The sequence below is a fragment of the Spermophilus citellus genome (genome assembly GCF_964194105.1).
Source record: "Spermophilus citellus genome assembly, chromosome: 15".
In the NCBI taxonomy this organism is placed as follows: domain Eukaryota; kingdom Metazoa; phylum Chordata; class Mammalia; order Rodentia; family Sciuridae; genus Spermophilus; species Spermophilus citellus.
Window position 1 is genome coordinate 23,361,581 of NC_138195.1, and position 72,089 is coordinate 23,433,669.

The window sequence follows — 72,089 nt, forward strand, 5'->3', positions numbered from 1 at the left end:
GAATCCTGTTCTAAGGTTCTTCCTCCATCCTGCCAAACACAACCAAACTTTTATAATTCACATGTTGAGAAAACAACACCCTTTTGTACTCTTCCATAAAAAATTAGGGAAAAACATAGCAAGCTTTTACTCATGCAAAAAGAACTAGAAATATAAACATATTTTAAATATTTAATTCTTATTTTTATTAAAACCACATAGGTAACAGATTTTTAAAAATTATAGAGTGCTAAGTAATTCATACTAATGCAAGAATAGTTGCTCCATCATCCTCAGCAATATTAACCTCACTCTCTAAAGGTAACTACTTTCAAATAACTTTTTTTTCCTAAGATTTATCTCCATGCTTCTAAATCACTTTAGGTCTAACTTTAACTGTAAATATGAGTCACTTCATGACCAAATCACATACTCTAATTACATTTTCTTTCCAGAACATATGTTTTGCTTTTTCCTAGAGTTATATATTACAGCTTTTTAAAGAATATACTTGATTTTTCTCTGAATTTACTCTTAAGTCTTACTATATCCTCTAGCAGCCAGCATTTCAACAGAATCCCTTGCAAATATAACCTGTTAGGTAATTTCCCATTTCCATTTTTCCTGGAGACCCTCCCAGACTCTATTCAGCCTTCTATTTCAATTTGAATTGGTTTTCTAAATGAGTGTTCATCCTGGATCTATGACCCAGGGCTTCTATTTTGTTTTACTTTTTTCTTTGGTGGAGGCTAATTCATTTTTAATGGCTTGGTTTTAAGGTCAAATTGAAATAACCCCTAGAAAAGCATTTATACCAATTATATTTTAAAGATAATTTTCCAAAGTGGAAAATTAAGACAACTTATACATTATTCTTAATGAAGGTAACTGACAAGTTCATTCAATGGCAAAATCTAAACAACCTGATAGAGCAACCTAAAAATAGTGACAAGCTCTCCAGATGAGAAAGTCAGAGGCTGTGATGTCATCATTTGGGAAGGCTTTAAAATGTATATTTTCTCTCAAGTTCCAGAGAGTTTCTCTGATAGCTGATGGTCATCTGAATTTGGCAATGCACTGTAATTGAACATTATGTACAACAACAAGGAAAAATCAATTCAGTGACCATGAAAAAAAGAAAAATGAGCTATAGACTAACTACAAAAGTTTATAAAGCCTTTTCTGTGGGGTTTAGTCATTGCTTTTTATTCTGAAACAGCAGCACTGAAGCACACACACAAAAAATGCCAATAATTGGGGTCAATGTTCATTCAGATTTTGCTTCTCAAAAAAACCGATCTCAGGAGGGGAAGATGGCAGCAAAGGGAGTGCATCACCCCAGTGCGCCGCATCACTGTGCGGGAGAAAGACGAGGTGAAACAGCTGAAGGCTATCTTGTTGGGAATTTCCAGTGAAATTGAGGTGCTCCAGAATCTAGTGGACGGATTTCCATCACGCGAGGTTCCGCTGCGGGGGCTCGGACGCGGGCGATTTCTCCCCACGGAGGGTTGCGTCCTGCAGCTGGAGTCTGCGGCGTGCGCTGGGAAGCGGCGAGGTGCTGGAGCGGGGGTGCAGCGATGCGGATTCTGGGGGCTCCTGCCAGTGGTGCAATGGCCGTGCTTAGTGCTGAGTTCTGGCTTTGAAACAGAGGAGAGAAGCGGTCCAGTTCAGTTCTCGACACCGGTCGGACCACGGAGGAGGACAGCAGCCGCCATCTTGGAGAGCTGATGTAATCATCCTTGTTTTCTACTGATCTCAGCTCATTCAGCTACGGAACAGGTGATTTCAGGCTGGTATTTGCCTGCGTCTCGCAGACAGATCGCTCAGGCTCGGGGCTGGAGAACCAGTGGAGAATACTCCTAGGGGCTCGCTCCTGGAAAGTCGTGCGCCGGGCTCTGAGCGGCCGGAATCTGGTTCCCAGGGCTGCTTTGGCCCAGGGCTGGGGAACCTGCGGAGACTGCGTGTTGAGGCCAGCTCCAAGTGGAGCGTGCGCTGAGCTCGGGGCGGCTGTGTTCTGACTCCCGGAACAGTTTTGGCCCGGGACTAGGGAGCCCGCGGGGACTTCGTCTTTGAGCCTGCACCCAGCGGAGCGAACACCGAGCTCGGAGAGCTTGGAGCGGCCGGGCTCTGGCTCCCGGAGTTGCTTTGGCCTGGGGCAGGGGAACCCGCAGGGGTCGTTCCTTGGAGCCTGCTCCTAGTGGAGCATGAGCCGGGATCGGAGAGGCCAGGTTCTGGCTCCCGAAGCTGTTTGGCCTAGGGTTGGGGAACCTGCGGTGACTGCTTCTCGGCCCGGGTCCTGCTGGGTGCTGTGGGGGCCAGGGGGACAGAGTGGAGCTGCCGCCTGCGCCCAGAGCAGGCCAAGTGACCCGCCAGCATGGTATCACAACTGCAGCTGGGGCCGAAGAGAGTAGCCGCCCACACCTAGAACAGGACCAGCGACCCGATGGCGTGGTAGCCAAGTCACCCCGTTTGGAGTAGGGGCTGTGCAGAGCCGCCGTCTGAGCCTGCAAGGTAGGCAGACCTGCGTCCCACTGGCAGGACAGGCCCGGTAGCCTGCCAGCGTGGTGGACACATAGCACCGAGGCAGTCACGTCACACTGGTTGGAGCGGGGGTGGAGCAGAGCCGCCGCCCATGTCCGGAAAAGGCCCAGCGACCCGTTGTTGAGGCAGTCAGGTACCCCCATTGGGAGTGGGGGCTGAGCAGAACTGCCGCCCGAGCCCGCAAGGTAGGCAGACCTGCGACCCACCGGCAGAACAGGACTAGAGGCCTGCCAGCGTGGTAGACACGTCACACCAATTGGAGTAGGGGCCGAGCAGAGCCGCCGCCCACATCCGGATCAGGACCAACGACCCGAGGGCGTGGTAGTTACGTAACCACAATTAGAGTGCGGGCAGAGCAGGGCCGCCACCCGTGCCCACAGGGTGGCCAGACCTGCGACTGACCAGAGTGGTAGACAGATCACCCTAATTAGAGGAGGAGCACAGCCACTACCCGCCCTGCAAGGGAGATTTTCCAACTATACAAGAGCAATATAAATAAATAGGGGGAAAATTTCAAAAACACAACAGTTTCACCAAGCAGAAAGAAACGCGAGCAGTATGAAAAGACAAGGAAAGAAAGGACCACAAGCAACGCAGGTCAACTCAACTTTAGAAGAGGTAATAGCTGCAACAGATGGAATGTCATAAAAAGAGTTCAGGATATACATGCTTCAGATGATCTGGAGTCTCAAGGAAGACATGAGACAGCAAAATCAGACAGTGAAAGATCACTTTGACAAGGAACTACATAAACAAATCCAGGAAGTAAAAGATCAATTACACAGGGAGATAGAGGTAATAAAAAACAAACAAATAGAAATCCTAGAAATGCAGGAAGCAATAAACCAACTTAAAAACTCAATTGAGAATACTACCAGCAGAGTAGATCACTTAAAAGATAGAACATCAGACAATGAAGACAAAGTATTTCAACTTGAAAAGAACATAGACAGCTCAGCAAGACTGCTAAGAAACCATGAGCAAAACATCCAAGAAATATGGGATAACATTAAAAGACCAAACTTAAGAGTCATTGGGATACAGGAAGGCACAGAGCTCCAAACCAAAGGAATAAACAATCTATTCAATGAAATAATACGAGAAAACTTCCCAGACTTGAAGAATGAGACGGAATCCCAAATCCTAGAAGCCTACAGGATGCAAAATCATAAGAGATCCACACCTAGACACATTATAATGAAGATGCCCAACATACAGAATAAGGAGAGAATTTTAAAAGCTACAAGAGAAAGGAAGCAGATTACATTTAGGGGTAAACCAATCAGGATAACAGCTTATCTCTCAACACAGATTCTGAAAGCTAGAAGATCCTGGAATAACATATTTCAAACACTGAAAGAAAATGGGTTCCAACCAAGAATCGTGTATCCGGCGAAATTAAGCTTCAGGATGGAAGATGAAATTAAAACCTTCCACGATAAACAAAAGTTAAAAGAATTCACAGCTAGAAAACCATCTCTTCAAAAAATCCTTGGCAAAACATTACAGGAAGAGGAAATGGAAAATAATAATGAAAACCAACAGTGGGAGGTAGGACAGTAAAGGGAGGAAAATAATCAAAGAGGAAAACAAATCAGGTTTAGTAACATTAATAAACAAATATGGCTGGAAGAACAAACCATATCTCAATAATAACCCTAAATGTTAATGGCTTAAACTCACCAATTAAGAGACACAGGCTAGTTGAATGGATCACAAAACAAGACCCAACAATATGCTGCCTACAGGAGACGCATTTGATAGGAAAAGATATACATAGACTGAAGGTGAAAGGTTGGGAAAAATCATACCACTCATATGGACTGCGGAAACAAGCAGGAGTGTCCATACTCATATCTAATAAAATAGATTTCAAGCCAAAGTTAATCAAAATGGATAAAGAGGGACACTGCATACTGCTCAAGGGAACCATACACCAACAAGACATAACAATCATAAATATATATGCCCCAAACAATGGTGCAGCTATGTTCGTCAAGCAAACTCTTCTCAAGTTCAAGAGTCTAATAGACCACCATACAATAATCATGGGAGACTTCAACACACCTCTCTCACCACTGGACAGATCTTCCAAACAAAAGTTAAATAAGGAAACTATAGAACTCAATAACACAATTAATAACCTAGACTTAATTGACATATATAGAATATACCACCCAACATCAAGCAGTTACACTTTTTTCTCAGCAGCACATGGATCCTTCTCAAAAATAGATCATATATTATGTCACAGGGCAACTCTTAGACAATATAAAGGAGTAGAGATAATACCATGCATCCTATCTGATCATAATGGAATGAAACTGAAAATCAACGATAAAAGAAGGAAGGAAAAATCATGCATCACTTGGAGAATGAACAATAGGTTACTGAATGATCAATGGGTTTTAGAAGACATCAAGGAGGAAATTAAAAACTTCTTAGAGTTAAATGAAAACACAGACACAACATATCGGAATCTATGGGACACATTGAAAGCAGTTCTAAGAGGAAAATTCATTGCTTGGAGTTCATTCCTTAAAAAAAGAAAAAACCAACAAATAAATGATCTCATACTTCATCTCAAAATACTAGAAACAGAAGAGCAAAACAACAGCAAAAGAAGAAGAAGGCAAGAAATAATTAAAATCAGAGCTGAAATTAATGAAATTGAAACAAAAGAAACATTAAAAAATGACAAAACTAAAAGTTGGTTCTTTGAAAAAATAAATAAAATCGACAGACCCTTAGCCATGCTAATGAAGAGAAGAAGAGAGAGAACTCAAATTACTAGCATATGGGATGAAAAAGGCAATATCACAACAGACACTTCAGAAATACAGAAGATAATCAGAAATTATTTTGAATCCTTATACTCCAATAAAATAGAAGATAGTGAAGGCATAGATAAATTTCTTAAGTCATATGATCTGCCCAGATTGAGTCAGGAGGATATAGACAACCTAAACAGACCAATAACAATAGAGGAAATAGAAGAAACCGTCAAAAGACTACCAACTAAGAAAAGCCCAGGACTGGATAGGTATACAGCAGAGTTTTACAAAACCTTTAAAGAGGAACTAACACCTATACTTTTCAAGCTATTTCAGGAAATAGAATAAGAGGGAGAACTTCCAAATACATTCTACGAGGCCAACATCTCCCTGATCCCTAAACCAGACAAAGATACTTCAAAGAAAGAAAACTACAGACCAATATATCTAATGAACCTAGATGCAAAAATCCTCAATAAAATTCTGGCGAATTGGATTCAAAAACATATCAAAAAAATTATACACCATGATCAAGTAGGATTCATCCCTGGGATGCAAGGCTGGTTCAATATACGGAAATCAATAAATGTTATTCACCACATCAATAGACTTAAAAATAAGAACCATATGATCATCTCAATAGATGCAGAAAAAGCATTTGACAAAGTACAGCATCCCTTTATGTTCAAAACTCTAGAAAAATTAGGGATAACAGGATCATACCTCAACATTGTAAAAGCAATCTATAATAAGCCACAGGCCAGCATCATTCTGAATGGAGAAAAATTGAAGGCATTCCCTCTAAGATCTGGTACAAGACAGGGATGCCCTCTCTCACCACTTCTGTTCAACATAGTCCTCAAAACACTGGCCAGAGCAATTAGACAGACGAAAGAAATTAAAGGCATAAAAATAGGAAAAGAAGAACTTAAATTATCACTATTTGCAGATGACATGATTCTATACCTAGCAGACCCAAAAGGGTCTACAAAGAAACTATTAGAGCTAATAAATGAATTCAGCAAAGTGGCAGGATATAAAATCAACAGGCATAAATCAAATGCATTCCTGTATATCAGCGACAAATCCTCTGAAACGGAAATGAGGACAACAACTCCATTCACAATATCCCCCAAAAAAATAAAATACTTGGGAATCAACCTAACAAAAGAGGTGAAAGACTTATACAATGAAAACTACAGAACCCTAAAGAGAGATATAGAAGAAGACCTTAGAAAATGGAAAAATATACCCTGTTCATGGATAGGCAGATCTAACATCATCAAAATGGCGATATTACCAAAAGTTCTCTATAAGTTCAATGCAATGCCAATCAAAATCCCAACAGCATTTCTTGTAGAAATAGATAAAACAATCATGAAATTCATATGGAATAATAAAAGACCCAGAATAGCAAAAACAATGCTAAGCAGGAAGTGTGAATCAGGCGGTATAGCGATACCAGACTTCAAACTATACTACAGAGCAATAGTAACAAAAACAGCATGGTACTGGTACCAAAACAGGCAGGTGGACCAATGGTACAGAATAGAGGACACAGTAACCAATCCACAAAACTACAACTATCTTATATTTGATAAAGGGGCTAAAAGCATTCAATGGAGGAAGGATAACATCTTCAACAAATGGTGCTGGGAAAACTGGAAATCCATTTGCATCAAAATGAAACTGAATCCCTTTCTCTTGCCATGCACAAAAGTTAACTCAAAATGGATCAAGGAGCTTGATATTAAATCAGAAACACGGCGTCTGGTAGAAGAAAAAGTTGGCTATGATCTACATACTGTGGGGTCGGGCTCCAAATTCCTCAATAGGACACCCATAGCACAAGAGTTAACAACTAGAATCAACAAATGGGACTTACTCAAACTAAAAAGTTTTTTCTCAGCAAAAGAAACAATAAGAGAGGTAAACAGGGAGCCTACATCCTGGGAACAAATCTTTACTCCACACACTTCAGATAGAGCCCTAATATCCAGAGTATACAAAGAACTCAAAAAATTAGACAATAAGATAACAAATAACCCAATCAACAAATGGGTCAAGGACCTGAACAGACACTTCTCAGAGGAGGACATACAATCAATTAATAAGTACATGAAAAAATGCTCACCATCGCTAGCCGTCAGAGAAATGCAAATCAAAACCACCCTAAGATACCATCTCACTCCAGTAAGATTGGCAGCCATTATGAAGTCCAACAACAATAAGTGCTGGAGAGGATGCGGGGGAAAGGGCACACTTATTCATTGTTGGTGGGACTGCAAATTGGTGCAGCCAATTTGGAAAGCAGTCTGGAGATTTCTTGGAAAGCTGGGAATGGAACCACCATTTGACCCAGCTATTCCCTTTCTTGGTCTATTCCCTAAAGACCTAATAAGAGCATGCTACAGGGACACTGCTACATCGATGTTCATAGCAGCACAATTCACGATAGCAAGATTGTGGAACCAACCTAGATGCTCTTCAATAGATGAATGGATAAAAAAATGTGGCATTTATCAACAATGGAGTATTACTCTGTATTAAAAAATGACAAAATCATAGAATTTGGAGGGAAATGGATGGCATTAGAGCAGATTATGCTAAGTGAAGCTAGCCAATCCTTAAAAAACAAATGCCAAATGACTGCTTTGATATAAGGAGAGTAACCAAGGACAGGGTAGGGACGAAGAGCTTGAGAAGAAGATTAACATTAAACAGGGATGAGAGGTGGGAGGGAAAGGGAGTGAGAAGGGAAATCGCATGGAAATGGAAGGTGATCCTCAGGGTTTTACAAAATTACATATAAGAGGAAAGGAGGGATAAGAGAAGAATAATACAAGTGGAAGAAATGATTTACAGTAGAGGGGGTAGAGAGAGAAAAGGGGAGGGGAGGGGAGGGGAGGGGAAGGGGGATAGTAGAGAATAGGATAGACAGCAGAATACATCAGACACTAGAATGGCAATATGTAAATCAATGGAAGTGTAACTGATGTGATACAGCAATCTGTATAAGGGGTAAAAATGGGAGTCATAACCCACTTGAATCAAATTGTGAAATATGATATATTAAGAACTATGTAATGTTTTGAACGACCAACATTATAAAAAAAAAAAAACGATCTCAAGCCAACTAGAATGTGGTATGCAGTGTCCTCTGTTAAAATAAAACTGGCTTCAAATAGACATGTGATGCCTCTAACTAATGAGTTTCTTTTGACTGAAGTGTTATGAAGGTGTGAGTCTCAGAAATGAAATTCTAGATACCTAAAATTCCCTGTATAAAAAAATACTCTTGAAAGGAGTCAAAAGGTATATTCATTTCAAATGCCTTTAAAATTTTTAATTTTTTTTCCATGTACAATTCTTAGGGCCAATAGGCAAGAAAAATTGTCAAAATAGGCAGAGATGAGATTCCAGGTTCTCATTGAAAGAAACACATAGTCAAAGACCAAGTTCACTATCATGTACAAAGCAGAGTGTAGCCCCTATGCTGGGGATCAAGCCACTGGAGGCAAGCCAGCTTTTTATGGAGTTTGTACTCTCCATATGACCTTGGGACAGACTGAAAACCAAAAGGAGCACTGATTTTCTAAGAAACATTGACAAGTGGCCTATTGTATATTTCTCAGTTTGCTAACTTGTTCCCTCAAATTCAATGTGTACCTGCAGACATGACACATTTCTTTAAAGCTCTAACTTATCTTTTCTGTCAGTTTCTTAAACAATAGCATTACCTTCAAGAGCTATTCTGATAACTGAAACTTCATAGAAATAACAACATGTGTTCATAAAGCTTTGTAGTGCCTTAAAAATTTTGGCCACAAGCATATAAGCTTCTTAGCAGACACTTAAATTCCTGAAAATGTGTCCCAAAGTTAATGTTGAAAAGTCAAGGGGCAGGGCTGGGACTGTAGCTCAGTGGCAGAGCTCTTACCTAGCACATGTGAGACATTGGGTTGGATACTCAGCATAGCATAAACAATAAATAAAATAAAGGCATGCTTCTACTGTCCATCTACAACTATTAAAACAAAAGTCAAAGGAAACCATAAGAATGGGAAGTTACACTTCATATATGTATAATGGGTCAAAATACATTCTACTGTCATAACTAAAAAAATTAAAAATTATTAAAAAAGAAGTCAAGGGCAGCCTTTATTACCATCTTAACTCTCTAAATCTTCAGTTGTCTCCCCCTCCTCTATTGTGCAACTCTTGGATACTCTGGCATTCGCTGACTTCTCACCTCAACATTTCTATAGCTTTTACTTTCTATCCCACTTATGTTGTCCACCTTGGAGACTTTGACAATTTATCTTTTTCTGGGTGGAAGTCCAAGGAGTTGAAAACTCCTTGAACTGTGAAAACTTTTAGTTATTTTTGTATCCACCATGATACCTAGAGCACAAAGTTATGTTCAGATTTGTACATCTCCTATTGATTCTTAGAAAAGCATCTTCTTCTCTTAGTGATTGTCAAAATTGCCTGCATATAACATTCATCTGAGGACATTTTGTGAATAGTGATGTTTGACTCCATATCCAGAGATTCTCTAATTTAGTTGGTCTTGGATAAAACATGGGCATTTGTGGTTTCTAAACATTGTTCAGTTGATTGTAACCTAGTATTGTTCTCGGCCCACTTTTAAGAAAAATTATTCTATAAGATGCAGAGGAAAAAAACATGGTGGCTGGTGAGAGGAAAGCATACTAGGTTTTCTTACTGTCCTGAAATTATCTAGCAATCTTATAAGTTCTCTAACACCTTTTTGAATTCTAAAGAACTAAGATGTCTCAAGTAGTGCAGGTCTTTAAAGATATCAATTTTGTACATCTGAAACCCAAGTCATGGTTCGAAGTATTCTTTGGTGGGTCATATTTCTCTTGGGATGGAGATTTAGATGCCAGGAGGGAGTCTGTCTTTGAGTCCAGGCCAATTTTAAAGTCTACTAATGCTTCTTCACATACCAGAAATTCCATTAATTTAGAAATGTGAGAGTTAGAAGAGAATACTAAACCAAATATATTTGTTTCTGTTTTAGTTTAGATAGGAGGTGTCCCCCAAAATCTCATGTGAGAGACAATGCAAGAAAGTTTAGAGGTGAAATTATGGGGTTATGAGACCCTTACCTAATCAGTGCACTAATCTACTTGAATGAACTCACTGATAACTATGGGCAGAGAGGGAATGGCTGGACAAGGTAGGTCTCTTTGGACATACCTTTGGGGTATATATTTTGTCCCTGGTGAACTCAGGTATCTCTCTGATTTCTGATTGTCATATCTTCAGCTACTTTTCACCACCATGCCCTTCCACTTTGATTTTCTGCCTCACCTCCAGCCCAGAGCTGTGGAATCAGCCGTCTATAGACTGAGATCTCTGAAACAGTGAGCCTCCGATAAAATTTTACTCCTCTAAAATTGTTCTTTTCAGGTCTTTTCATCACAGCAGACAAAAAGTTGACTAAAACACCTGTTCAAGCACTATCTGTAATAACCAACAATTATGGTTTGCAAATCAACTATGTACAACATATACTATCAAGATAATGACTTCATAATCCATGAAGGTACATCAGGATATAAACCTATGAAACCTAGCAAACAATGTTTTCAAAAAATTACAACTATCAAGAAACAAATAAAAGATGGCTAATAACAATTGGATTTTTACTAAGGTCAAAACATGATGCTGAAGGTTTTGCATTCATTGTCCCATTTAATCCTCACTGCTCTATGGGGCAAGGAAATTTTATACATCTTCATTTTATAGATGAAGAAACTAAGATATGAAAAGATTGAATAATTTGCACAGAGTTAGATAGCTAGAATTGTTACAGGAAATATTTAAAAACAGACAATTTGACTATACAGTCTATACCAGCAACACTCAGATATACTTTTTGTATTGATAAATAATAATGCAGTGGTTGTTTATAGGAACTATTGTGAGATTTGACTATAGAATCTATACCAGTGGCACTAAGATCCACTTTTTGTATTAATGAATAAAGAAGGGCAGTGGTTGTTCAAAGAAGCTAGATAATATTGTAAAATGTAATGAACAAAGAAAGCATTCACTGTGATAGTGTGACTTCAGCAGACTCCAGAAAAAAAAAAAACGTAAATCAGGGTGAACTTGGGGAACTCATCACATAAAATTCAGAGCTTTAGAAGCTATTAAAAAACTAGATCAAATATGGCTGCAGAAAACACCCAGGGTCTTCTCTGACCATAGCCCTCAGCCCCACAGTAACAGAACAATTCCACAGAAAATCTTCTGTGGAAAAAAATTTTCTGCAGCAGAAAATCCAAAGATGTTAAGCAAGTAGTGTTGCAGCAAAAGCACAAAGGTGTTAAGTCCATGAAATGAGAAAATTGGACCATCCCTCCTCACATATCCCAAAGAAAACAAAACAAAACACACACACACACAAGTATTTGTTCAGTAATATGATTGCTTGACAAATGTTTTCCTAAGGTAGTGTTTTCCAAGGAAACACTATTTAGTATTCATTCATTTATTCTTTTCTTTATTTGACAAATGCTTTGTTATAGTATAGGAATAATAATGATGAATGAGCAAAACCAGCCCCTGCTTCATGAAGCTTAAAGCTAAGGACAGTGACTGAATATGAATCACGTGGGGACACTTTAACAATATATTGATATTCTGATGCACTTAAGATGAGGGAATGGAAGTCTAACATACCCCAGAGTTAAGATCTATTGTGAAATTAGTGGGAAGACAGCATTTATATAGGCTTGGTGGTAGCTCATACGAAGCAAACGTTTCTATAGGAAGGTGGCAAAAGGGAGCATGATGTGGGATGTGGCCTGGGATTTTTGTAAACACTGGACTTAACAAAGTAAAATATTTTTACTATTAACTGTTTCAGAATCTAAAGCAATCTAACGTGAGAGAAATATTCTAGACATATCCTGAAGTTACATTTACAGAGAGCACATGAGACTCTCATGTGTCTCATTTAAGGGAATACTATTTGCATAATTGTAAGTACAGAATGGAGTAGATGGGTGGGGAATGTTGAAGGGGGGTAGGTGGAATACTTTTTTCCAGAAGTTAAGAAGATTGGTAATAAATCTCCTAAAAGTCAGAAATCTTCTTAATCTCTAAAGGATTGTGAAAGGAACTTCAAATTGGAATAAATGGCTGTTTACATAAATGGCATAAAATACCACATGCTAATATGTCTACTTTTGTCAACTGACTGTCAAACCACTTTAAAAAGTATTTAATTATTTATTTCATTTTACCAAAAAAGGTGGTTTGTTTCAATTTTTCTAAATGTAAAACACAAAGAATAAATTCAGGAGGAATTAATTATATTCATGACTTTAGCTAGAATTAAGGCTAAGAGTACTAATCTTTTAAGGACAGTCTGTGTTCTTAATCTGCTGAAAAAGTCCTGATAGTAAATGTGCACCAGCTGAAAATTACATATTAGAGGAAGAACTTCAGGAAAACTTATTTGGAAAATAAATAGATGAAATTGACTGTTACCAGTGTTTTTCTGTGCAAACGTGATTGCAAAATTATTCACTGATTAACCTTTGCATATTAAATATACCTAAATGGAATTTGAAATTCATGAGCCCCTTTTTATTTGTATGGCTTCTGAAAATATTTTTGATCTATTTAGATAGTTAAGTTAAAGACAGAAACTTAAGAGGTATTCAAAAAGAGAAGTCTGTTGTACTTTTTAGGATGTTGATTGAATGGATCCACTTTATTGCTGTTACACATTGGTCACTCCATATACTAGCTCTACCAACTATTATAAAAGTAAAAGGAACAAACAATAACTCAAATATTTATTGAGTGCTTCCAAATTTCAGAATAGAAGTACTTTGTCACATAATCCCTGCAGCAATCCAATGAGACTGTTGTTACCAATAGAGAGGGTTAACTGTTTTGCTTAATGTTACACAGCTGGTAAACTGCCAAATTAGGTCTTAGTCCATGCCTGGTTAACTCTGGAGCCTAAATTCATGGCCAAGAATCATTCTTAACAAATGTAAAATCATGACTCACAGATAAATATAAAATGAGCATATATCAAATATTTCATTTAACTCAAATAAATGAGGGAACCAGTAAGACATTAAAACCAGCTCAAAAGAGTATCCAGAGAACAGACATGGTATATAGACAAGGACTGTGGAAATTAATTTGCAAATGGACACAAAAATGCTATATTCATAGTGGAAGAGGGAAGTCTTTGAACCTCTGCTAGAGTGAATTTATCTGTATGTCTATAAACAAGAATTCTTTTAAGCTGCTATCAGTTATATTCAACTTATAGAATTGTTAAATAATTCAAAGGCAATGATAAACTCAAAGTCTTCTCTTCAAACACCACTATCACATATTATATAATAACATTTAAAAACATTTTTTAAAGAAATAGGCACTTATAAGAATAAAATTTGATGCTAATAAAGAAAATAAATGAAAATATTTCTTCCAACTTCTAAATCAGACTAAGAATCCTGGAAGAATAAATGGGTTTGGAAAATGTTGGGTGGGGGGTCGGGGAAAAAAGACAAAAAGAAATCCCAATCCTTCTAGGTTTTTAATGCTCAAGTGCTGTTTTTATTGGGTGATTCTTCTTCTTTTTTTAACTTAGTCTTATTTTACTTATCTAAGAGGCAAGACTGAATCGAGAGTATAATATAAGTGGAGATACAGAATGATTTTGCTCCTTCTACCGTGAGCTACCTAATAAAGAATTGATGTTTTTCAAAGAACATACTCCAAATCCTAAATTTCCAAATATTTGCCAATGAAATGAGAACAGCCACAAATATCTTTTAAGGAATAAACTCCTGAAGAGTCACTATAGCTCCAAACTGGAACCAGAATCAGAGAACTACACACTGCTATTGTTTAATCCAGCTGAAGTTTCCCCTAATAGAAGCTGATTCTCCCCACTCATAGCTGGCTAATTACAAGCTCTATGTAGATTATTTCTCTCTTATTCAACTATTTTAGAGTCCTCAGTCAAATATAAAATTAATAATAACTCTTTGACTTTCTCGAAACACTGAAGAATTATGCCTAAATATTTTAACTTCTTAAATCTGAGGAAATGAGAAGGAGAAGGGAGGTTTGCAAATAAAGGCTAGAGGGCTGATGACAGAGCAAAGTGATGCAGAGTCTGGGCTCCAAATTAAAGCCTCAAACTGTCTTGCTCCCCCATCTTCAGTCCAATCAACTTGTCACAAATGAGAAAGAGGGTTAATTATCATATAATTAGAAAAGTTGTTTAAAAAATAGTATGGTTTAGGGCTGGAGTTGTGACTCAGTGGTAGAGCACTCACCTAGCATCCATGAGGCACTGGGTTTGATTTGATCCTCAGCACCACATACAAATAAAATAAAGATATAAAAAAATACCATGGCTTAAATGTTGCTGTACCTAGTTAGTAACAAAAGAATCTTTCACACTCTGCAGATATTTATGCTTTTTGAGACATTTCCCTATAACTTATTATTGATCTCCAAAGTAAAATTTGGTGAGGTGACAAAGATTTGTTTTATTTTTTTAACATTTATGTTTTAGAAATAGTTGGACACAATACCTTTATTTTATTTATTTATTTTTATGTGGTGCTGAGGATCGAACCCAGGGCCTTGCACATGCTAGACGAGTGCTTTACCGCTGAGCCACAATCCCTTTTCTTTTGATTAAAAAAAACTATGGAAAGTTAGTAATAGAAGCCACAAAGAACCAGAATTCCTAACTCTAAATCTAAGGTTCTCTCCATAAAATCTAATTCTTTCACAGCAATTCTGCCACCACCATATCTATACTCTACACTATCTAATTAAATCCAGATGGCTTGTGAATCTCCTCTGGCTCCATCTGGATTAATGTAGAGAATAAAGAAGAAGCAGTTTCTCTCCTTGGGTATTTTAAAAGGGAATGGTATCTTTTGATTATTGGAGGAAACCTTTGCCAGAAAAGTCAGTCTCCTCAAATAAGTACCTTACTGCTCCTATCTCATTAGTAGTCCCCATCAAATCATGCACAAAACTCAAGAAAAAAAATAAACCCACTAAACCAACATTGAGAAAGAATGTCCTGATGGACCTTCATGGATCAGAGATAAGATTTTTTTCATTTGTGTTTGTGTAACAGACATTCCAAACAACTTAAGTAGCTGGAGGGCAAAATGTGGAACTCAGAAGGCAAACATACTAAGGATATTCAAGATATTTCCAGGATTCTCTGAGCATTAGACATTGAGGTCTAATGCTCTGGCTCTGGTTCAGAGCCAATCTGCATGAGTTCAGACCCCAGTTCTGCTGCTTAGCAGCTGGGTTACATTAGACAAATTGCTGAATGTCTCTGAGCTTCAGTGCTTTTATACTTTCTTAAGCACCAAGGATATGGATAACAGCATAAGCTTCATAATAGGATTTAATGAGATAAATCTTCTGTTCCCATGCCATACATAAAACCATTAAATGCTTACATATTTCAGATCTATTAATTTGTGCAACTACAGGGCACATATAAAATGTTACCTCTTTCAGAGAGAAAAGTAAAACAATACTTTGCATGGGTCAAAGGCATTGTATCCATGAAAAAAGAGTTTAAGCATAATTTTACCCATATGTATCAGATAAGTGCCTACTACTTTTAGAATATAAGATGTGGGCTGGGGTCGTGGCTCAGCAGTAGAGCGCTCGTCTAGCGCATGCAAGACCCTGGGTTCTATCCTCAGCACCACATAAAAATATATGAGTAAAATAGAGGTATTATATCCAACTACAACTAAAAAATAAATATTAAAAAAAGAAGCAAACCTTTACTGAGCAAACCAAACGTGGTAATTAATATATAGGACACAATACTACAGATAATGTAAGACTTCATATAGTTGATTGCCAAATGAGAGGAATCCAAGAATTTCCATAGAATCCACAGAGATATTTTTATGAAGAGTCTGTGATTTTTTAAAAAAATCATGAAAATATTTAGAAATTAATTAATATAAACATTCTACATCATTTTGGTGAAAGCATAGATGAGTGCTGCCACATTTCAGTGGCAAAGTTTACACTTGCAGTTATGATTATTTTGTGTGGAGTGCAAGTTACATAATTTTTATTTGTGCTTTCTAATTAACAAATGAATGAAGCATTTAAACCCATTAAAATCCAAATTGCTGTCAAAAGATTGTACGAATAGTTGAAATAGAAAAGGAATGGAAGAAGAGTTTGAATTATCACATGTAACAAAGAAATGGATGCACTTATCTCAAAACAATGTAGAATATTATGATTAGAGTGGGTCTTATTCATGTTCAAGCAAAGAAAAAGAAAATGCACATCAAAATGACATTGTTTGTTAATTTCATGAATTTGTTTTCATTTATAAATGTATTTTGATTCCATTTATATAAGTATCCTAAGCTATACATTATATGGACATCCTATGGCCTTTCTAAATCCACTTCTTAGTTCTCATAAGTTTTTTTTTTTTTTTTTGGAGGGGTGTGTAGATTGAGACTTTCTACATATAAACAATCCTGTCTTTTGCAAATAGCTTATTTTTTGCATTTCAACTTGAATGTCTTTATTTCTTTTTCTTGACATAATTACATCAACTAGGATACATAATACAATGTTCAATGAATGATGAGATTCATTTTGATGAGAGTCAACTTTTTTCTTGGTTTAAACTGTCTTTCCTTCTCTGTAGGTACTCAGCCAGCATCATTATCTGAAGGTTTACAGATTGTTTAGTCCACTAAAAATACAATATCACACAGATCAAGGAACCCACTTTAAAGCAAAAGAGGCACAGCAGCAGGCATATGACAATAGAATCTACTGGTCTTACCTCATTCCACATAGGGGCTGAAGGCTTGAAAGACTAATGGAACTGCCGACTGAGGTATCAGATTGAAAATGATATCCAACTAAGATTGTATGCCATCTCTAAGAATCCAGTACATGTTCTAAATCAATGACCTGTTTTGCTTCAGGGTGTTAGGCTCTTCCTTCCTTCCTTCCTTTCTTTCTTTTGTTCTTTCTTTCTTCTTTTTCTTTTACATTTTTTAATCTCCTTTTTTGGTCTCCCCAACTTGATGAGGATGGTTCCTTTCTCAACTGTCTTCAAAAATTTTATTTCTAGCACAGTTCCTGACACACAGAGGCTCATTATACTTATTAAATGAATGAATGGCTCACGAACTGTAAAGTTCTGTTATTCTTTTAAAATAACACTGTAGGTGGATAACTTTTCCTATGTTATCAATTTAAAAATAATCAGATTCCTAAGAAGTGTATGTGGTAGAATGTCATTTTGAAGAATCTGATCAAGAAGGTTAATACATAAATAATAATGCTGCTTGTCTCTGGAACATAGGAATGAGTGTGATTAAATAATGTTTTCTAATAGTTGTGTTGGTATTTTCTGATAATTCTTTCAATGGACATATATGCTCTTTTAAAATGAGGAGAAATTGATTTTTAGTAGTAATAATTATAAACTTCTTCAGTCATTCAAGTTGTTATACATGTGGAAAAACAAACTTAATCATTAAATCTTGTGACTGAAAATGAAGCAACATAATCCTTACATCTGGGTCCGTGGTTGTAATCAAAGACAGTTTGCCTTGTAGGGCACATTTGGCAATGTCTGTATATAGTTTTGTTCTTTATAATTTGGATTGGGGGAATTGCCAATGGCATATAGTAGATGGAGAACAGAAAGCCTGCTAAATAGCCTACATTGCACAGGACAGACCCCCAACAACAGGGAATTATCTGGTCCAAGATGTTGACATTAAGAAATCCTACTCTACGGTAATCTAATGCTAGAAAACTAACTCTCAGATGATAAAATACAAGATTTCAGCTTCAGGTTAGTAGAGGAAATGTTTTTTGGTAAAAAACAAAAAAGGAAAAAAGTCACATAACTGATCACGCTAGCAAAAGATCAGACTTGCAGTTAATCAAAATATATATTTTAAAAATATTCCTTTGCATTATGGCTGTGTATATGTATGGTTCATTATAAAGAAAGGGGTGGTAAATATAAATAGTAAATTAAAAAAGATTATATTGGCTATTTTCATTTGGTAAATTCAGAGAAGAGTGAATATTGAGATAGCAGTGATATATCTTCAGGGCCAACTTAATACTTACTCACCAAATATTCAGTTTTAACGATCAGATATCCAAAAGTAGATCCTGGTAGCCAGAATTGTTAAACATTTCACAAGGGAGATTTCTCAATCTCACTTTAAATCAGATACTACGTGGGAGTTCAGGCATTCTCTCTTAATTAAAGTCCATTTAATTTATAAACCATATTTGTTAAGGGAAAGTCCAAGATATGGTCCAAAGTGTTGTAAGAACATGCTTGCACATATAGTTGTTGTTTAATTAAATTGACTGCTGTGATATGCCATTTTGGACAAAACCACATTATAGAATGCTCCCTATAGATTCACTTTATATTCCCACAGACTAATAATTCCTCTCAACTAGTTTACTGCAAAAGCATCCTCCCTACTTCTACTTTTTAATGTACACATTGCTTACAAATCCAGGTTAATTCTCAGCGTTAGTTCCCTCAACTAAAAATTTGGATGATAACTATTCTATAGGGTCACAGTGAGAAGTAAATGAAAGTGGCATATGTAAAGCACCTAAAATGTGTGAAGTACATAGATGTCCAATAATAAGAATGCTCATGTGTTTGCATAGTATTTATATGTCTTATTTGGAATCTTAGTGAAATCTTAGGAATATTTCCAAATTAGTGCACAATAAGGTTATAGCTTATGACAATATAAAAATTACCTGTTCCAACCTCTTTCCTACTCTTTCCTATCCCTTCTATTTTCTGGGAAGTAGTATCATATCTTGGACTAGTGTAAACTACTACCACTGTGTATAGAGATCCATTTGTCTAAGTTGTTTGGTCTCTATGAGGTAAGAATAACTAGATAAATTTTTTAAAAACCAGTTTTTTTTTCCAATGACTTCCAGAAACAATAAAAATGTACTGACAGTAATTGAGTTTTAGATATAACACGTTAGAAATTATTGTTTATTAAGGTTTAATTTTACACTTACTTTAAAAATAGTCATTCTTTACCCTATTTTACAGGTGAGAAAGTTAAGGTTTAGAGAGAGATGACTGGTTAGGTCACATGTCTGCTAAGTTACATGATTTGGATTTAATTTCAGGTTTCTTAGATTTGGATGCAAACTTCTTAGTAGCAATATATTGGAAGGAAATTAGATAAGCTAATATCTATTTAATCTGTCCACAACTAATTGGGATTTAGAAAAAGTTAAAGTTTTTCTCTGAACCAAACAGAATTCATTGCTTAAGGATTTAAAATATTTTACTGACTTTTAAATTCTCCCCTGTCATACTGAATTTTCCTTTGTTTTACTTTCAAACTCAGAGTATTATTTTTTCTAAATTTTATCTCCCTATAAATAATTGTTTCTTTCTAAGAGCTAATGTGATTTTGGGTTAAGCCAAAGGAAGATAAGAATCATCCCAAGGGATACAGACTATAGCCTAAATCTGAACTCTATGTATGTTTGTCCCAAGGTTTGTGACCCACATGTAAGTCCTGTCTCTATCTCTCTTTTTTTTCCTCAATGGAAGATAATGTTTTTTAAGTCAGTTGTAGTGAAAACATATTTCATTGATGGGATAAACTATATGCTGCTAAAGAATAATAGATATCATAGTTAAGCAAAATGTTGGGAATATAAGCAAAATGTTGGAAATATCTAATTAAAAAGCAATTACTTTTTCCAGATTGGGGATGTATGTCAGTGGTATCAGCAGTATACTATTTGCTTAGCATGTTCAAGGTCCAGGGTTTCATCCCCAGCATACGTGCGCGCGCGCGCGCGCGCGCACACACGCACACACACACACATACTGCTTCTTTACTTTCCAGTCCAAGAATCGAGTCATTTCCCCTATCTTCTAGCTTAGCTTACCAGGGCAGCTAGCTTACCCAGGCAGCTAGTCAAGAACATCTTTCATTGCTATTCACTCTCTTTATTATATCTGCAACATATTTGAATAGTTATAGTTCTGTGCTGAGCTTTGTAATTAGATGAAGTGATGAAAATATCTTTTACTTGAGTCCAATTTTCTCAGCATAAAAATAACTCCTTGAGTTCTCTGATGTAATAAATTATAGAAAATTTTAGGTAGGATTAGATCTAAAATTGGAGTCTGATATGAGCCAGATTCTTCTAAGTCATTCAGAACATTCTTTTACATCTCATTGGTTCTGCAAATTTGGAGAATTCTGGTTGATAACCAATGGGACATAGTTATAATCTTACATACTAACTTATATCCAATAATCACTCTAGGTCCAAATAGCTTACTTATACTTTTGAGGACTAAGGATCAAATCCTAAAGCTTTTTTAAGTACTGCTGTTCACAATTATACTTACCTCAATTTCCATATCCACATATATAACACAACAGGACACAATGGAATTTGAATCCTGGACTTTAAAAAATCTCAAATTTTCTAAAATCATGTCATGAAAAAAGACTTATTCATTCACTTAGCTTATTAGAAGCATTACATATGCTAGAATTAATATCAGAACTCATTCTATAAAACACTTTAAATTGGTCTAACATTCACAATGTTAAATAGTTGACACTTCATAGCACAAGAACTTACAATGTAAATTTATTATGGCAAACTGAAATTGCTACAAGGCCAATAGGTGATCTAAACAAATGAAGCTGGATGGGGATGGTGGTAAATGAGAAAAAGTATACCTGAGTGTTCATACACTGAAATAACTCATGGAATTCAGCAATACACAGCTAGCTCTTTTTACCCCCTCATCCAAACCTAAAGCTTTGAAATCTGAATGAGTACCAAACCTCTCAATGGCTGGAAGACCATCCATAAAAGTCCCTGGGAAGAGAGGAGTGACCCCAAAGAGTCAAGTTGCCTTTATTCTCTACAACCTCTCTGTGCACCAGAGAAAACAGGGCTCCTGGGCCTGCCTTCATTAGGAAAGTGCAAAAGAACTGGAACATTTCCTTGCTGAAGTACAAAGGCCCTTTGCCTCTTTTGTTGGCTCAGAAACTTCAATCGGCTTCAAAGGTTCAAACAGTGGAGTTCCAACCAGGCTAGGATTGAGCAGTGCCCAGGGTACTAAGTAGGAAAGAGAGTATCTCTGCACACTCAGTAACCCCAAGCTGGTGAGATCCCCCTACAAAGGTCAGAGCACAGTTTTATAATTTAAGACATTACCAATAGCCAAGAACAGGGTGATGAAATATCACTTTACCCTTCACTTCCAAACAACTATTTATTACTTGGCAACATTTGAAGGAACGTAAACAATTGTTCTTAAGTACTTACCAAAACCCATTCTTAAACATTACATATTCAGAGCAGGCAGCTTCCTTTGAAAGTTTAAAAAGAGCCAGGCCATCCTAGCTGGTAGTTAGTCAGTGATGGACAGATATATAAAAGCCAAGTTAAGTGAAAGGAAAAGAGAAATGAGCCATTAGAAAGGGGCATGGCAACTCAGAAATCAGAGGAAGGACCAGGGAGAACAAGCTCCATTGTCCATTATCCTCAGTTCTTAGCCAAGTCAAGGGGAAGATGGAAGATGATCAGCATACAGAGAACCCACTTATTGTCAGATTTTTAAAAATTCTATTATAGTTAAAGAGACAAGATAAACTTTCTCTCTCCCTTTGATACGGAGTGGAGAGCAATTACTTATAAAGGACAATGTAAAGAGTTGCATTAGTGCCACATATAATTCACTAACATCCCCTGGCATGCTCCCATTACCTAATCCCTAATCACATAAATTAAGTTACTAAACTGTTTTGTTTTTTATTAACCAACCACAAATATATATTGCCAGTTTTATCTATTACTGCAAAACCACTGTATAAGACACTGGTAAATAAAGATAAATGAAATGTTAAACTTGTACTCAAGTAGACCATAGTCTGACTAGTGGACCAGATGAAATATTATACTAATAATGACAATATAAGGGAATGAAAAGAGCTCAGTCTTCAGCCAGACTGAAGTGGATTTTAATTCTCTCCCTGCCACCTTATATTAATGTTTTGTCACTGTGACAAAATACCTATTAAGCTTTGCTTATACATTCTAGACTTTCTTGAACCCACTTTTCCAATTTTTTCCAAATTCTTTCCACCAAACAATTTCAAAGGCTTCTAAACCACATTGTTAGGTACACTCACATCAATGACCTCCACTTCTTGGTTGTGATTTTCTGTTTCATCTTTGCATCACTGTAAAAAAGTACCTGATAAATAAATTAAAGGGAGGAAAGATTTATTTTAGGTCATGTTTTAGAAGTTTCATCTGTGTTTAGCTATCTCCATTGCTTTGGCAAGCCCTTCTTTGTGGTATGTACTGAACGGGAGGTGGAAACCACATGTTCTCTCTCACTCTCAGAACGATTGTTGTCCAGCAAGGCTCGGTGTTCTTGTTTCCCCAGGTCGATTTTACCTGTTATGGGAAGAAGTCAAAGTAAAACATACATGAAAATCTGTGTAATTGTAAGTCAATTAAGAGCACATTTGGCAGACTTCAAAGACATTACCATGATTCCTGGATTGCTGGAAATTTTCACATACTTCCTCTTTGTCCTCAGGGGCATTCTGGGAAGGAAAAACACAGGATGCCAGGAATTAGCAAGCACTATAAAGACACTTTCTTCTCCGAAGCACAGAGATAGTTTTCTGAAAAACACCACATCGGATGCCACAAAGGAAGGATCAGTTCATAGGAAACAATTAGGGAGAATGCCTGGCGTTCCATCAGACTTTTATGCAATGAAATCAGAAATCAACAGTAGAATAAAAACACAGGAGCCTCTCAAGCCCCCAAGGACTGAGCGATCAACTACTGGAGAGCAGAAGACATGAGAGATGAAATAAACAATACTTCAAGGTTGCTGAGAAGAGCCACACAACCTATCCACAACCCAGGGTTACTCAGAAGGTGGTTCAGAGAAGAAGGTTCACAGCCCCGATCTTATTCCTTAAGAGAACAGAAAACCTCCCAAACACAAACCTCCCATGACATTTCAAGGCCATGGAAAAAGGAGAAATCAACACTGAATGCAGCCCTTGATGGCAAATAATTGAAATCAGAACCAAACTTTAAGAACTGAAAACAACAAGGTTCCAACAAAATCAACAATATACAAACTTGGTTCTTTGAAACCAAACATAAATTTGATGAAACTTTATGCACACTATCCAAAGACAGGAAGACAAGACTCAATTTCCTGAAATTTGGAATGAAAAGGATCCATCAACAACGTGGAGCACAATGAAATTGAGAGGATAATCAGAAACTATTTGGGAAACTTATACCAGCATTGCCGACCCAAATGCACATCAGAAATTTAAACAGATCCAAATCAAGCCATGAAATTGAAGATACGCTGAACCCTACCAGCAAAGGAAAGCCCAGGACCTGATGGAAGCTGAGCCCAGTTCAACCAGTCCTTTGATAAAGAGTTAATGGGAAACCCCTGAAACCATTCCATGAAAAAGAAAGGGAGGGAACCCGGACAGACTCATTCTGTGAAGGCCGCATCACCCCGATTCCAAAACCAGACAAAGACCCATCAGGAAACAAAACTTGAGGCCAATCATTCTCATGAAAATAAATGCAGAAGATCTTAGTAAAACATCGGTAATTCACTTTCCAAAGCACAGGGAAAAGATAGGACACCACTAGGATCCCATGGGATTCACCTCGGGATGCAATTTGGGCTCCAGAGATGCAAAACAACAGACAATAGGGCAACCACACATTAGGGCAACCACACATTAGATCAACCACTGTGGGAGGCACTATGGAGATTCCTCCAAAAACAAGCAATGGAACCACCCCAGGATCTTGATATCCATGCCTCTTTTGTGTTCAGCTGACCAGCAGGGACACAAGTGTATCAATGTCTGTAGCTGCATAAACCCTTAGCAGCAGCGACATATTGAATGGATGATACAATGAGGCGTATACACACGAACAAGTTTTAGTATATGTTGAAGAATGAACTTATACCATTTTCGATGAGTGGAAGGAAGTGGAGAATCCCATGCTCAATTCAATAAGTCATAGGACACTATGGAGCATTGAAAGGATTCCAATGGAGGCTGAAGGTAAAGCAACCTACTAGGAGCAAGGTAGGCATGGATATCCTGAAGTGAAAGCAAAGGCTAGTAGAGCAGATAAAGATCTTTGGGAGGACACGAGAGTTAGGGTAGTGGAGGGAATGTTGATGAACATTCTCTACAAGCATGAAATTATATCATGGTGAATTGCAATTCAATGTATATCTATAAAAAACCACTAAATAAATGAATGAATGGTAGTTAGACCAGTAGATTAGAGCCAGTTGAGGGTTGCAGGGAAATAAGAGAGAGGAACCAGGGTCTGAATGGTGTAAAAAAAACTACGTGTATGAATATGTCCATAGGAACCCAACTATCAAGCACATGTTTAATCCAATGCAAAAGCAAAACAACGGATGGAATTGGGCAAACTGGATATCCATACCAAGCAGAGTGAAACTAGGTCTCTGTTTCTCCTTATGCACAACACAACACAAGAGGGCTAACAAACTTACATATAACAAATGAGAAAGATGGCAGCCATTGGAAGGAATACAGGGGAAACACCTCCGAATAGAGGCATCAAAGAAGACTTTAGGAAGAGGAATATTGCACGTGAGAACGTGCTCGCAAGAAGTGGTCAACATGAGCGCATCCAAATTCAATCTGCAGAACAGCAAAGAAAACCATTCACAGGGTGAGGAGAAAGCATATAGCCTAGGAGTTTCTCTTGGACAGTGGATTGCCATACTAAATATAAACAGCTAAAGGTACTGAGCTCTGGGAAGACAAACAACCCATTTACCCAATGGCTCATGATCACGAAGTACACAAAGGAACATGGCTAATCGCTCAGCTCATCAAGGTCCTAACAATCCCAGTCTTCACACATGAGGGACATGCAAATCAAATTTCAACAGCGAGTCCATCTTACCCCGTTCGGGAAGGTAATGTTGAGAACACACATGATACACACTGATGATCATGTGGAAATAGGAATGCTTCAACATTGTTGGTGAGGATGCTTAGTACTACATCCACTATGAGAATCAGAATGGAGCTGACTCCTGAAACTCAAAAGGGCCCAGCTGTACCAATGCCCACTCTTGACTGAAAAACTCTAGTCAGCACTCAAACAAAGGTTTATTTGGGGGCATGAAAATCTCTCTTCCAGCTTCCAGTAGCTATTTATTGGCTTTGCTTTCTAGTTCTTTATTCCACATTCGCAGGCCTGACAGTTCTTGACTCCCACAAAGCACAATCCTGTCCTTATGCCCCTCCTGGTGAGACACTTATTTCCTTTTGTGACCCTGAGTTAGGGGCCCTCTGTGTAGGATCATTGTCACCATTATGAGGATATAAGAGATGATATGCTAAAAACAAACAAACAAAAAACAGAAGAAGAAATCAAAGATGTGGCCAGGGGACGGGAAACAAGTATTAAAACATGCCTTACTTTGGGGTCAGGTGATGAAGGGGTAGCATCACGCAAGCCCTTCTTTGTGGTATGTACTGAACGGGAGGTGGAAACCACATGTTCTCTCTCAGTCTCAGAACGATTGTTGTCCAGCGAGGCTCGGTGTTCTTGTTTCCCCAGGTCGATTTTACCTGTTATGGGAAGAAGTCAAAGTAAAACATACATGAAAATCTGTGTAATTGTAAGTCAATTAAGAGCACATTTGGCAGACTTCAAAGACATTACCATGATTCCTGGATTGCTGGAAATTTTCACATACTTCCTCTTTGTCCTCAGGGGCATTCTGGGAAGGAAAAACACAGGATGCCAGGAATTAGCAAGCACTATAAAGACACTTTCTTCTCCGAAGCACAGAGATAGTTTTCTGAAAAACACCACATCGGATGCCACAAAGGAAGGATCAGTTCATAGGAAACAATTAGGGAGAATGCCTGGCGTTCCATCAGACTTTTATGCAATGAAATCAGAAATCAACAGTAGAATAAAAACACAGGAGCCTCTCAAGCCCCCATGGACTGAGCGATCAACTACTGGAGAGCAGAAGACATGAGAGATGAAATAAACAATACTTCAAGGTTGCTGAGAAGAGCCACACAACCTATCCACAACCCAGGGTTACTCAGAAGGTGGTTCAGAGAAGAAGGTTCACAGCCCCGATCTTATTCCTTAAGAGAACAGAAAACCTCCCAAACACAAACCTCCCATGACATTTCAAGGCCATGGAAAAAGGAGAAATCAACACTGAATGCAGCCCTTGATGGCAAATAATTGAAATCAGAACCAAACTTTAAGAACTGAAAACAACAAGGTTCCAACAAAATCAACAATATACAAACTTGGTTCTTTGAAACTAAACATAAATTTGATGAAACTTTATGCACACTATCCAAAGACAGGAAGACAAGACTCAATTTCCTGAAATTTGGAATGAAAAGGATCCATCAACGTGGAGCACAATGAAATTGAGAGGATAATCAGAAACTATTTGGGAAACTTATACCAGCATTGCCGACACAAATGCACATCAGAAATTTAAACAGATCCAAATCAAGCCATGAAATTGAAGATACGCTGAACCCTACCAGCAAAGGAAAGCCCAGGACCTGATGGAAGCTGAGCCCAGTTCAACCAGTCCTTTGATAAAGAGTTAATGGGAAACCCCTGAAACCATTCCATGAAAAAGAAAGGGAGGGAACCCGGACAGACTCATTCTGTGAAGGCCGCATCACCCCGATTCCAAAACCAGACAAAGACCCATCAGGAAACAAAACTTGAGGCCAATCATTCTCATGAAAATAAATGCAGAAGATCTTAGTAAAACATCGGTAATTCACTTTCCAAAGCACAGGGAAAAGATAGGACACCACTAGGATCCCATGGGATTCACCTCGGGATGCAATTTGGGCTCCAGAGATGCAAAACAACAGACATTAGGGCAACCACACATTAGGGCAACCACACATTAGGTCAACCACTGTGGGAGGCACTATGGAGATTCCTCCAAAAACAAGCAATGGAACCACCCCAGGATCTTGATATCCATGCCTCTTTTATGTTCAGCTGACCAGCAGGGACACAAGTGTATCAATGTCTGTAGCTGCATAAACCCTTAGCAGCAGCGACATATTGAATGGATGATACAATGAGGCGTATACACACGAACAAGTTTTAGTATATGTTGAAGAATGAACTTATACCATTTTCGATGAGTGGAAGGAAGTGGAGAATCCCATGCTCAATTCAATAAGTCATAGGACACTATGGAGCATTGAAAGGATTCCAATGGAGGCTGAAGGTAAAGCAACCTACTAGGAGCAAGGTAGGCATGGATATCCTGAAGTGAAAGCAAAGGCTAGTAGAGCAGATAAAGATCTTTGGGAGGACACAAGAGTTAGGGTAGTGGAGGGAATGTTGATGAACATTCTCTACAAGCATGAAATTATATCATGGTGAATTGCAATTCAATGTATATCTATAAAAAACCACTAAATAAATGAATGAATGGTAGTTAGACCAGTAGATTAGAGCCAGTTGAGGGTGCAGGGAAATAAGAGAGAGGAACCAGGGTCTGAATGGTGTAAAAAAAACTACATGTATGAATATGTCCATAGGAACCCAACTATCAAGCACATGTTTAATCCAATGCAAAAGCAAAACAACGGATGGAATTGGGCAAACTGGATATCCATACCAAGCAGAGTGAAACTAGGTCTCTGTTTCTCCTTATGCACAACACAACACAAGAGGGCTAACAAACTTACATATAACAAATGAGAAAGATGGCAGCCACTGGAAGGAATACAGGGGAAACACCTCCGAATAGAGGCATCAAAGAAGACTTTAGGAAGAGGAATATTGCACGTGAGAACGTGCTCGCAAGAAGTGGTCAACATGAGCGCATCCAAATTCAATCTGCAGAACAGCAAAGAAAACCATTCACAGGGTGAGGAGAAAGCATATAGCCTAGGAGTTTCTCTTGGACAGTGGATTGCCATACTAAATATAAACAGCTAAAGGTACTGAGCTCTGGGAAGACAAACAACCCATTTACCCAATGGCTCATGATCACGAAGTACACAAAGGAACATGGCTAATCGCTCAGCTCATCAAGGTCCTAACAATCCCAGTCTTCACACATGAGGGACATGCAAATCAAATTTCAACAGCGAGTCCATCTTACCCCGTTCGGGAAGGTAATGTTGAGAACACACATGATACACACTGATGATCATGTGGAAATAGGAATGCTTCAACATTGTTGGTGAGGATGCTTAGTACTACATCCACTATGAGAATCAGAATGGAGCTGACTCCTGAAACTCAAAAGGGCCCAGCTGTACCAATGCCCACTCTTGACTGAAAAACTCTAGTCAGCACTCAAACAAAGGTTTATTTGGGGGCATGAAAATCTCTCTTCCAGCTTCCAGTAGCTATTTATTGGCTTTGCTTTCTAGTTCTTTATTCCACATTCGCAGGCCTGACAGTTCTTGACTCCCACAAAGCACAATCCTGTCCTTATGCCCCTCCTGGTGAGACACTTATTTCCTTTTGTGACCCTGAGTTAGGGGCCCTCTGTGTAGGATCATTGTCACCATTATGAGGATATAAGAGATGATATGCTAAAAACAAACAAACAAAAAACAGAAGAAGAAATCAAAGATGTGGCCAGGGGACGGGAAACAAGTATTAAAACATGCCTTACTTTGGGGTCAGGTGATGAAGGGGTAGCATCACGCAAGCCCTTCTTTGTGGTATGTACTGAACGGGAGGTGGAAACCACATGTTCTCTCTCAGTCTCAGAACGATTGTTGTCCAGCGAGGCTCGGTGTTCTTGTTTCCCCAGGTCGATTTTACCTGTTATGGGAAGAAGTCAAAGTAAAACATACATGAAAATCTGTGTAATTGTAAGTCAATTAAGAGCACATTTGGCAGACTTCAAAGACATTACCATGATTCCTGGATTGCTGGAAATTTTCACATACTTCCTCTTTGTCCTCAGGGGCATTCTGGGAAGGAAAAACACAGGATGCCAGGAATTAGCAAGCACTATAAAGACACTTTCTTCTCCGAAGCACAGAGATAGTTTTCTGAAAAACACCACATCGGATGCCACAAAGGAAGGATCAGTTCATAGGAAACAATTAGGGAGAATGCCTGGCGTTCCATCAGACTTTTATGCAATGAAATCAGAAATCAACAGTAGAATAAAAACACAGGAGCCTCTCAAGCCCCCAAGGACTGAGCGATCAACTACTGGAGAGCAGAAGACATGAGAGATGAAATAAACAATACTTCAAGGTTGCTGAGAAGAGCCACACAACCTATCCACAACCCAGGGTTACTCAGAAGGTGGTTCAGAGAAGAAGGTTCACAGCCCCGATCTTATTCCTTAAGAGAACAGAAAACCTCCCAAACACAAACCTCCCATGACATTTCAAGGCCATGGAAAAAGGAGAAATCAACACTGAATGCAGCCCTTGATGGCAAATAATTGAAATCAGAACCAAACTTTAAGAACTGAAAACAACAAGGTTCCAACAAAATCAACAATATACAAACTTGGTTCTTTGAAACTAAACATAAATTTGATGAAACTTTATGCACACTATCCAAAGACAGGAAGACAAGACTCAATTTCCTGAAATTTGGAATGAAAAGGATCCATCAACGTGGAGCACAATGAAATTGAGAGGATAATCAGAAACTATTTGGGAAACTTATACCAGCATTGCCGACACAAATGCACATCAGAAATTTAAACAGATCCAAATCAAGCCATGAAATTGAAGATACGCTGAACCCTACCAGCAAAGGAAAGCCCAGGACCTGATGGAAGCTGAGCCCAGTTCAACCAGTCCTTTGATAAAGAGTTAATGGGAAACCCCTGAAACCATTCCATGAAAAAGAAAGGGAGGGAACCCGGACAGACTCATTCTGTGAAGGCCGCATCACCCCGATTCCAAAACCAGACAAAGACCCATCAGGAAACAAAACTTGAGGCCAATCATTCTCATGAAAATAAATGCAGAAGATCTTAGTAAAACATCGGTAATTCACTTTCCAAAGCACAGGGAAAAGATAGGACACCACTAGGATCCCATGGGATTCACCTCGGGATGCAATTTGGGCTCCAGAGATGCAAAACAACAGACATTAGGGCAACCACACATTAGGGCAACCACACATTAGGTCAACCACTGTGGGAGGCACTATGGAGATTCCTCCAAAAACAAGCAATGGAACCACCCCAGGATCTTGATATCCATGCCTCTTTTATGTTCAGCTGACCAGCAGGGACACAAGTGTATCAATGTCTGTAGCTGCATAAACCCTTAGCAGCAGCGACATATTGAATGGATGATACAATGAGGCGTATACACACGAACAAGTTTTAGTATATGTTGAAGAATGAACTTATACCATTTTCGATGAGTGGAAGGAAGTGGAGAATCCCATGCTCAATTCAATAAGTCATAGGACACTATGGAGCATTGAAAGGATTCCAATGGAGGCTGAAGGTAAAGCAACCTACTAGGAGCAAGGTAGGCATGGATATCCTGAAGTGAAAGCAAAGGCTAGTAGAGCAGATAAAGATCTTTGGGAGGACACAAGAGTTAGGGTAGTGGAGGGAATGTTGATGAACATTCTCTACAAGCATGAAATTATATCATGGTGAATTGCAATTCAATGTATATCTATAAAAAACCACTAAATAAATGAATGAATGGTAGTTAGACCAGTAGATTAGAGCCAGTTGAGGGTGCAGGGAAATAAGAGAGAGGAACCAGGGTCTGAATGGTGTAAAAAAAACTACATGTATGAATATGTCCATAGGAACCCAACTATCAAGCACATGTTTAATCCAATGCAAAAGCAAAACAACGGATGGAATTGGGCAAACTGGATATCCATACCAAGCAGAGTGAAACTAGGTCTCTGTTTCTCCTTATGCACAACACAACACAAGAGGGCTAACAAACTTACATATAACAAATGAGAAAGATGGCAGCCATTGGAAGGAATACAGGGGAAACACCTCCGAATAGAGGCATCAAAGAAGACTTTAGGAAGAGGAATATTGCACGTGAGAACGTGCTCGCAAGAAGTGGTCAACATGAGCGCATCCAAATTCAATCTGCAGAACAGCAAAGAAAACCATTCACAGGGTGAGGAGAAAGCATATAGCCTAGGAGTTTCTCTTGGACAGTGGATTGCCATACTAAATATAAACAGCTAAAGGTACTGAGCTCTGGGAAGACAAACAACCCATTTACCCAATGGCTCATGATCACGAAGTACACAAAGGAACATGGCTAATCGCTCAGCTCATCAAGGTCCTAACAATCCCAGTCTTCACACATGAGGGACATGCAAATCAAATTTCAACAGCGAGTCCATCTTACCCCGTTCGGGAAGGTAATGTTGTGAACACACATGATACACACTGATGATCATGTGGAAATAGGAATGCTTCAACATTGTTGGTGAGGATGCTTAGTACTACATCCACTATGAGAATCAGAATGGAGCTGACTCCTGAAACTCAAAAGAGCCCAGCTGTACCAATGCCCACTCTTGACTGAAAAACTCTAGTCAGCACTCAAACAAAGGTTTATTTGGGGGCATGAAAATCTCTCTTCCAGCTTCCAGTAGCTATTTATTGGCTTTGCTTTCTAGTTCTTTATTCCACATTCGCAGGCCTGACAGTTCTTGACTCCCACAAAGCACAATCCTGTCCTTATGCCCCTCCTGGTGAGACACTTATTTCCTTTTGTGACCCTGAGTTAGGGGCCCTCTGTGTAGGATCATTGTCACCATTATGAGGATATAAGAGATGATATGCTAAAAACAAACAAACAAAAAACAGAAGAAGAAATCAAAGATGTGGCCAGGGGACGGGAAACAAGTATTAAAACATGCCTTACTTTGGGGTCAGGTGATGAAGGGGTAGCATCACGCAAGCCCTTCTTTGTGGTATGTACTGAACGGGAGGTGGAAACCACATGTTCTCTCTCAGTCTCAGAACGATTGTTGTCCAGCGAGGCTCGGTGTTCTTGTTTCCCCAGGTCGATTTTACCTGTTATGGGAAGAAGTCAAAGTAAAACATACATGAAAATCTGTGTAATTGTAAGTCAATTAAGAGCACATTTGGCAGACTTCAAAGACATTACCATGATTCCTGGATTGCTGGAAATTTTCACATACTTCCTCTTTGTCCTCAGGGGCATTCTGGGAAGGAAAAACACAGGATGCTAGCAATTATATTGAACTAGTAATAATCAGCCTTCCAAAAACAAAAGCTCAGGACCAAAGAGATTCATGGCTGAATTGTTTCAGACCTTCCAATAAGAACCAACACTGATGCTCCCCAAAAGATAACAAGGGATACGAAAGGGAAGTAACTGGAAAATGCACTCAATGAGGTAAAATCACACTTACAGGAAATTTGGATAATAAAACAAAAGGGAAATAAATAGATTTAATAATATTCATTTTGAAGATATTTGCAAAACCCTTCATGAAATACTGCAAAACAATTTCAACAACATATTTCCATAATTATATACAATAAAATTCATGAATGGCTTAACAATGGAAATCAAGAAATGCAGTATACCTCAGAGATACAGGACAGAAGAAGCCTCTAACAAAATTCAACAGTCTTTAATGAGAAGTTTTTAAAACAGAGGACATCAGAAACTTGCTGTAGTATTATAAAGTCTGTGTATTCCAAATCCAAAGTAAAGGGCATGTTGAATGGTGGAAAATCTATGACATTTTCTCTAGATTCAGAACTAAGGATGAGGTGTGCTTGTTCACCAGATCTCACATTTAAAGGCACTCAATGGAATTTTATTCAGAGCAATTAGAAAGAGGAAGTGAATAAAAAGTAAGAAGTCAATTAGACAGGAAAAGTAAATAAAAAGTTAAGAAGTCAAATTATTGTGTACAGGTCATGTGATCCTCTTTGAGAACATTCTCAAGGCTCTACCAGAAGAAGATAAGATGGGATATAGAATTTCAGCAATTTTAGGAATAAAAACAACTTCACAATACAAATATGAAGAATACATCCACATACAATAAAAACAACCACACTAAAACTGAAATTAGGATAACATCTCCATTTATAGTAGAAGCAAAATCATACGTAGGAGTAATGCAATTCAAAGAGGCAAATAGCAGAATGATAAAATGAAATTAAAGAAGTCTCAAGAGCAAAAATAAGAAGAAAAATAAATCATCAGAAAATAGATAATATCTAATATTCAAGAAAAGGCAGACGATGCTGGGAACATATCTATATTCAGAAAGTGATTCACAGATTTTATGCAATTTCTATCAAACCTCTGATGGTGTTCATGGAACTGGAAAAAATTATCCTGAAATTCATATCATTGAAAAAAAGACCAAAAATTGAAAATGAAAACTTGAAACATAAGAGTAATGCAGAATGCAATATAATACACAATTTCAAAGTATAACACAGAGCAATAGTAAGGAAAACAGCGTGACCCTGGCATTAAAACAATCCAGAACTGACTGAAAACACAAAGACAGATCCACAAATTTGCAGTCATCTGATTCCTGGACAGAAATGTCAAGAACAAATGCATGGAAAAAGAAAGTTTCTTGAAAAAGGACCTGGCAACAAAGGAAATGATAAAGAGATTGAAGAATGAACCTACAGAAGAGGAGAAAATCTTATCTACAACTCCCCTGAGAGGGAATAAATAAGAATATATAAAGAATACAAAACATTTAATATCATGAACACAATTAAGTCAATGAATAAGAACTAAGCAAACATTTCTCAAGAGAAGAAACATAAATGATTAAATATGTAAGAAAAAAATGATCAAAATATCTAGTAATCAAGGAAATGCAAGTCAAAACTACACAGAGATTTTCCTCTGAATTCAGTTAGAATGTTAAATATCAAGAATATAGACAATAAAGGTTGGAGAAAAGGTACACTCACACATTGTTGGTGGGACGACAAGTTGGTGCAAACACTCTGGGAGGGAGAATGGAGATTTCTCAAAAAACTGGGAATGAAACCACCATGTGGAGATATACTCCTCTGTGTTTGTCCAAAGTTGTAAAATCAGCAGACAAATGGGGATACAAATACATCAATGTCTATAGCAAAACAAGTAGCCAAGACGTACTGAATGGAATATAAATGTGGTATATATACATAGAAAAGTTTTACTCTGTCTTTTTGAATGAGATTTTTCTATCAGCCAATAAATGGATGAAATTGGAGAATGTCGTACAAAATACAATAAGTGAAATGAGAAAATCAAGCAAAGAAAAGTTTTCTCTCATAGGCAAAGCTAAAGCAACAGAAGAAGAACAATGTTGGAATGGATATCATGAAGTTAAGGGAAGATTAGTGAAGTAGAAAATGACTGATGGGGAAGGAGAAAGGTTAGATTCGTAGAGGGAATGTGCAAAGAATGTGACATAATTACTTGACCTCCATGTGTAAGTATATCATGGTGACCTCCACTTTTATGTATCTCAATAAGCACTGATTAAAAATTAAAAATTAAAGGAGTGTAAAGGTATCTAGTAGAAGAGAGGAAGGTGAGGGAGGAGAAAAAGGAAAGGGAGGAACCTGGGTCTGAAATGGTACCAACAAAATGCATGTATGATTATATCACAATGAACTCAACTCATGTTCAACCATAAGGCACTTTATCGAAAAACACATGGTATTGGTTAAAATGGATATCCATATGTTGAAGAATGATATAGATCTCTATATCTCCCCATGCACAAGATAACACAAAGCAGATACAAAATATAGATTCAGAGTAGATGTGCTGCTAATGCTTCTAGATAATCCGGGGAAACATCTCATCATATAACTAGACTAAGGCTTTACGAACAGGAATATTATAGCAGAGGAAATAATAGCAAAAAGACACAAACAGAAGTGCACTCAAATAAAATCTTTAGAAGAGCAAATGAAACTATTAACAAAGTAAGGAGAAAGTTTATTGCATGGAGGGAAATCCTTGCTGGTTAATCTTTGACAAAGGACTGGTATACTAGGTATAAAATAAGACTGAAATTCAGCACTGGAAATAAAAACAACCCATTTAATCAATGGCACATGAATAGAGAGGTCACAAAGGAAAATGTATAATTGCTCAGCATTTATATGAAGTGCTATTCACTGTCTTTCGCCATCAGGAACATGCAAATCAAAATTGAATTCAGAGTCTATCTTACCCCATTCAGAAAGGCAATATTTAAGAATACAAGAAATAAACTACAATGATGATATGGGGAATAGGAATTCTTCAACATTATTGTTGAGGATGAATATTATTTTTTGTTGATTTTTTAAATAAATGACAGCAGAATGCATCACAATTCTTATTACACATATACAGTACAATTTTTCACATCTCTAGTTGTATATAAAGTAGGTTGACATCAATTCATGCCTTTATACTTGTACTTTGGATAATGATGTCTATCACATTCCACCATCCTTGCTAATGCCCTGCCCTCACCTTTTCCCTCCCACTCCTCTGCCCTATCTAGAATTAATCTGTAAGTATGAATATTATTATAGACACTATGGAAATCAGGAGGGTGGTTACTCCTAAAACTAGAAAGACAAATTATATTTCTTTCACTTCTTAGTTGACATGAATTTCAAGTGTTTCAGAAGACCCTTGTCTACAGTTACTGCTATCCTTCACTTCACTAATTCTGTTGTTTGCAGTACGTCCTTTGTGTTCACTTTCTTATTCAATCTACATAGTTATATTGCTCTTCATTAAAGACTACTTCCTATTTTTCTGCCTTCTAACATTCAAATTCACCTTTCAGCTATTCATTTGGTTTCTTTCTACTTCTTTCCCTCCACAACAGCATACATGACAATCTTTTCTTCTACCAACATCTACAAATCTCAGTCCTGCACATAATTCTTTCTTGGTGCTATACTCATTTGCTATTGTGAACTACTAGGGGCCTTATATTTCTTTTTAGGATCAGTATCACCATTATAAGGATATGGAGGATGATAGGTTAAAAAGGGGGAGTGGGAAAAATTTGTTACAAGGAGCCTTACCTTCATGTCAGGTGACGAAGGAGGAGTATCATGCAAGCTCTTAACTTTGATTCTGACAGGAGCAGCCCAAAATATACATTCTGCTCCTTTATGAGAATCATTGTTGTCATGTGAGGCTTGATTTTCTTCCTTGTCCGGGTCACATTTTGCTTTCATGAAAAAAAGTAAAATACACATGAAACTCTCTGTAATTTCAAGTCAATAAACAGTACAAGAATGGAAAGTCACCAAAGAGATTACCATCATTCTTGGATTGCCAAAAATATTTACTAACTTCTTCTTTTCCTTCACAGTCAGTCTAGAAAGGGAAAAACATAATAAATCTAAGGAGCAAGCATTACAAACAGGTTCTTCTCAGAAACACACAGATCATTTTATAAAATAGACCACATCTGAGGCCACAAAGCATCTCTAAGTCATTCAAAAAATTAGAAAATTACCTGACATTCCATCAGATCATCATGGAATGAAATTAGAAAGCAACAACATAATAAAATATAAAAGCTTCTCTAATAACTATAAGTTAAATAGTATGCTACTGAATGACTGAAGGATAGCAGAGGATGTCATGGATAACATATAAGGATATATAAAATAAATGAGAATAGTCACACAACATATCCAAAACACTGAGACACTATGAAGGTGATTCTATGAGGAGAACTCAGAGCACTGATTTCATTCATTAAAAGAATAAAAATTCTCCAAATAAATAACCTAAGATTACATCCCATAGCCCTAGAAAAAGAAGAGCAAATTAACACTAAATGTAGCACAAGATGAAAAATAATTAAAATCAGGGTCAATTCAATGAAATGGAAACAAAAAAAAAGTTTCTAATATAACAATGATACAAAAAGTTGTTCCTTTAAAAAAAATAGATAAAATTGATAAACCTTAAGCCATGCTAATCAGAGAAAGAAGGAAAAAATTCAATTTTCTAAAATTTATGATGTATATGGAAATATCACCACAGACAATATTGAATTGTAATACAGAGGCTAATCAGAAAATATTTTGAAAACTTATACTCCAAACACATAGAAAATTATAAAAACATTGAGAAATTTCTACATTAAGATTACCTACCCAAACAGAGCCTAGACAACATAGAAAAGTGGTTTTCACTCCAGGGATGCAATGTTGGCCAATCGTAGGGAAAACAACCAATGTAATTCATCACATCATGACACAAAAACACAAGAATCCCATAACTATCTCAATAGAAGCACAAAAAGCATCTGACAAGGTTAAAATTAAAACACCAGAAACCAGGAGAATAAAAACATACCTCAGAGAGATTCATGGCTGAATTCTGCCAGACCATCAAATGACAACTAATAATGATGCACCCCCAAAGATTACATGGGAGAGAAAAGAAGGAGACTGGCAAAACACATAATATTTGTGAAATTATAGGAAAACTGAATAAGAAGGAAACAAGGAAAGAAAATTATTTAATTATATGCTTGAGGAAGATATATGCAAAAACCCTCATGGAATACTTGAAGACAATTTCATCAACACATTTAATCATCATAGAACAACATAACATTTGATTAATTAGAAGAATGCAAAATGGTTCAACATATGCAAATCAATGCAGTACACCACATACACAATAGAGGACAAAAATCTCATGATCATTACAATAGAAGTAAAAAAAGCCTCTGACAAAATTCTGCCATTCCTCATGAGAAAAGTCCTAAGAAACAAAGGACATCAAGAACTTGTTATAGTATTACAACAGTCATGTATGGCAAAGGCAAAGCCAAAGCCAATGGCACACTGAATGGTGAAAATCTATGGCATTTCTCCTAAAATCAGAAACAAGAATAAGCTCTGCATGCTCACTACTCCTATACAAAATAGCACCTGAAATTTCAGTCAGAGCAATTAGACAAGGGAAGCAAATGAAAAGTAAGAAGTCAAAGTATCCCTTTTCACATATTATGTGATCCTCTTTTAGAAGATCTTAATGGCTCTCCCAGAAGAAGTTAAGATGGGATAAACAAACTTAGCAAAGTAGCTGAAAACAAAATCAACATACAAACATAAATGATATATGTATACAATAAAATGAATGAAATCACGATAACAACTCCACTCACAATAGAAATAAATTTATACATAGGAATTAACCAAGGTAAGAGATTATGTAACAATTCAAAGAAAACTGCATAATGATAAAAAGGAAATTGTACAAGATAAAAGAAAATATAGAGACCTAATATTCATGAAAAGACAATATTGAGAAAACATCCACATACATAAAGTGGTGCAGAGTTTATGCAATCCCTAGCAAACCTCCAATGACAGCTAGGAAGGCTGAGACATGAAGATCAAAAGTTCAAAACTCGTCTCAGGAATGGTGAGCACTAAGCAACTCAGTGAGACCCTGCCTCTAAATAAAATAGAAAATAGGGCTGGGGATGTGGCTCAGTAGTTGAGTGCCCTTGAGTTCAATCCCTGGTACCAAAATAAAATAAGTACAGAAACTTCTATAATTTGAATCTTAGAATGTGACATGAGGTCTTGGAGTGAATATGTTAAAACATAACTATGTAAAAACAATCTTGTAATTAATGTTGTACAATATGGTGAGAGTCTTTCTTTCTAGAACTGATTATTATTTGTAATATATCCTTCAGATGGATGAAGAGATTTAAATACTCTTTTAATGGAAGTACTCAGAAAACATGGGGGCAATACCATTGTCATACAAATTTTAAAAAACAGATTTAAAATTTCTAAATTTTCACAGTTCTTAACAAAATCTAGTGTAAATTTAGAACCAAGGATTGAGAAGGAGAAAAATCTCTACCAAAAATGATGTGATACTAAAATATAAAGTGGCTCAGAGAACAACTACTACAGGCAATGTGCTGTGCAGCTTTCAAACAAAAGTCACCATGATAATTACCAAAACTAATTAATTAAAAATTAATTTAGATCCAAATATCATGTTAGTCACATCAGTAGGACTTAGGTCACAGTAAATAAACAAAAATCCCTGACCAAATCTCATTATTTCTCTGCAGCTGGAAGGCTCTACATAATCCAGTTCTTGTATCACTACATATTTTCCAGCTGCTACCACCCTTAAGTGCTTGCAGACCATCACTATGTACAAAACTATAAAAATAAAATAAAGAAAAATTTCAACTGCACATAACATTGTTTATTTTGAAAAATTCCAACATAAAATAACCAGAAGATCACTGCTAATTGTAATGGTACACACTTCACAAAACAAAATTCATACCAAGAACATTAATTTCACAATGGTGCACTTTACCTTGGTATCAGATTTATTGGTGCCCACATTGTATGTAAGCCCATCTTCAACAGAACCAGATTCCCTGGAAAATCATTAGAGCAAAAATGAAAAACAACATTGAGTGAGCCCAGGTTTTCAAAGAAATAAAAGCTGGTCAATATCTGGATATCATTATATTACATGATTTTTCTAAATTGATGTAATTAACATATGACCTCTGTTTTAAAAAACAGTATTTTTGCCCTCCTCGACTCTACTTTTCTAATCAATGGAATAGTAAAAGAAGACATACTTAGTTCTGTTTCAAAGGTGATGGCCAGGTTGACAGAGCCTGAGAATAAACCTTTTTAAAAAATGGTCCTGAAGGCTGAACAGAAAATCCAACTAATCGGAGGAATCACTGCTATTACCTGAACTGAAACAAACACTGGTAACCCAGATGAGGTTTCTACCTCAGATACACTGTCTCTACTCCCTTGTATCTCCAGGAATCAAAGACTAAGCCACATTAACTTGAAAGTGGCAAATATAGTTCCTCAGCATGGAAACGACTTCCTGAAAAGAATCTATTGCTCCCCTTTATCCAGAAATATCATAGGGAGTTACCTGTTCCATTTAAATTGTTTGAAAGATGAACTTACAATAGTAAAAAACAAATGTGTAATGTGTTATTGAGAATACTTTTCCCTGCAAGATGGAGGCATTATACATTATAAAATGCAACTCATGATCTTATATAGGTCCTACCTTATTCAGTGCCACATTAAATACCAAGTAATTCAAAATTCTGTAGGCATTCAGACACTCAAGAGGAAAGATTATTGGCAAAGTAGAGTTCTGGAAGCTGTACCTCTGTTTCCCTAAGTACTATCTAAATAACTTTCTCCCTATGGGCTCCCACTCCAAAGACCCTCTCCTGCAGGACTCAAAGACAATCTCCTACTTCATCCTATGAAGATGAAGATTTCTGAAACAAGGTTGGGCTCAAAGGACAAAGTTAGGAGCTCTCTCTTCCTGCTCCTGGAAAATAAGCTAAATGAGTGTCAGTCACTGATCTCAGTGTGAACATGTTATACAGCTACTCAACTGAAGCTTCATGATGGCTCTGCCACCCAATCACAATCCAGCCCAACCCTACATAGGAATGGAATCAGTGAGTTGGATGAATGTGAGCAGACATCTGTTCAGGGAAATAGAAAATTGAAGTTCAGCAACTTCAAGCCCCATGATGCTTGAGGAACTCTAACCCTTCCTCACATTGCTCTCTGCTCTTCCCAGTGGCTCAAATAATTTTAAGATCTTTCCACAGGAACTTGGATTTTGCCCATTCCTCCAATAAAGCAGAAAAGCATGGAACAGCAACCTCCCTTGGGCACCAATTTTTAAATATGCCTTTCTAGATAGCTCCCAACATCCTCTGCCATTCATGTTTGTTTGGTCATTAACAAATTGGCCACAAAACTTAATATTCTGATCTCTTTCTCAAAACCTATGCCTCCAAAACTCAGAATGTTCCTCTTCAAACTTGTCTTTCCTCTATTGCTTCCATTCTGATTCTCTGGATGGCGATCATGCACTACCTTCACTTTCACCTTCTTCAGTTGGGTTCAGCTGAGTTCACTAGACAAGCTCTCCTATTCTGTTGTTAAAACACTCAGCTATGTGGAAATTAAAACTACTCTGCGATTTCATCTCACTCCAACCAGAATGGCAATTATCAAGAATACAAATAACAATAAATGTTGGCAAGGATGTGAGGAGAAAAGGTGTACTCATACACTTTTGGTGAAACTGCAAATTGGTACAACCCCTCTGGAAAGCAGTATGGAGATTCCTCTAAAAACTAGGAATGGAACCACCATTTGAACCAGTTATACACCTTCTTGGTATATATCCAAAGGATCTAAAATCAGCATACTATACTGAGGCAGACACATCAATGTTTATACCAGAACAATTCACAATATCCAAGTTATGGGGCCAAGCTTGGTGCCTTTCTACAGATAAATGGATAAAGAAAATGAGGTATATATACCTAATGGAGAAATAGAAGAAATGAATGACTATGAAAATTTTTAGTAAATCGGTGGATCTGGAGACTATCATGCTAAGTGAAATAAGATATTCCCATAAAACAAAAGCTTGAATATTTTGTTTGACATGTGGAAGCTAATCCAAAATAAATGGGTGGGGAGCATTAAAAAAAATAGAATTTCAGTGGAATAGACAAACAGGAGTCAAGAGAAGGGAGGAGAAATCAGCAAAGGACAGACCCTGGAATTAATCTAACATTATTTTCCTATGTACATATGTGAATATATCATAGAGAAACCATTGTGCAAACCTGAAATCATTTAATTTAAAAAAATATCTATGGGAAAATGGCAGAAAGATCAGTGGAGGAAAGGGAGGGGCTGGAGTGCATGAGGGGAGGGGAAGAAGAGATACTGGGGACTGCATTACAAGCAGATATATTCCATGTTTTTGTAATTATGTGATATAATTTCTACTGTCATGTTTAACTAAAAAGAAACAATGAAAAAATAAATAAACAACAACAAAAACCACCTACAGAAGTAGTAAAATTGTAAAATATTAGGCTAATAGTTAGGAACCTGAGTTCAGATTTTACTGTGGCACTTACTATATCCAGAAAATCACTTTAATACCCTTTAAGTTGTAGGTGGTTGATCATGACAACCGTTTGCCCAGGATGATAAACACATTTGGAAGTACTACTTTGACTAGTTGATAAGATTCTGTGAAACCCTGAAATTCTCTGTGCTTTTGATGCAGTATATAGAAACAGGAATGCTTAGCTGGCAGAATTTTCTTAATAGAGTAAAAGAAACTCAAATAAAAGTAAAAAGATAATGTAAAAAGTGACAACAATAAAAACACAGGACAATACCCATAACATGATTATACTCACATAAAAGTTAAAAGACTCTGAAGAAAAAAGTGTCTAGATAGAACTACATATTGGTTGTAGCCTGAAGGTAAGTCCAAATTGAGAAATCAGGAAATAGAGAGATCAATTGAAATATCTTCTAAAAAGATTTCAGATGTAATTATTGTTATATAACATGGCCTATACATCAATATACAAACACTTCCAATAAAATACTTTTTCTCCCAGATTTGCCTCATGGTCCTATAATCATTGCTATTGTGAGATTTTTCCTAAAAGATTTGATGCTAAAAGGTATTGGTTATCAAACCACTTTACAAAATATTAAGACAAACTCTTTCAGTATTATCCCGGCTTCCTAGGTAAAGTCTGAATCAAAATGAACACATAACTCAGAGTAAATTTCTGAATTCATCTGGCATGGAACTACATCTTGATCATAATGCCCCATGAGTCTCTATCAATCCATGAACAGGGGCGAAAGTATAGATTAGTCAGCCAAGCGGGCAGATGGTCAAATATCCATCTGCCATCATAGGCCAAGGACTTGTTAGTTTGGGAATCATGAAATAATCAGTTGAAATCTCTGAATGACTGTTTAAATAGTAAACAGTAGGTTATAGAAACACAGTTTCAAGCTGCTGTGATTACAATTAAGAAAAAAAAAAGTGCCTGGGTGTGGCGGAGCCTGTAATCCAAGTGACCTGAGAAGGTGAGGCAGGAGGATCCCAAGTTCAAGACTAGCCTCAGCATCTTAGCAATGTCATGACCCTCTCTCAAAATAAGAAAAAAAGAACTGTGTATAGGGCTCAGTGGTTAAGGACACCTGGGTTCAATCCCTGTTACCAAAAGGAAAAAAAAGAGAGAGGAGAGAGAGAGAGAGAGAGAGAGAGAGAGAGAGAGAGAGAGAGAGAGAGAGAGAGAGAACACAAGAACAAAAACAAAGAACAAGAACAAGAACAAATGCCAGGCTCATGATAGTATCTCTAGCTCAGAACAGAACACTCAAAACAACCTACTTTTTTCTGTTGCTCTAAATACTTAACAGATACATTTTTCAATAATTTTTAGATGTAGATGGACACAATGCCTTTATTTTATTTACTTATTTTTATGTGGTGCAGAGTATTGAACCCAGGGACTCACACGTGTTAGGCAAGCATTCTACTGCTGAGCCACAATCTCAGCCCTAACAACAAATACAATATTTAAATCCATAAAATCCTACCTGGTTAAAGTTTCATTTTTAGAACTCTCATCTGTTATTAAAGAAAAGGGTGAAATTAATCAACAGTATAAAAACATGAAATACTAAAAGTATATGAGACATATTTTATTACAAAGTATTCCTTTGGGACCATTCATGGAGACTCTTCTTGAATTAATATTATTTAATTTACTGATAGGCAATTATGGCACTAAAAAATCTCATGTCCCCTTTACAGGTTTAAATACAGGTTTAATGAAACAAAGTTAAGATTCCAGTATCAAACTTATGTTTCCAATGACAATATTATAGGAGCTGTGCATGGTGGCGCACACTTGTAATCCCAGTGTTCAGAGGCTGAGGCAGGAGGACTGTGTGTTAAAAGCCTGCCTCACCAACGTAGGAAAGCCCCAAAAAACTCAGTGATGCCCTCTCTAAACAAAATACTAAATATGGCTGGGCTTTTGTCTCAGTGTTTAAGTGCCCCTGAGTTCAAACCCTGGTACCAAAAAAAAAAAAAAAAATTATACAAAAGTGTGCATATAAAAAAGTAAACATGCTGATTAGTGGAGAACAACATGATCCCTAGACAGAGGAGCAATTCACAACCCTAGGAATTGTGAGTAAAACGTCAAAGCTGCTGTTAGAATGTACAGGATATGCCATTTGTGGAACACATTAGAATCATTTACATGATTATGAGATGTGTATACTGCTTCTCCAATTGCCCTCTAATTGAATAAGTGCAAATTATGGCATTTGTTGGTTTTTCCATCTCACATTTTGCTTCTATGTTAATTAAAACATGAAAATGTCTATAATCTCAAGTCAATAAACAGCACAAGAATGAGCAGACTTCAAATATCTTACCAGCTTTCTTGGATTGCTGAACATCTCCACATACACTTTCTTTTTCTTCAGGTACATTCTGGGAAGGAAGAAAGGCTTTATGTGTAATGAGCATTACATTTGATAAAATAATTATAATATTCAGCATTACTACAGGATACATTGGAAAAAACACAGGTTTCTGAATTATTCTGATGTAAATTTCAATCCCAATTCTGCCATTTAATGACCTGCATTTTCACATAGGTTGAGAATTATAAGAGATGATAGAGACATCTCCAAACATTACTCCCCTCACCTCTAGTCAGTTATTACACAGATACTGTGATATCCAATAGATTATTTTCTTGACCACAATAATCCTGGGTAAAAATTTGATCCATTGGTAGCTCAGCATACTTGTCAAAATCTGACATTTAAGAAATTCAAAGTAATTACTCATGTTCCCATGATTTTTATTTGCACAAAGTACTTCTTGAGCTCAGTTTTGAGGACAACTTACAACTGAGATGGGATAGAGTCTTTTTAGCCTGTATGTCAGACACCTGAAGACAAGTGATTGCATACATTTGGCTGCATCTGACAAAGGCAATAATGAATCTTGTAGGACAATGATGGATGCATGACAGGTGCACACAGCAAATAGAAAACAGAAAGATTAATTAAAGAAGCCACCATGGAGGGACCAGTGGCTGAGGGAAATATTGAGCCTAGGGGAAAAACATTTCTAGAAAGATAAGGGAGGAGAAAGAAACAAACAGAAAGAGGGAAACATGGCCAGTTCAAGTGAACATGTGTTTAAGCCAAAGAAGAAAGGAAAGAAATAAGAGCAGAGCATGGAAAGAAATACAACACAGAATTTGGACCAAACAAATAATACTAATAATACTGATTTTGATTACACTACAATTTCTTCCTCTAAAAAATTCTATAATAAATCAGTTTCATTACCATATATGAAATTGAATTATATAACCATAGTTATAAACCCTTGACACTAACCCCTTGGGATATAAAATCCTGCCTATAGGCCAAAAATTTTGGTTGGAGTGACCTCAGAGTATAAACCAACCTCGGAATGATTATAATCCAGACACATCTGTCTAAATTCAAACTCATTAATTGACTCAAGCTATTTAATCAGTAGAACAAGTTATCCTAGGGATAACAGCGCAATCCTACTCAAGAGGGTTGACAGGAGGGTTTAAGACCTTGATGGGTTGGATCAGGACATCCAAAGAATGTAACTGCCATTAATGGTTCATTTGTTCAATAATTAAAGTCCTGCATGATCTCAGTTGAGACTAGAGAAATCTAGGACAGTTTCTAGCTATTAAAATATTTCTCCCAGTTAAAAAGGACAACAAAATTAAGGCTAATTCTGTACTTTTTCCTTAGAATAATGGATGAAATAATCTAAACCTAGTAAACCATTACTTACCCTGCCCTAGAACAGGGTCTGTTAGGATGGCAGAGCCCAGAAATTGCGTAACACTTCAAACTTTATTACCTGAGGTTCAACTCCTTTTCTTAACACATGTTCTTAGTAAAATTATTATTCCTGGTTGTCCTAATTTTAGAGGAATAGCTTTCTTAACTTTAGTTGAATGAAAAATACTAGGTTGGTCAGCCTTTCTCATCCTACGGAGGTGGATGCCTGCCGGGCCTTCGTGGGTAGTGGCCGCAGGGTCCAGGCGGGGCTTGGGAGAAACAGTGGGGACCCCCGTGGCGTTGGTCGCCCGGCAGGGGGAGGCGAACTGTCGCCGTTTGCGGGGGACACCACTGTGGCGGAGGGCTGGTGTCACAGGGCTGCGGCGGAGGAGATAACTTCATTGAAGCCTGCTGCTACAGGTGTGTGGACCCCTGGCTTTCCCTCTCCACGCATCAGGGAAACCTTAAGGGCCCCTTCCAGCTCTCCCGTGAGTGCTACAGCCAGCCCGAGGGAGTCAGAGGTGGTGCGGGACTGCCGCTCCCGCCAGGGCTGACTGCTGAGGTCTCTTGCACCAGATACGGGGGTGTGGCTACCAGAGGGCAAGTAAAATTCGCTGAGGATTCTCAGCCCCAAGCTCTACAATCTTAGGGTCTGAGGGAATGGCAATCTGGAGGAGTGAGCCCAGTCGTTCATGAAAACAGGGCTCCCGGGAGCAGCAGACCTGGCCTGTAGCCAGTATTGTGGTGAGAGGGGCCTGGCTAGAGGAAAAGTGGAAGTGATTGGACACAAGAGGAGGCCCTAGGCACTCAGGATTAGAGACTCGCCCAGTCTGGGAGGAGCTGCTGCACACTGATTGGTTCCCGCGTACTGACGGGAAAGACTTGACCTGGTGGGCACAGCGCCACCTAGTGGAAGAGAAGTTAATCAAACTCTAAGACGGCATTTATTACGTTTTTTTTTTTTTGTCTTTGTTTTTGTTTATGTTTTTGATTGGGGTTTTTCTTTCATCTTCATTTTTCTATCTTGTTTTTTCTTGTTTTTTTTTCCTTCTTCTTTCTCTTCTAACTCTAATTTTAATTTTTTTTAATTATTATTATTATTATTATTATTATTAATTTTTGTTCTTTTTTAGTTCCTATTTCTTTCTTCTTTTGTCTTTTCATTTTTCTTATCCCCCCTTCCTTGAATTCTACCTGCCTACTCTCATTCTCCTTAGTGACTTCTTCCCTTCCCTTCTAATACCTTTCCTCCCAAGCATCAAATAAATTTATAGGAATAAACAGTAACTCAGCAGTCAAACAGAACAAGAAGCAACATGAGCAGCTTCAAGAAACAAGGAAGAAAAGGAGTACAAACAATGCAGGACAGCCTAAATATTCAGGAGGACCTAGAGTCATCAGAAAAATGGTAATATAAAGACCTCAAGGAACACCTTAGACAGATGGAATGGAACCTTAAAGAGGATACAAGACAGCAAATTCAAGCAGCAAAAGAACACATTGAGAATGAATTACATAAACAGCTAAAAGAAGAAGTTAAGCACCTTTATCAGGAGATAGAGATTATAAAAAATAATCAAACAATAATTCTAGAAATGAAGGAAACAATAAACCAAATTAAAAACTCAATTGAGAGTATCACTAACAGAGTGGAGGAAGTAGAATCTAGAACGTCAGATAATGAAGACAAAATATACCATCTTGAAAAGAGTCTAGCCAACTCAGAAAGGCTGGTAAAAAATCATGAGAAAAACATCCAGGAGCTATGGGATAACATGAAGAAACCAAACTTACGAGTCATCGGGATAGAAGAAGGTACAGAGATTCAAACCAAGGGAATGAGAAACCTGCTGAATGAAATAATTACAGAAAACTTTCCAGAAATAAAAAAGGAAACAGATATACAAATTGAAGATGCATACAGGACACCAAGCACACAAAATCACAGTAGACCAACGCCAAGACACATTGTTATGAAGATATCCAATATACAGAACAAAGAGAAAATATTAAAAGCTACAAGAGAAAGGAGACAGATTACATTTAGGGGTAAACCAATATGGTTAACATTGGACTTTTCATCACAGACACTGAAAGCAAGAAGGTCATGGAACAATGTATTTCAAACACTGAAAGACAATGGATGCCAACCAAGAATTCTGTATCCAGCAAAATTAAGCTTCAGGTATGACAACGAAATAAAGATCTTTCATGATAAACAAAAGTTAAAAGAATTTGCAGCCAGAAAACCTGCATTGCAAAGCATTTTGAGCAAAACACTACACAAGGAAGAAATGAAAAACAGTAACCAAAACCATCAGTGGGAAGTGCCTCAGTAAAGACAGAGGGCGAGGGGAAAGATAATCAAGGAGAAACAAACTAAATTTTTTTTTTTAAAAAAAGGATAAACAATCAAACATGGATGGAAGTTCAAACCATATATCAGTAGTAACTCTGAATGTTAATGGCCTAAACTCTCCAATAAAGCGACATAGGCTGGTATCATGGATTAAAAAAAACAAATCCAACAATATGTTGCCTCCAGGAGACACATCTGATTGGAAAAGACATACACAGGCTGAAGGTGAAAGGATGGGAAAAAATATACCACTCACACAGTTCTCGTAAACAAGCAGGAGTGGCCATCCTCATATCAAATAAAATCGACTTCAAGACTAAGTTAATCAAAAGGGATAAAGAAGGTCATTATATACTGTTAAAAGGAACCATTCACCAACAAGACATAACAATTATCAATATTTATGCACCAAACAATGGTGCTGCGACATTCATAAAACAAATTCTCCTCAAGATCAAGAATCAAATAGACCACAACACAATAATTATGGGTGACTTCAACACACCTCTTTCACCATTGGACAGATCCTCCAAACAAAAATTGAATAAAGAAACTATAGAACTCAATATCACAATCAATAACCTAGACTTAACTGACATATATAGAATATATCAACCATCATCAAATGGATATACTTTTTTCTCAGCAGCACATGGATCCTTCTCAAAAATAGACCATATATTATGCCATAGGGCAGCCCTCAGTAAATATAAAGGGGTGGAGATAATACCATGCATTTTATCTGATCATAATGGAATGAAACTAGAAATCAATGATAAAAGAAGGAAGGAAAAATCCTACATCACATGGAAAATGAACAATATGTTACTGAATGATCAATGGGTTACAGAAGACATAAAGGAGGAAATCAAAAAATTCTTAGAGATAAATGAAAATACAGACACAACATATCAGAATCTATGGGACACAATGAAAGCAGTTTTAAGAGGAAAATTCATCGCCTGGTGGTCATTCCTCAAAAAAAGAAAAAACCAACAAATACATGAGCTCACACTTCATCTCAAAGCCCTAGAAAAGGAAGAGCAAAACAACAGCAAATGTAGCAGAAGGCTAGAAATAATTAAAATCAGAGCAGAAATCAATGAAATTGAAACAAAAGAAACTATTGAAAAAATTAACAAAACTAAAAGTTGGTTCTTTGAAAAAATAAATAAGATCGACAGAACTTTAGCCATGCTAACGAAGAGAAGAAGAGAGAGAACTCAAATTACTAACATACGGGATGAAAAAGGCAATATCACAACAGATGCTACAGAAATACAGAAGACAATTAGAAATTATTTTGAAAACCTATATTCCAACAAAATAGAAGATAGTGAAGACATCGATAAATTTCTTAAGTCATATGATTTACCCAGACTGAGTCAGGAGGATACACACAATTTGAACAGACCAATATCAATGGATGAAATTGAAGAAGCCATCAAAAGACTACCAACCAAGAAAAGCCCAGGACCGGATGGGTATACAGCGGAGTTTTACAAAACCTTTAAAGAAGAATTAAAACCAATACTTTTCAAGTTATTTCAGGAAATAGAAAAAGAGGGAGCTCTTCCAAATTCATTCTACGAGGCCAACATCACCCTGATTCCGAAACCAGACAAAGACACCTCAAAGAAAGAAAACTACAGACCAATATCTCTAATGAACCTAGATGCAAAAATCCTCAATAAAATTCTGGCGAATCGAATACAAAAACACATCAAAAAAATTGTGCACCATGATCAAGTAGGATTCATCCCTGGGATGCAAGGATGGTTCAATATACGGAAATCAATAAATGTTATTCACCACATCAATAGACTTAAAGATAAGAACCATATGATCATCTCGATAGATGCAGACAAAGCATTCGACAAAGTACAGCATCCCTTTATGTTCAAAACATTAGAAAAATTAGGGATAACAGGAACTTACCTTGACATTGTAAAAGCTATCTATGCTAAGCCTCAGGATAGCATCATTGTGAATGGACAAAAGTTGAAGGCATTCCCTCTAAAATCCGGAACAAGACAGGGATGCACTCTATCTCCACTTCTATTCAATATAGTTCTCGAAACACTGGCCAGAGCAATTAGACAGACGAAAGAAATTAAAGGCATAAAAATTGGAAAAGAAGAACTTAAATTATCACTATTTGCAGATGACATGATCCTATACCTAGAAGACCCAAAAAGGTCTACAAAGAAACTACTAGAGCTAATAAATGAATTCAGCAAAGTGGCAGGATATAAAATCAACACGCATAAATCAAAGGCATTTCTGTATATCAACGACAAAACTTCTGAAACGGAAATGAGGAAAAACACTCCATTCACGATATCCTCAAAAAAAAAAAATAAAATACTTGGGAATTAACCTAACAAAAGAGGTGAAAGATTTATATAATGAAAACTACAGAACCCTAAAGAGAGAAGTTGATGAAGATCTTAGAAGATGGAAAAACAAACCCTGTTCATGGATAGGCAGAACTAACATCATCAAAATGGCGATATTACCAAAAGTTCTCTATAGGTTTAATGCAATGCCAATCAAAATCCCAATGGCATATCTTGTAGAAATTGACAAAGCAATCATGAAATTCATATGGAAAAATAAAAGACCCAGAATAGCAAAAGCAATTCTAAACAGGAAGTGTGAATCAGGTGGTATAGCGATACCAGATTTCAAACTATATTACAAAGCAATAGTGACAAAAACAGCATGGTACTGGTACCAAAACAGGCGGGCGGACCAATGGTTTAGAATAGAGGACATAGAGACTAATCCACAAAGTTACAACTATCTTATATTTGATAAAGGGGCTAAAAGCATGCAATGGAGGAAGGATAGCATCTTCAACAAATGGTGTTGGGAAAACTGGAAATCCATATGCAACAAAATGAAACTGAATCCCTTTCTCTCGCCATGCACAAAAGTTAACTCAAAATGGATCAAGGAACTTGATATCAAACCAGAGACTCTGCGTCTGATAGAAGAAAAAGTTGGCTCCGATCTACATATTGTGGGGTCGGGCTCCAAATTCCTTAATAGGACACCCATAGCACAAGAGTTAACAACAAGAACCAACAAATGGGACTTAATTAAACTTAAAAGTTTTTTCTCAGCAAGAGAAACAATAAGAGAGGTAAATAGGGAGCCTACATCATGGGAACAAATCTTTACTCCTCACACTTCAGATAGAGCCCTAATATCCAGAGTATACAAAGAACTCAAAAAATTAGACAACAAGATAACAAATAACCCAATCAACAAATGGGCCAAGGACCTGAACAGACACTTCTCAGAGGAGGATATACAATCAATCAACAAGTACATGAAAAAATGCTCACCATCTCTAGCAGTCAGAGAAATGCAAATCAAAACCACCCTAAGATACCATCTCACTCCAGTAAGATTGGCAGCCACTATGAAGTCAAACAACAACAAGTGCTGGAGAGGTTGTGGAGAAAAGGGTACACTTGTACATTGCTGGTGGGACTGCAAATTGGTGCGGCCAATTTGGAAAGCAGTTTGGAGATTCCTGGGAAAGATGGGAATGGAACCACCATTTGACCCTGCTATTGCCCTTCTTGGACTATTCCCTGAAGACCTTAAAAGAGCATGCTACAGGGATACTGCCACATCGATGTTCATAGCAGCACAATTCACAATTGCTAGACTGTGGAACCAACCCAGATGCCCCTCAGTAGATGAATGGATAAAAAAATGTGGCATCTATACACAATGGAATACTATGCAGCAATAAAAAATGACAAAATCATAGAATTTGCTGGGAAATGGACGGCTCTAGAGCAGATTATGCTTAGTGAAGCTAGCCAATCCCTAAAAAACAAATGCCAAATGTCTTCTTTGATATAATGAGAGCAAATATGAACAGAGCAGGGAGGAAGAGTAGGAAGAAAAGAGTAACATTAATCAGTGACATGAGATGGGAGGGAAAGGGAGAGATGAGGAAAATTGCATGGAAATGAAGGGAGACCCTCATTGCTATACAAAATTACATATAAGAGGTTGTGAGGGGAATGGGAAAATAAACAAGGTGAGAAATGAATTACAGTAGATGGGGTAGAGAGAGAAGAAGGGAGGGGAGGGGAGGGGGGATAGTAGGGGATAGGAAAGGTAGTAGAATACAACAATTACTAATAGGGCATTATGTAAAATTGTGGATGTGTAGCCGACATGATTCTGCAATCTGCATTTGGGGTAAAATTGGGGGTTCATAACCCACTTCAGTCTAATGTATGAAGTATGATATGTCAAGAGCTATGTAAAGTTGTGAACAACCAATAAAAAAAAAAACCTAAAAAAAAATACTACGTTACATACAACTCCAAAAAGACCCAAAAATTCTTTATTCGCTGATGCAATAAAATTATTTATTAAAGAACCACACAAACCTCTAACATCTTCCAACTTTTTATTTATTATTGTACCTTCCCTAGCCCTTACCTTATTTACAATGTGAATTCCCCTACCCATACCATGACCCTTCATCAACATAAATATGGAAGTACTCTTTATCCTTGCAACCTCAAGCTTAGCCATATGTACAATCTTATGATTGAGATGAGCATCCAATTCACAGCCCTAATCACAGCAGTACAAATTGCAGCACAATCTCATATGAAATAACTCTGGCCATCATTCTCCTGTCATTTCTACTTATAATCAGGCCATTTACTTTATCAACCCTTATTGCAACTCAACAATTTTTAGGATCACTATCACCAACATAGCAATAATATGATTCATCTCAACAGTAGCAGAAACAAACCAACAGAAAGAGGAACTTGTATCAGGATTTAACTTACAATATGTTGTGGGCCTCTTTGCCTTATTTTTCCTGGCCGAATACACTCATATCATTATAATAAACACTTTAACCAGAAATCTTTTTCATGGAGTACTCTTCAACCCACTAATCACTGAAGTCTTTGTATTCAGTTTTGCACTAAAAACCCTTGTACTAACTTCAACTTTTCTATGAATTCAAGCATCATACCGATGATTCTGATATGGCCAACTCATACACTTATTATGAAAATAACTTATAACCCCTAACACTAGCTCTATATTCATATGACACATCTCCCTGCCCATTGTCATGGCATGTGTACCCCTCAAACCTAAAGAAATATGTCTGACAAAAGAGTTACTTTCATAGAGTAAGTAATAGAGGTTTAAACCCTTTTATTTCTACAATCATAGGATTTGAACCTAACCTTAAGAATCTAAATTTCTTGATGCTACCTTACATACATATAAAGTCCTGTTAGTAAGGTCAGGTAAATAAGCTGTCAGGCTATGCCACAAAAATGTTGGTTTATACCCTTCCTGTGCTAATTAATCCCCTAATTGCCTCTACCATCAATTTCACCTCATTTTCAGGAATTTTAATTACACTATTTAGTTCCTACTGACTACTTACCTCAGTAGGACTAGAAATAAGCATACTAGCTATTATCCCTATTTTAATTAACAAAGCAAACCCTTAATCCACAGAAAATGCATCCAAATATTTCTTAATTCAGGCTCTAGCATCACTAGTTTTATACACTCAGGACAATGAACCCTAATCAACTCACCCAACCAAATTTCACCCCTAATATTTGCTGTAGTGCTGTCAGTAAAAATGGGACTAGCCCCATTTCACCTATGAGACCCAAAAATTACCCAAGGAGTTCCACTTATATCAGCAGTAATCTGACTACAATGTCAAAAATTGCCCCAAACTCCATTATGTTTCAAATTGCTCCCTCAATCAATTTGTCCTTATGACAATGATAGCAATGATAATAATAGCAATTCTGTCTGATGTATGAGGAGGCTGAGGAGGACTCAAACAAACCATTCTACAAAAAATCCTGGCCAACTCATCAATCACCCACATAGGCTGAATAATAGCAATCATTGCATTGAATCCCACATTGACTATATTTTATCTGATTATTTACATTATACATACAATCCACATGTTCATATTATTCTATTATAACAAGAAAACCACCACCCTTTTGTTGAAATAACTTTCAGAGGCAGCTAGCAGCTAAGAACAGCTTGGAGGTGCCTAAAATATCCACCTTCCTTCAGGCCTGAGAGGAGTGCCTGAGGGTGGGGTGAAACCACATCCTCAGTACTTGGGTTTGCATTGTCAAATTACCAGGCCAGGAAACTGAGAGTCAGGGGCTTCAGGGCATGAAACCCCTGACTCAGTCAGGGCCAAAGACCCTTCCAGATTGCTTTCCACCATGACAGCAATATTTAGAGATTCCTCACAGTGCGGTTACATTAGGCAGAAGATGATTGGCTTATGGATATTGTCTTGCTTATGTATGATTGACAGGCACACCCCACTTGAACCCTATAAGAGTTGTGTGCATTCCAAAAATAAAATGAGCTACTGGATGACGACCTGAGGTAAGTCTTCAGCCAGTTCTCTCACCAGCTCCCAGAGTCTGTATGTTTATTCCACATCTCTACCCACCCCACCCCGCAAAAAGGTAGCTGAGTGACCATCGACCACAAAGGGACTTAGGAACACATACACCCTTTTCACTATCCAATATATGAAACAAATTTCCTCTACTAATTTCAATAATACTTATTGTACTTATATCTCTCTAAGTGAACTGTCCCAACTAACAAAATTCACCCCCAAAATGAATTATTATTAACTTATATCAAATAGCAATGTCATTATATGTATCTATATAAATACCAATAACAGCCTTACTAAACTTATATTTCTATATACGAATTATCCACTCAACATCGCTAACACTATTTCCATCATCCAACAACACTAAAGTGACAATTCAAAAAACAAAAATAAACCCTCTCATGCCAACTCTCATAATTGCATCAACCCTCTCCCTTCACCTTATATCTTAGCTATCAATCTTAAGCTAGGGATTTAGGTTAAATTTAGACCAAGAGCCTTCAAAGCTCTAAGCAAGTACCAATACTTAATTCCTATAATCAGGACTATTTATCTCACATCAACTGAATAGAAATCAATTACTTTAATTAAGCTAAAAGTTATCTTAATTCTCTAGATGGATGATATTTAAACCTGTAAATATTTAATTAACAGCTTAATGCCTAACTGAACTAGCCTCAATCTACTTCATCTTTCCTAAGGAAAAAAAAAAGGCTTAAAATCTGTAAAATTCTTAGTAGGATAAAATAAATTTTCCCAATTTGCCTCTGAAAGAGAGTACTGGTAATCAGAACACTAATGAGCAGATACAACTAGAAAAGATGTAATTTATAGTACATGGACTGAGCATCAAAAATTTTAAGAAATTTTGATCTAAACTCCTAATCTTAGCTCAAAGCTGGAAGAAGTAAGGGGTATTCTGCTACCTACTTTCATATTTGTAACACTTCCTCACTTTGTTTGCTTCTTATTTGTGATATTAGTTTCTGGTAATTCACCAGAACTTTTATCTCTTGAACTTCAAAGGAAAATATATACCAAAGTCATATTTTCAGAAATCCAATAGTCTTCATGATTAACTCCTCAGGCTTATTACTTAAAACACTTCATTATTTCAGATATCTTCTTGTCTTCCCATTTATTCAGGTTCACAATATATGTAAAAGACTTTACATCATGCCCTATTCTCAGTTTTCCAAGACACACCCATGTTTCCTATCTTGCAGTATCTCAAGAGTGACAACAGAGCTTTAAAATGAATACTTATATAACTAAGTACACAAATTTCTGAACCTGAAATTATAGATTATGACATAAAAATTCAGAGTGTATATTTTAAAACACTGCAATGAAAAAGTTTTTAGAAGTTCAAATCATACTATATGGTTTTTCAGACTTTCTGCTTCAAGAACTATTTATTATTTGCTGAAGACATCTAGTTTTTAATTAGATTAAGAGATTTAAATACTCTTAATGGAAAAGACTCAAAACCAAAGTCCAATACCATTACAATAGAAATATTGAGAAAGAGGTTTAAAATTTCTACTTTTTAACAAATTCTCACAGTTTAAATGTAAATATGGAACCTAGAATAGAAATCGAGGAAAAGCTCTCATAAAAATATATGACATGAAAACAAAGTGGCCAAGAAAAAAAACTATATGCAGTGTTCTGCATAGTGTTCAAATTGAAGGAATTAGGAAAATTTCATGATTCATAAATATTTATTTGATTCATTAAAGATTTATTTTGTCCTGAGTATTAAAATTTATGGAAGCTTAAATTCACAGTGAATTTATCCAATAATCATTGACCCAGTCTCTACTAATGTAATTACAATGTTTCTACTAATGTAATTTTCTGTGGTTATGGATTTTCAAAAGCCCCTACTTGCCTAAAGGATCAGATGGAACACTGATAAAAGATAAAAATAAAATCCCAACACATTGTTATCAGATAATTTGTCCTAGAACATTTCCAAATAAAATGACAAGAAAAGCATTGCTAAATTGAAAGACTAAACACTTCACAAACAAAATTCACAGCAAGAAAATGAATTTAACAACAGGGCATTTACCTTGGTGTCAGATTTGTTGTTGCTCTCTTCTGAAGTAGGCTTGGTATCAGCAGCACCAGGTTCCTCTGCAAATCTTTAGAGCAAAATGTATTACAAAAATGGGTGAATCTGGTTTTTTAAAGTAATAAAATCTGGTGAGTGTTTGGATATCACTATATTAAATCAGGTTTTTTCTTTTTCTTTTTTTTTAAGAGAGAGAGAATTTTTTTAATACTTATTTTTTAGTTTTGGGGGGACACAACATCTTTATTTGTATGTGGTGCTGAGGATGGAACCCAGCGCAGTGCGTATGCCAGGCTAGCGCGCTACTGCTTGAGCCACATCCCCAGCCCCAGAATCAGGTTTTTGACTGAGAGGATTAAAATATGACCTCCATTTTAACAAAATTTTTGTTTACCTCTTTCTGCCTTCGCTTTTCCCATTCTATGAATCATTCAGTGAAGTCATACTTAGATCAATTTCAAACAGTGAGAGCCAATATATTAGCCAAGTCTGAGAATCATTTATCTTCAGAAACTACCTCCTGCCCTGAAGGCTAAACTGAAGAATCCAATCAGATGCCAACATAACCTTTGTGGCCTGGACTGAAACAAACCTGATAATCTAGCATGAGGTAGAAAGATATACTGCTCCGTCTCCCTTTTTTCTCCCTGGATCAGAGTTGGCTAACTTGAATGTGGTAACCTTGGTGCTTTGGCATGGAAACCACTTACAATATGTACCTATTGCCTCCCTTTACTAAAAAAACGGCACAGGGATTTCCCTGAAACATGTTAATGGTTTGAAAGATGAACAAGAGAAAAAAATGCATATGTTGTTATTGGGAATTCCTTTCTTAGACACATTAAAACATTATAAATTATATAATTCTATTAATTTCCCAGTACAAGTCCTGCCTTATTCAGGGCCATGAAAGCACTTCAAAATATTTACAGACACTCAGGCACTCAGTGGGAATGATTGCCTCTGAGGTAGAGGACTGCACGTGGGACTCTGTTTCCCTAAGTACTATCTAAATAAGTTGCACTTCTGTGTCCTCAAATATCTCAACATCTTCCTTCCTGTGGGCTTCCACTCCCATGTCCTCCTTCTGCAGGACCTTTCAAGCTTCATCCTATAAAGATGTACTTTCCTGAACAAGGTTGGCTTCAATGACCATGAGTGGGAGCTGCTCTTTCCTCACTCCTAGAAAACAAGCTAAATGGAGTCTCAGTCAGTGGTCTCAGCATAAGCATGTTACCAACCATCCAACTAAAGCTCTGTGATAGCTCTGCCAGATTGTACCCCTGCCCTACCCTACCTAAACATAGGAGGAAAATGAGAAGGTGGCAAAAGTGGCAGAAGTGAGTCTATGCCTGCTCTGGGCCATAGATCATGTGGTTGAGCAACTCCTAGTCCTTTGGTGCTTGAAGTCTGGTAAACCACCCTCATGTTCCCATGTACTCTACCCAATCTTCCCAGTAGCTCAAAAGGTTTTAACATCTTTCAACAGAAACCTGAAAGTCTGTCAGTTCCTACAAGCAACAAATTGTTTTGGACTCTTTTGAACCCCTTATTTTAATATCATTTTCTACTTAGTTCCCAAAATCCATGTCCTAAATTCCTGTTTTGTCTTCATCAAACCAGGTGTAAACCCAGATATTTTGTTTTCTTCCGGGAAAACAATGATTCCTACCCAATTCACTTTTTCCTCTTCAATATGCCCTCCCTCTGTAGTTCTATTATGATCCTCTACCTCCAGGTTCACTTACTAATTCTCTTCCTATCATCCATGTTTGGGCTCACTAGACTCACTGTTCCATTTTATTGATAAAACACTCACCAATGGTACTGTCATTCAGGACAGTATTTGGCTTTCCATTAAGAAATATGAGTTCAAATATCATTGATGTTACTTTCTACAACCAGATAAGGTCGTTTAATATATTTAAGTTTTAGGTTGTCCATCCTAACAACCATTTGGGCAGAATGTTTAAAATATTTTGAAGTATTGGAGGTTTCTTTGTCTCATGACTACGAGTCTTTAAAATTCTGTTATTCTCTGTGATTTTGATTTTATCTAGAGAATAATTTAGTACTTAGCTGACAGTAATTTTTTAAAAGACCAAACATCAACAAAAACAGCAGAGAAAGTTAAAAGTTTTTTCAAGAATACATCATAGCCATGGAAAAAACATAAATGATGAAAAAAGAAAAATCTTTTTAGAACTAGGCAGGGGCGCTAGCTTGATGTGACAATCAACTATGAAATCAAGAACTAGATAAATCTATTAAGCTATTCTCTAAATAATTATTGAAGAAGATTAATGTAATTAATAACTATATATTATTAATATTAATATTAATCATTATTAACAATTAATAATTGTTTATATATCACAGACAGGTCATATGTATTCTTCACTTCCAGGAAAACAATTCCTCATCAGTAATTTCCTGACTTAAAAAAAATTTATTTTATTCATATGTGGTGCTGAGGACCAAACCCAGGACTTCACACATGGTAGGTGAGTGCTCTACCTCTGAGCCACAACTCCAGCCCAGTTGCCTGACTCTGCTTATGTAAAACCCATGGTCCTATGACCACTGGTATGTGAGATTTGCCCTAAAACATTTGAAGTTAAAAAGTTACCATTTGCTGGGTGTAGTGGCGCAGGCCTGTAATCCTAGCAGCTCTGGAGGCTGACGTAGGAGATCATGAGTTCAAACCCAGCCTCAGCAAAAGTGAGGTGCTAAACAACTCAGTGAGACCCTGTCTCTAAATAAAATTGAAATTAGGGCTGGGGATGTGACTCAGTGATCAAGTGCCCCTGAGTTCAATCCCCAATACTAAACAAAAGATACAACACTTACTGGTGCAAGTTTTAAAAATATTAGCACAAATTCAAGTACAAACAGGTTTTTAAGAAAATGCCTGATTTAAGCATTAACAGACAAATAAATTTGAACTTATGAATTCATCTGCTATGGACCTGAATCTTGATCCTTTGTGTCATACAGGTCCCTATCAATCTATGGAAAAGGGCAATAGAATGAATTTATCAGCCAGACAGGCTGATGATCAAATCAGAGGCCAGCAATAAGATTATGAGGGGCCCATTAGTCAACTTTTTTGAATGACTGGTGCTTAATCAGTAATTAATAGGTTATAATAGCACAGATACTTTCAAAGGTGGTGTGATGAAGTGCTAAGCACATATTATGGTGTCTGGCTCAGACTAGAACATCCAACAATTTTCATTTCTTTCTGTTGCATTCCCTTATTAGCTTATGAGGTCATTATTTTTTTTCTTTTTTAACTGGTAAAATCCTACCTGGTTGAGGACTGGGGATATAGCTCATTTGGTAGAGTACTTGCCTTGCATGCACAAAGGCCCTGGGTTCAATCCCCAGCACCACCAAAAAACAAAAACATACCTGGTTGAAGAGTCACCACCCACTATAAAAGCAAATGGTAAAATAAATATGTTATCAACAATACAAAACATAAATAGTAGAAATTCATGAATCATGCTTTCTTATAAAGCAATTCTTTTGGACCATTCCTGAAGACTATTCTATACTGGCTACCAATTATACTACTGATAGGCAATTAATGCACTGTGAATCAAGGGTACATAAAAGGAGCAAAGGTACAGACTGTAGGCATAGCAAACTTATTCTGTGAAATAATACTAGAAAATGCACCATATCATGGGAAATATATAGACACCCAGGAACAGAAAGTGTTTAGAACCCCAAGTGGACCTGACCAGAAAAGAAACTCTCCACATCATATTATTATATAAAATTGTCAAAAATACAAAATCAGAAAGAATACTGAAAGCTACAAGAGACAATGGTTGAAACAGATATACAGGCAAAGCTATCAGAAGTACAGTACATTTTTAAACTGAAACTTTAAAAACCAGATAAGTATACAATGATTATTTCAAGCCCTTCAGGAGGGAACCAAACTGGAATATACAAGGGCAATTATCCTGTTAAGCAGAGTAAACCAGAAAGGCAAGTATCCTGTGTTTCCCTCACATGTACAGCCTGGAAAACAAATAAATTAAAGGATGCTCTGAAACTACAAGTGACTATAGGGACGAGGAAAAAGACTGGGGAGAAACAGAGAAGGGAACGTAGGGAGGATAGAGAGGATTCAAATATGATATGATATCCCTGTGTGGAAATGTCACAGTGAAATCCACTCATTAGTGCCCAAAACAGGAGTCAATAATTATACTAAAAAAGTATCCAGTTTTATAACAAGCCCAATTTACTGTAATGTCACTATAGAAGAATTACACAACATACTAATTTTAAAATATGATTTATACAAAGACAAGTAAGATTTCTGAGGCCAAATTTTAAATAACGAAATCTTTTTCAGAAAACATTGTTTGAAAATATAAATTCTCTACCATTTCTTAAAGAATTCTAAATTATAGGCTATTAAAAAGGAAATTAAGGAAAATATGAATGTCCTATACACATTGATCTGATGCCACTCCTTTATGATGGCACTTTCTTACTCTTACTTTTTTATGTAGGGTAGGAACACTAAGGGAAATTCACTATCAGAAGTATTACCTGCTTTCCTGACTTGCGTTTCAATAAATACTGCTCGTGTATGTGCCAGAATTATTTTCCTATTACAATGTACAAAAAAGAAATAAAATTAGTATCTTAAGACTGATGTGAGAAACACTAACCAAATATAAATTGTGAAGAGTATTATAGATAGCATTAGAACTAATATCAGTACTTAGCCCCACATATTTCAAATGTGCAAGTTCTCTATGCATGGTATTAACCTTGCAGTTATTTTTAGGATGTTTGGGGAAGGGGGTATTTATTATGTTTTGTTTTAGAGATGAGGTTTTACTACATTGCCCAGGCTAGTCTTCAAATCCTGGGCTCATGCGACTCTCCTGCCTCAGCATCCCAAAGACTGCATCCATAAGTTGTAATCAAAGAAAAACAAAGTAAGGTGAAATGAATGTTCACATTTATAATTCACTTTCATTTCACCTGCTCAAATATTAACTATATTAGCTTGACATAAGGAAAGCATTCTGAACTCAGAAGATGTCCTCTCTCTGTCAACAATAGCTTTGTGTTTTGACACAAGTCATTGCTCTTAGGCTCAAAGTCTCCTTCTAAAAAATAAGGACTGTACTGCTTTAGGTCACCAGGTTGCTATGAAGATTTAGTGAGTTAATATAAACAATGCTGAGAGAAATAGTAAAGTAATGGAATGATTTGTACGTTAATGTTGAACTCTGAAACTCAAGTAAAAATCCAATCTCAGTTTTTTCACAGGTTCTAATGATCAAATATTGCAATTATTAACAAATTCTAATGAGTCCTAATTTGGGTCATTGACTATACTATTCTTGTGCTATATTGTTTAGGATAAATCAGGTGCTTAATAATTTATAACTCAATTTATTTATAAATATAATTGAATAACATAATTTTCTCCTTATACTGAAACTAATCAATCAGTTAGCTTGGATTATTACTATTCCTTTTCTACCTAATCAAATGGAACCAGTAGATCTTTATTCAGAATGAAGCTTAATTTCCACACTGATCTCTAGCTAACTTGAAACACAAAACCCTCTTTTACACATGAATACTGACAAATCATGATGAGGCTTAGCTCTAGGTTCAATGAATTTACTTTAGTTTTTGAGGATGCTGCTTAATGTCTTATTTGTGAGAAAGAACTTGAAATGTTCTGAAAAATGAAGCAGACATGAAAGCAGCATGGAAAATTTTTATTGCCATGGGAAAAAAAAATCACTTAAGGTACCAATTAGAATTAGCATCCTCCCTGGGAATCACTGACATGGGGCTTCCCACGACAAAAGAAAATGTGCTTTATAAGATATAATGGGGCTTTGGGCTACAGATCAGATAGAAGAGATAAAAGGGAACTCTGAACTTTTCCTATAACATTATTTGAGATTGTTGGATTATTTTGAATGATCCAAAAAGACAAACAAAACCCTCAAAGGACCATCATAAAGGTCTGGGCTAGCATGTGGACTGCACATAAGGTTTTGAGTGGGAGGGCAGGATTGGCATGTTCACCCTGGGGTGACCAAAGTTAGGAGATCCAGCTACCAAAGCAGAGTGCCAACTGGGAAACAATAGATGAGGTGATAACCATACCGATACTTAGAAGAAAAATAAGTTGTAAATTTTAAGTCTAAGCTTATGTCACCATGAAGACTCAGGGATCTGGATCAGTCAGGACAACCTGGTAGTGAAGTTAATCATTACCAGATTGCAGGACTACTTCTAACTGCAACATTACAGCAACCCAATGGACAGAAACAAAAGAATGTCTGGGAAGTCCTTTTTATCTACCCTCTGGTGAAAGAGATTTCTCCCTTAGGCATAAGAAACTCCTCAAAGAAATCCAAGGAGAATGGTTGAACAACTAGTTCCTAGAGAAAGTAAGATTTTCTGTTAAACTCTGACATGGGGCCTCCCACAACCAAAGAAAATGTGCTTTGCAAAACCCAAAATGACACTGGCAAAACACAAATAACCAAAACAAAAAAATCAAAGATATGGTGTTATTTGTGCCCCATATGCAGGGGTTATACTTAGAATATAATGGATAATGCTGGGATAATGCTTAGGATAAATCAGCTATTTAACAATTTATAAACTCAATTTATTTATAAATATAATTGAATAACATAATTTTCTCCTATACTGAAGCTAATCAATCAGTTGGCTTAGATAAAGGTTTTAGAAGTCCTGAGACAGGGTTCTACCATGAGCACCATCAGAAAGAGGGTGGGGCTTAATGAATCCTACATACATTGCACCTTCTAAGGAGTCTTGAATTTTGCAGGGGTCTTGACTGCAATCCAAACATACCTGAACTATGAAATCAGATTGGTGTGTAGGATGCATTAGTTGTAATTATTTTGAACCTCCATTGAATCATATCATTTTAATGTAAACACTTACACATTGAAACCACTAGCAATGGCGTGAGATAATGCGTTCTTTCCAAACTGATCTTCAGCAAAGGCATCAATACCTTCTCGAAGAAGAAGCTCAACTATACATTTTGCATTATATTTTGTGGCAAGTATGAGGGCTGTTCTAAAATAACAGAGAGATAACTTCAACCTTAGGTACTTTAAATGATGAATTGTCTTTAATAAAATCATTTAAACAACTAATCTTTTTACCAATTTAACCTTTATATATACTAACACCCAAGTGTTCATCTTTGCATATTACCTCCACATCAAATAGAGAAACACAAGCAGGAAACCTCTTATCCCAATTGGGTATTACATAACAGAAGTTGCACATTTAATGTACTTTGATGGACCACATCTATGATGAGGTCATTTGGCTGAAATAGGTAAAGATTGAAGTGAAGAATGATCCATTTTTACCTTAGTCTAATGTAACATGTTATAACTCTCATTCACTTCAAAGTCAAATAAGAAAAGGCTGTTTGCAAGCTTAAAACAATAGGAATAAGAATGATGATAATTATAGTCATTGCAGTTTCAGGTAATGATAATCATGGGCATTTGCTAGGCACTGAAACCTCTGCAATATACGTAATTTTCTAACCACCTTCAAGTATATATTATCTTAATTTTCAGGAAACATATTTAATGATGAATAATGTTTCTAAGGTGACACACCTTGCAATTAGCAAAGGAAGGAATGCAAAACAGTCATGTTTGGATCTAAAGCCTATCACTTGTCTTTTGCTCACCCATCTATGACTCACGTTTATTAGCAAATGTTTATCCCATTAAAGCTTCTTTTCTTCCCTTTGCTCCAATTAAAAATATAGCCATCAAAGTATGTTAGAAATGAAAAGGGGGGATTAAAAATAATCTACCAATAGCAATTAATACTCACCTAGAGATAACCTAAAATGAATTTTCTTCAAAAAGCAGTTTAAGCAAAGGATCATCCAAAAGTAAATGGCTTTCAACATCTACTTATGATCAATAGAGCATTGTAAAAGAAAACATACATAAGATGCAGAAGTTTAAATATGATAAAAGGTTAAGCAATTCAGTATTGAATGCAAAAGTAAACAAAAAGCCAATACTTTGTAAAATTAATGTGAAATACCCTTGGCTAAAGGGTTGATAATGTGACAAATCAAATCAGTTTACACATGACAAACATCAACAAATATTATAATGGAATCTGATCATACTATATAATGTTATTTGTATTAGCCCATATAATTACTTTTCTAAAATTTGATATGTGTTCCTATATTTCAATTTATCCCAATAATTGTAAGTTAATATTCTTCTTCCCATTAATTTAATATTTTTACTTGAATTATTATTATCATTCCATTAAACTTTGAATGATATCACTACTATACCTTTTCTCCTTGTCAACTGCATGTATATTTGCTTTTTTGTGAATTAAAAATGCTGCGGCTTTTTGTCTGTTGTGCTTCAAAGCAAGTAGAAGTGGCGTGTGGCCATCCTAGAAAAAAATAAAACAATTTATTCACAAAATTTCTCAACTGAAGCAGAAAAAATATAAAAGATATAATGGGTTCCAGAAATCTTGGTCTCCATCATAGCATTTATCCTGGTTTATTGATGTTGTGTGGTTGCAGCTCCCTTCTAAACCAAGAACTTGTTGAGGACAGGGACTAGATCTTTTATCTCAAAAACCCCAAACCCCAAAACCTAAAGGTAAATGATTTGGGTACTTTTGTTGAATTAATGTGCTAAATTTTCTTTTTTAGAGTGTGGATTATCCATCTATTCCAAAGAATATCTACTTTTCCATAAATACCAAGCTTCATCATAAAGATTCCTTGTTAGAGAAATATGTCAGATATTAAAGAAGTCCTTTGCCATCATTAATACCAATTTGAACATTATTTTTTGTATAAAACAGTTACATTTGAGGAATTAAGAGTTGCTAGGAGACAACTCTTGAGAGTTTTCCAATGAGGAGAAAGCTTCCCTCATGTTGTATAAACCCATGTGATTCTATCTATGGTGTCAGGATCCCAAATACCAATGTCAGGCACTCCTGCTTCAATAGATTTCTAAGGAAATGGGTTTTGAATTAAAAGAGGCTCAAAATGACCTTTGATTTCATTCTTAATTGTTCCCTGAATTTGCTGATATTATACAATGAAAACTGTTTGTATTAGCTGTTAGAAAGCTCAACACAAAATATATGCTCACTTATAATGATAATCCTGGGTTATAATTATCATTACTATCATAGTCCGCATCTACTTTTTAAATTCTCTTTTACTCTGCTCCCATTTTAATTGCAATTTAAAGTTATTAATTAATTCAAAAATTTTGTGAATCAACAAATGTTTTACATTGACGTACATGGATTAAATTTAACACCATAAAAGACACTAAATCACCTGCATTTTAAATGGTGACTCAATGAATGAATATAACACATATATCTGTGTGTTACATTTAGTCTGCAGCTCTTGATTTTATCTTTACTGTGAGTATACGAGTGGTTATGTTCAAAGCAAGTGTTTGCATGTAAAATCTTTCCTTTCTTTAATATAATTTTTCACCCAAAAATGAGACCTCAAAATATAATACAAAAAATTCGTAACATCTTCATTTTAATATTTTTTTCTACCAACTATAAACACATACTCCATTTGTTCACTGTTCTCCCAGATGATTATTTAAATAAGAATTTAGATGCATAGGAATGCTGACACTAAATTATTAAGAGGAGCCCCCATGATGTTCTTACTACATAGTTTTCAGTTTTTAAAACTGCTAGGCTGATTACGTCAGGCCCAGAAACATAATAGACCTAATGATATAGAGTAGCATCCAACCTCTGCTAAAAATCTTCAACATTTGTCGTTCCTAACCAAGAAAATCATTTTTCAAGTCAGGTTTTGTTGACCCAACGAATGGAATGATAACAGAGACATAAAATCCTTAAAAGGTTGGTCTCTGCTTATTGAAAGACTAGCCATAAGAAAATTTCTAATCACCTTTCCAATGATAGTAGTTGATTAATGTTTGTTGAAAGGAAAAAGGTTGTATTCTGTAAGCCAAAAATATATCACTAATCATACTTCTTTTAAATTCCCAGGCATGGAAATAGAAAAAAACAAATGTAAGTTAAATTAATTTGGTCAGAAAGGAGAGATTGGAAGGAAGTTGTACCTAGTCAAACTCCAATTCTCCCAGTTATTTCTTCAGTTTTGGGGATCTGGGATTTTGTATATTATACTCCCTATTGAGTGATATTTTCCAGGAGTTGGGTCAGAATCTCAGGAAATATTGCAAATATCCATGTCCAGGGCCTATTGGATTTAGTGAATATAAACCTCCAGGGAAAAGCCTAGGTTTGACAATATTTAAATCTCCCCCAGGTCACTTTGTGATACCATTGGAGCAGAGAGCTAGAAGACCAGACAATCATCTCTTCATCTCATCTCTTATTTTCAGGAACAATTCCCTTTACAATTTGGAGAGTTGCCAAAAAATAAAAAATAAAAAAAACAGGCAAGAGAGAGAGTGATTAAACAATACTCCATGTAATTTTCCTAGGCAGTGGCAGAATAAGGACCAGTAAATTCAAAATGCAGCTTGGTTTCATATGTAAGCTCCTTAGCTCCCACATTTTAATAAGATAGTGTAGGTTTGACAGCGTGGTTTGACTCTTATCTAGTTGGTTGTTTCAGGCAGAAAACCATCATCTGTTAGTTAATAATGTGTTCTCCCCACTAGCTTCCCCATAATCACTGCTTAGTCACTGCCAACATGGTTTCCTCAGAACCCACCTAAAACTGCATTTTAAACACATTTGCAACTCTGCATCTTCCTTCCCTAAATTAAGTATTGTTGTTCCCCAGATCGAATAGCACCTCATCCATACACAGAAACTGAGAAAAATTACAAAAACTAAACTCTTCTTGGTATTTTTTCCTTAATTATCTAAATTTCCTCATTGGAAAATTATCTGCTTTTCCACATTTCCTGCTCAAGCCTTACCACCGAGAGATATTTAAGTTTCATGTAACTTTTCCCACATCAAAAAGATCACCATTTATTGTAAAATTCTTTGTTTTGTTTGAGTTTTAAGATAAACCTTATTTCCAGGGCAAAATTTGCTTCTCTGTTTTCTTTTACACTATTTAGAAAAAGGTCTTGGTGCAAAAAATAATTTGGACACAGGAAATGTTTTAACTTAAAAATTCAGTATTTTTACAAATATTTGCCATTGGTGCATACCTGAAAGCTGTACCTCCTAATACTTTTAAAATCTCGGTATTTGAAGTGAAGTCTGAAAAGTCCATTCATTTCAACACATTTTTCTGCACTGAGTGCTTCAGCTTCTTAATATGGAAATAATCCCAACATATGTCATTATGAAAACAAAAGTATTTCAAATAATCTGGAAATAAAATTCAGTGATGTGTACCTTGTTTTGCAATTCCATATTTGCGTTGTGTGAAAGTAGTTTTTCTGCCATTGCAGTGGTCCTAGAAAGGACGGCATTGTGGAGAGGAGACCAACCATCCGGGTCCTGAACATTTGGATTGGCGCCATTATCGAGAAGAAGATTTACACAGCGCAAATGCTGGTGTTCTGCTGCCTGTTGGTATTGTACCAAGAAATGTATCATAGATACAAGAAATACAAGCCAAACATTTTATAGGGTCCACTAATTAGTTATCTTTAAATTATATTAAGCCCCTTTTATTTATGCATTTCAATCAAATCCATCTCCTGCAGAAACCCTAGGCTACTAACTGTGTACCTTAATCAGAGGTGTGTTGTACTCATTATCCAAAAGTTCAAGATTGCATTTCTTCTCTATTAAGAGGGCCACCACATCCCAGTGTCCAAAAGCACAAGCAAGATGGAGAGGGGTCCTGGGAAAGTAAGAAGATTCATTAGGAGATCATAGAGCACTTTTCACCACCCATTGAATCCAAGAGGTGAGCCAACCTAGTCTGCCACAGTGACTAACCAAGGCAGCTCCAAGATCTGGTGTCCTTCAAGGGCAGAATAGTCATTCACAAACAACCCTGCTAAACACAAGTGAGCTTGCAGAGCCTAAAGGACAGTGACACTGCGCGTGCTCAACCTGAGCTCTCAAAGAAACTCAAGCCCTCTGGAGAGGAGTTTTCTCCTGTAAACACTATGAATAGCTCCAAGATATAATACATCATGATGGACCAGAAATCAATGACATTCAGGGAGGTCTTGAAAAGCTCAGTTGTTTCCCAAGAGAACCTCAGGATTTACAGCAAGCCTAAAAGAAGTCACTGTAGATATCTTCAGTGATCCTCCTCCACTCATGATCATCCAGGCTGCCAGTCCAGCAGAGTGCTGACTGCGCATGATCAGGAAACCCCATCCACCTGCCTGAAACAGCAGTATAGGTGTGGCCAGTGTGGCCAAGGGTTCCTGAAAGTCCTGCCACCTGCTCTCCAACCAACCCTGGACTCCTCCAACCAGATAGGTGGACGTTTGGGATATAAGGTGGTAAAGGCAGTACTGGAAACAGAACTGGAGGTGCGACAAAAAAGCATAATGTGTTTGTGGTTTCATTAAGTGTGAAATCTCCCAGTGACTGCTATCCTCTCTCAGGGGAAGTACCTGAAATTAGTGCAAAGCTTGCAGGAAATCCAGACTTCTCGGCAAATCTGGTTACGAAGATGGTTGGCTGCTTAAAACCACACTGAGTGAGCCTTCAGAAGTTGATGGATGGGTACAAGTGGACCACCCAAGAAATAAGGAAAATCCTTTGAAGACTGAAATTGGCACCCCTAAATATGCTAGTGTGAAATAACATTAGAAACAAAACACTGCTACCACTCAATACTCAGGTAGCAGCTAACAAATGAAGAATGGTAACCAAGCAACCCTGCCCAACAGAGACAGGAGCCATCTTGCCATTTCAAAATGTCCTTGTAAGGGTCATCAGTAGAGAACATATATACATATGCATATACACTGATGCAAATGGATTCCAGATTGTGTTCAAACAATTATTTTTGCCCTTAAGTTGCTATATTATGGGAAATGTTTTGTCTCATGCTGCACTTTTCTACAATGTACATAACATTTTTTAAAAATGTGTACATTAAAACAAAGTGCTGGTACAAATTTTGTGGATTTAAATCACTTTTAAATAGTCGATCAAGTGTTCTATAGGATGAATTTTAAGTGGCTGGGAAGCAGGATAACGTTTTGTTTGGCTGCTCAATAAGACCTCCTGGATGGGAGATGTCTCCAAGGTCTATAGATCCCAGGAGTTGAGGAGACTGTGAGCTCAGGAAAGTCAAGCACCTGGTAAAAGGAGAGTTGGCCTCTTTTCCCTCCACCCGCCCTGGCCCAGTGGGAAAGGTGGAGCCTTCTTCCTTAGAGGCCCTGCCTTCCCTGGTCAGCACCCTGTCCCTAGGACGCCTAGTCCTCTGGACATTATTACCTGTTTTTTTTATCTCGGTCATCAACACCAGCTTCTCCATGAGTCAAGATGCGGTTCACTTTGTCTACATCTCCCTCTAACGCAGCTCTGTGGATCCTCGTGTTCGCTTTATAGCGAAGGCCCATTTTCCACAGGCTCCTCATGAATGAGCTCTCGGTTCTGACGAACTTAGAGGCCATGACCAGGCCTCTAAAAAGATTTCAAATGTAATTATTGTTATATAACATGGCCTATACATCAATATACAAACACTTCCAATAAAATATTTTTTCTCCCAGATTTGCCTCATGGTCCTATAATCATTGCTATTGTGAGATTTTTCCTAAAAGATTTGATGTTAAAAGGTATTGGTTATCAAACCACTTTACAAAATATTAAGACAAACTCTTTCAGTATTATCCCAGCTTCCCAGGTAAAGTCTGAATCAAAATGAACACATAACTCAGAGTAAATTTCTGAATTCATCTGGCATGGAACTACATCTTGATCATAATGCCCCATGAGTCTCTATCAATCCATGAACAGGGGCGAAAGTATAGATTAGTCAGCCAAGCGGGCAGATGGTCAAATATCCATCTGCCATCATAGGCCAAGGACTTGTTAGTTTGGGAATCATGAAATAATCAGTTGAAATCTCTGAATGACTGTCTAAATAGTAAACAGTAGGTTATAGAAACACAGTTTCAAGCTGCTGTGATTACTATTAAGAAAAAAAAAAAGTGCCTGGGTGTGGCGGAGCCTGTAATCCAAGTGACCTGGGAAGGTGAGGCAGGAGGATCCCAAGTTCAAGACTAGCCTCAGCATCTTAGCAATGTCATGACCCTCTCTCAAAATAAGAAAAAAGAACTGTGTATAGGGCTCAGTGGTTAAGCACACCTGGGTTCAATCCCTGTTACCAAAAGGAAAAAAAAGAGAGAGGAGAGAGAGAGAACACAAGAACAAAAACAAAGAACAAGAACAAAGAATAAGAACAAGAACAAAGAACAAGAACAAGAACAAGAACAAATGCCAGGCACATGATAGTATCTCTAGCTCAGAACAGAACACTCAAAACAACCTACTTTTTTCTGTTGCTCTAAATACTTAACAGATACATTTTTCAATAATTTTTAGATGTAGATGGACACAATGCCTTTATTTTATTTACTTATTTTTATGTGGTGCAGAGTATTGAACCCAGGGACTCACACGTGTTAGGCAAGCACTCTACTGCTGAGCCACAATCTCAGCCCTAACAACAAATACAATATTTAAATCCATAAAATCCTACCTGGTTAAAGTTTCATTTTTAGAACTCTCATCTGTTATTAAAGAAAAGGGTGAAATTAATCAACAGTATAAAAACATGAAATACTAAAAGTATATGAGACATATTTTATTACAAAGTATTCCTTTGGGACCATTCATGGAGACTCTTCTTGAATTAATATTATCTAATTTACTGATAGGCAATTAAGGCACTAAAAAATCTCATGTCCCCTTTACAGGTTTAAATACAGGTTTAA

The 72,089-nt window shown here is 36.9% G+C and overlaps 1 protein-coding gene and 1 long non-coding RNA gene across 2 annotated transcripts; both read right to left on the reverse strand.

The window, feature by feature from the left end:
• Positions 1-22,716: 22,716 nt before the first annotated feature.
• LOC308634092 (uncharacterized protein) lies at positions 22,717-36,702 on the reverse strand (the record flags this gene model as incomplete). Its single annotated transcript, XM_081267652.1, has 9 exons — positions 22,717-22,853; positions 22,948-23,005; positions 25,929-26,080; positions 26,175-26,232; positions 29,152-29,303; positions 29,398-29,455; positions 32,375-32,526; positions 32,621-32,678; positions 36,547-36,702. The coding sequence occupies 9 exons, from the start codon at positions 36,700-36,702 to the stop codon at positions 22,717-22,719; spliced, it is 981 nt and encodes a 326-aa protein (XP_081123778.1).
• An 84-nt stretch (positions 36,703-36,786) lies between these two features.
• LOC308634454 lies at positions 36,787-57,198 on the reverse strand. Its single transcript, XR_014019009.1, has 5 exons — positions 57,124-57,198; positions 44,815-44,872; positions 43,966-43,996; positions 39,845-39,908; positions 36,787-36,844 (listed from the first exon to the last, which is right to left on the reverse strand). It is a non-coding gene; the product is annotated as an uncharacterized lncRNA (long non-coding RNA).
• Positions 57,199-72,089: the final 14,891 nt, after the last annotated feature.